This window comes from Arachis hypogaea, chromosome 11 (genome assembly GCF_003086295.3).
Source record: "Arachis hypogaea cultivar Tifrunner chromosome 11, arahy.Tifrunner.gnm2.J5K5, whole genome shotgun sequence".
In the NCBI taxonomy this organism is placed as follows: domain Eukaryota; kingdom Viridiplantae; phylum Streptophyta; class Magnoliopsida; order Fabales; family Fabaceae; genus Arachis; species Arachis hypogaea.
Genome location: NC_092046.1, coordinates 126,140,627 through 126,212,715, shown reverse-complemented (window position 1 = coordinate 126,212,715; position 72,089 = coordinate 126,140,627). Strand labels below are relative to the sequence as shown.

The following is a 72,089-nucleotide window of genomic DNA, read 5'->3' as shown; positions in this document are numbered from 1 at the left end:
TCGCATATATTAATTTTTTTATCATGATTAATTTTTTTGAGTCTGCAATTATTCAATAATTTTTTTATTCTTTATTATTAATATCATCATATGTGTAATTTTTATAAATTATAATAATTTCTTTATTTATCTATACATATATATTAATTTTGTTAAATAATTTTAAATATATATATATATATATATATATATATATATATATTGTACATATAAAAATTTAAGTCACATATAGTAATTATTTTTTGTTATAAATATTTTTTTATATATATGATTATTTTTTATTCTACAATCGAGTAATAATTTTTTATTTTTTATATCCATGCATATTCTCCGATTCCTTTTCATATGCATGATTAACAATTTTTTTTAAAATGTGATATTTTAATTTTTTCTTTCACGTATTTTTATATATTAGCAAGAAAGTAAAACCACGTATTGTGACTCTTTTTCCTTTTTCACGCCTTAATATTAATTAATCAATCTTGTGTCTACACAATATAATTAAACTTTTAATCATTCTAATTTATTGATGAATTACATTTCTCTTAATAATTGTATTATTAATCTAAAATACAAAAAAAGGTAATACATATATCCAAAAAAGAAAACAAACTTAAAAAAAAATCATATTAAAAAGTTTTAAAATAACATATCCAAAAAGAATAGTCATAATATATAAATTGAGACAACAATTTAAATTTCTCTAAAACTAATTTAATCAATTACCAATATTAGAAATAAATTATTTAAATAATATTTAATCTATTCTAATCCTTAGATACGTATAGATTAGAGTCATTCTTGTAACAACCAACCAAAATAATATCATAAGATCGAACACTTAGAATCTGTACAAATTCAGACTATCTTCTTGTTAAAATTTTTAAATTAAATTGACTTTTATTCTCCCCAATGGCATTGCATTAATGCACCAGAAGGCCTGTAATTTCTGAAAAAAATCACATGTTATAAAATTATTTTTAATACAAAAAACATAAGAGAAGAAAATTTAAATATAGTACCAATCTTTGAATTGCATCTTCAAGGTTGGCACGAAGTTTACAAAACTGAACCTAAATTGAGAAAATTCTATCTCATTATATGCTCCACTTAGAATATTTTCGAATAAACATAGAAAACGTGGAGGGGATGTGATTTGAACTTGACCTACAAAGCTCATTAGAAACAGTTGCCCAATCAAAGAAGAATAATAGATTAGAAAAAAAGAATGCTTTGATTCTTAGATTTAGACTCACTAACCACAAAGAAACACTATATATAGCCTTTAGTAGTACAAAAATAATTATATAAATTAATTATTGCAATATCAATTTACCACTATAAACGTTAGTATCATATTTATAGCAATTAGAAATATAAATTTATGTTTAATTTTTTATATAATTATAATTAAGATATTTTTTAAAATGGGTATAATTATGCATTATTCATTAAATGCTAATTACAATATAATTCTAATAAAGATAATTTTTTAAAATAAATTTAGAAGAGAGAATAGTGCTTTTATTTTGAAAAGAAAATAAATTCATGAGGAATTGACACTTTACTTTTATTAGTCGGGGGAAAATTCAATTTTAATATATTAAGTAGATTATTTTATATAATTATAATAAAGATATTTCCTTAAATTAGTATAACCATACATTATTCATTAAATGCTAATTGTAATATAATTATAATAAAGATATTTTTCTAAAAATAATTTTAGAAGAGAGAATAGTGCTTTCATTACATGAGAATAGTACTTTCTAAAAATAAAGATATTTTTCTAAATTAGTATAATCATGCATTATTCATTAAATGCTAATTGTAATATAATTATAATAAAGATATTTTTCTAAAAATAATTTTAGAAGAAAGAATAGTGCTTTCATTAAATGAGAATAGTATTTTCTAAAAATAAAGATATTTTTCTAAATTAGTATAATCATCCATTATTACTTAAATGCTAATTATAGTATACTTATAATAAAGATACTTTTATAAAATAAACTTAGAAGAGAAAATAATGCACTCATTTTGGCGGGAAAATGTTCATGAGGAATCGACACCTCACTTTCATTAGCTGGGAAAAAACTCAGTTTTAGTATATTAAGTAGATAGAAAATTTTTTTAGTACCCTCATTATATGTTTTGTCCTCAGCTCTGTAGCAGAAATATTTAAATACTCACTACCAACAGTTTCATACACGATGAATGATGCATAGGATTCTTCATCAGCAACCTTTAAATTTAGTGAATACCTATAAATAAAGAAAAAATATATTATCGCGAATCTCATTTAATAAAAACTGGAATAAGGTTTATTTCACAAATAATGCACACCTTGGAGTAAAATTCTGTGATTCAGCTTTGCACCTAGAACATTTGTAACCATCTCCTTCTTCTCTCATAGCCAAAGGACAAACATTGCAACTCTTGTACCACCAAGACTTTTCCTAAAGAAAAATCATTCACTACTCCAATGGTCACACAAACCGTTTTCTAAAATTAGTAGTTTAATCAATTAAAACAGTGTCACCAAATGATTACACTCGATAAAAAAATATGGCATAAGAAAATTTTAGAATGTAATCAAGTTATATAAAAACCTCTATAAGATTCCTAATCTCAAAAATTAGTTTGTACGGAGTCTTATTCAAAAAATCATCTTCCTCTGAATATGGAGCTCTTTTTTCAATGCGTGCAACCGGTGTTGGTGTCCCTATTTCAATAGCCATTATCCTTTTTTCACACAAAATAAAATTTGCGTTACAATGTTAAAGATGCAACCATACACAACTATACTTACAATATAACTGTAATTTTAATAAACCAACAAAAATTCTAACATTTGTCTGAATTTTTTAACTTCTTCCAAATCAGTATTGATCATCAACACAGAGTTATATGTTGTATTTGAGACTCTCATTTTTGCTTGCATTACACAAAGAATAATAACATTAGACTTTCAAATGAAGATCACTTTACCAAATTATTTTCAAATGAGCCAAAACTAACAGTACATTAACAGAGGCAAAAACACAACGAAGAAGAGGACATAAGTGTAAGATGAAGAAAGAAAAACCGAACGAATAGTTGTTCCGCAATGGCGAAAGGGCGAACGCGAAGACCGAGCGGTAAGACGCAATAACAGCGGTTCTAGAATGGGGCGGTGATGACAAGCACATGCGGCAGGCTTCTTCTTCAAGTAATTGAATAGCCGCTAGGTTTCTCATAGTAAGTGAGGGGAATTGCTACCCAATAATGTGACATTTCAAGGGAGGAGAGGAAGATAGAATTATGAGGGTAGGTGAGGGAGTTGAATCACTGAATAGTTAGGTTAGAGAGTGTTTGCTTTATATATTATCCACATTAACTATATGCCAAAATTTATAGGAAGAGATAAAAGAGGAGATATATAAATATGTATAATATTATTACTATATATGAAGCAGGTTTATATTGCTATAATTATAGAGACTTACTATAATTATATTAAATTTAATTATGACTGTAAATAAATAAAATAAAAAACAATCAAAACTATTTTTTTATAGTCAAAATTTACTGTAAATATAAAAAATAAAATCACTAATGATTAAAAATTTGAGTGGAAAATAAAATTTCATAATAAAAATTTAATTTGTTAATTAATTAATCTTATGTCCATATAATATTATTATTATATACTGATTAAAATTGTAAATATATATTGATAAAATTATTACATATGAATGAGAATTAGAACTATATCAATTATATCAATTATATTAATTTAAAATTATTATAATTCACGTGATAATAAATTTTATCTATAAAACATCTAAAATTAAATAATATTCAAGTATAATTAGGTGACAATTATAATTCAAATTATTGCATATGAAGTCACGTGAATTATTATTATAATTGATATAATTGCTATATACTCTCAATCTTATCGATTATATCAATTTAACTATATCAATTATATTCAAATTATTAGTCAATAATTTTAATGGAAATTCTTGCTATAATTAGGTTATTCTTATGTTATTATCTTGTATTAATCGTTATAATTAATTCAATAGAGATATTTGTTCAGTATATATGTTATCTATATTAATTATATGCCAATATTTTTAAGAATGAGTTAAGAAAATAGATATATAAATATATATATAATATTATTGTTATATAAAAAATAGATATAAATATATATAGACTGTATTATAAAAAAAATAAAGCCTATATATAAAAATAACGAAAAACTCAAGTAATTATTTAATACTATATTTAAAAAAATACGAACAATGCACATCATATTATTTATTTATTAATTAAATTATTACAATTCAAATTAATTTTAATAGAATAATTTAAAATTATAATTTCAATTTTATCGTGTGTATGACACGGATTATTACACTTGTTACGCTTAATAAAAATTGAGCGATCTAAAAAGTAAATACGGATGTGACATGCATGCGTATATTAATATAGGAAGAATATATATTTAGAAGCATTTTTCTATTATATCACTTATTTACTCACAGCCTTAAAGTCTTTAAAAATATACAATTGTATTATCATTCAAAACACAAATTTATCCTTTATTTTCATTAAATATTTAGATTAATTCAGTTAGATGAGTGTTTTAAAAAAAAGATAGATTATTATTATTATTAAAATAAAAATATCATTAATTGATAATTAATTATATAATATAGTAAATATTAATTTGATATAATTATAACGAAAATATTTTTCTAAAATAATATAAGCATACATTATTCATGAGCTAATTATAATGCAATTAAAGATGTTATTATAACATAATATCTACTTACTATATTTCTATTACACTTTGTATATATCATCAAAAGATGTATGTTTCATTATTTTTTCTAGATAAAATCTGTTTTTATCGGCAAAGAAATTGTGTTTAGGTAAATGATTTCCTATGTTTAGGTAGAGATTTTTTTCGAATATAATGAAAATATAAATAAAGAATTAAATGTGATACATATATCCAAAGAAAAAAAATAAACTTAAATATATTTGACACAAAAAAATTTATATTAAAATATTTAAAAATAGCATATCCACGAAAAATAATTATAATATATAAATCGAGACAATAATTTAAAATTTTCTAATATTAATTTAATCAAATACTAATATTAAAACTAAATTACTTAAACAATATTGAATCTATTCTAGTTCTTAGTCACGTATAGAATAGAGTCATTCTCGTAATGACAACTAACTGAAACAACATCGTAAGTTTGAACATTAGAATTTGTGCAAATTCAGACCATCCTCTTATTAAATAAGGTTCATCATCCGCTATCCATGCAATGCGGTAAGGTATAGAATTGTCACACCGAGAAACCAAACTAACCCTTATTCCCCTCAATGGCATTGCATGCAAAAGAAAGCCAGAAATTTCTGAAAAAAATTACAATATGTTATAAAATTATCCTAATAACAAAAAGCTTAAAATAAGAAAATTTAAATATATTACCAATCGTTGAAATTGCATATCCTAGTTTGTCAAGAATTTAGCAAAATTGAACTTAAACTGAGAGAATTCAATCTCATTATGTACTCCACTTCGAAAATTTTCGGGCAGACGTAAAAAGCATGGAGATGATGGAACTTGAACTTGGCCTACAAAGTTTCGTGGAAACAATTCCTCAATAAAAAATGGAGCTCCTCCCAAGAAAACTAACTTTAACCACATTCCATTAGGTTGTCATAATAGGTGAGTAGATCCAACCATCATTCGGTAAAGTAGAGATTATTGCCCCTTCTTTGAACGCTTACATCCATGTAGTTGGAACCCAAATCAGTGAAGACAACTCGATGAGGTATTTCATGGATGTGATGCATTGTAAACGATTGTGGCAAAAGACAATCGAAATGGAACATTAGACGATAAGAATAACTTAGAGTAACAACAATTAATAAATTATCAAAAGAATAATATAATAGAATGAGTATATGAAAAATATTATAAAAAATTATAAATTTTACCTTGAAAGGATCAACTTCGATAAAAAATGAAAAATACATTCTTATTCTATGAAGTAGTAAAAAAAAGAGTAAAGTATCGATTTTGTCCTCAACGTTTGGGGTAAGTCCTATTTGTGTCCCTAACGTTTAAATCGTCCTATTTGTATCCTTAACGTTTATAAAAGTAATTCAATGTTATCCTACTATCAATTATACTAACAAATCAAATTATATTTTTCAATTATTCTCACTTGGATGTATTCATTCTCAATTAAGTCTCACATGGATGTGTTCGATTTTAATATTATACCCACTATTTGTGTTTAGATTCAATTATGTCCCTAGAAAAGTGAATTATGTAAATGTTGTAGGAATTAGTTTCAACATTTGATGAGCTATTTTTTGGAGTAGATCATCGATTCTATCCCAGACATTTGTATTCTAACTTCAAGAATAGATTTTTTAAACTCAAACTAAAGCGCTCATGATGTGTAATTGACGGCAGGATAACATTGAATCACTTTTACAAACGTTAGGGATACAAATAGGACGATTTAAACGTTAGGGACACAAATAGGATTTACCCCAAATGTTGGGGATAAAAACGATACTTTACTAAAAAAAATATAAAATTATGAGTTGATTCTCAAATTTAGATTCATGTACCACAGAAAAACACTATATATAGGCTTTAGTTAAACAAAAATAAATATGTAAATTACTTATTATTAAGGTAATTTTTTATTATATACGGTAATAACACATCATATATTAATTTTGTTAAAATTATATAATTTTGTCATATCATGATTAGAATCATTATCTTCAATCATGATCAGAGAAATCCCAGACAATGAATAAGAATATTATACCTAATATACACAGATCGAAATAGAAATACATGTCTTGAAATTTAGAAATGTAAATTCTATTATATCTTTCTAAACAAACCTAAACAACTCTATACTAATAGCCAGTGCTATGTTGTGTTTTTCAAGACTTATATTTAGGAACATATCGAATTTTAATAATAATACACGGGTAACTGAAATAGTTTATATACGGATTTTTCAAATTATTATTATAATAATAATAATAATTATTATTATTGGATAATGAATAAGAATTAGAATTATATCAATATTTTTAAAATTAATATAATTAAAAGAACTAAAAATATTTAAAATCAATGTGTGTTATTAATATCATAAGATTTGATCATTTTATGATTAGAATCAAATATTCTTATCATGATTACCACGATCGGTGCCATTATTATATCATTATCATATATTATTATTATTATTATTATTATTATTATTATTATTATTATTATTATTATTATTATTATTATTATTATTATTATTATTAAAATGATTAAAAGTATTTTCAATTGATAATTGATAAGTAATTTAATAATGCATTAAATATTGATTTGATATAATTATAATGAAGATATGTTCTTAAATTAGTATAATTATATATTATTCATTAAATATTAATTATAATATAATTATAATAAAGATATTTTTTATAAAATAATTTAGAATAGAAAAAATTGCAATCATTTTGGAGGGAAAACGGAGTCACGAGGGATCGACACGTCACCTTTATTAGCTGGGGGAAAACTCAGTTTTAGTATATTAAGTAGATGTTGCCTTTTAGATTATGAGATAGATAGGAATAAAGAGTCTCCAAATACCACCTACCAACTGACCATATATCTTGTATCCAGAAGTTTGCATCAGAAATGTAAACATAATTCATCTCATTAGATAACTGCCCTTCTCTCCTTCAGCTAGAAACAAAAAGTTCTAGTTCAAATTTCCAATACACCAAACAAGCACATCCTTCAACACTTTTTCAAGTCTTGCAAAGACTCTTCTAAATGTAAGAGTCCTTATTCTTAGGACAACCAAAACAGTCATCTTGAGATCGGATCGGTATTTGGCATCTAACAATTAGACCCATAACTTGTTTGACTGATGGAAAAAAAAAATCCAAACTAACTTCTCAAGAAGAGCAATATTCGCACAAGAAGGATCACTAATCCTAAACTTCCATATTTTTTTTGGAATAACCAGCACCTTCCAACTAACAAGATTTAATCATCTTCCATCGGTCTGTCTTTTTCAAAGAAAATTTCTCATCATAGACTCCAGTTTACTGATGATTCCTTTGAAAAAAAATAGAAACATATATCTAGTATGTGGGGAATAGCGGTTACAACAGAATTGACCAAGCACAGTCTACCTGCCCGGTTGAGCAAACTCCCTTTCCAACTTGCTAGCCTACCTCGAATTTTATCCAGGACACCATTGAAAGCTGAACGGGTCACCCTAGAATGGCTAAGGGTAACCCCAAGGTATGTACCCAAGTCCTAGACAAATATGATGGAAGACACCCCAGTGAAGATCTCTTTCCTTATTGCAGAGTCATTCTTGGAGCAAAGCGTTTTAGATTTCTCCACATTAATCTTCATCTCAGATGCTTTGCAAAAATTCTCCAAAATCACTATCACATTTTGTACTTGTCTCTTTGCAGATTTACAGAATAAAAGTAAATCATATGCAAATATTAAGTGGGATATTCTTGGTCCCCTTCTAGAAACAGCAACTAGCTCCCACAAGTCTAGATCAATATGATGACTAATATAGCATGTCAATCTCTCCATGCACAACACAAAAAGATAGGGTGACATAGGGTCTTATTTTAATTATATAAAATATTTAAAATATTTTTTTAATAAATAATAATATATATTATTTATAAATTTATTTCAAGCATACATGTTAAAAATAAAACTGGGCACACTGACACATGATACTGTTTAGTATTTAGATGTGTTCAGGCGTGTCCAGAGAAAAATTATTTATTTTTTATTAAGACACGGTTGAACACAGCAGACACGAGTGTTGATGAATATTGTATCCAAAATGTGTCCGATACGCGGACACAATAATTTAACGAAGTGTCTATGTTTCATAAATTATATTAATTCATTTTTGTTATATTTAAATATGATAAATATGAGATTAATTAAGACATTTTGAATTTAAGTTTTTTTTTTAATTATATTCAAATAGAAGAGGAGCGTTTTTTTTTTTTTTTTACTTTTTAACTTTTTATATTGTATGCTTTTTAAGATCGCAAAGTTAATAGATTATTAGAAGCCTTTAAAATTTTAGATTTTTTTTTATACCTTAAGGTTGCAGGTTACATTATGAAACTCGTCATTTTTGTGCAATATCTTTGTGCAGGAATGGATCGTCTCGATTGTTTTTTTTTCAATTATTTGATAAAATGTGATTTTTCACTTTATATTTTTTAAGTGGAACAAAGAAAAAATATGTGAGAGAAGATATTAAATGATAAAAAATCACATTTTACCAAATAATTAAGAGAAAGAAATTGAGAGGATCCATTTTCTGTTTGTACGTAGTATTTCACTTTGTATAGATATGTAATAGAGCATTTTTAATGCTAGTTCTAATTTCAATTTCAATTTTATTTTAAGTCTTATAAGAATATTTGTGAGACCATATATTATAAATAGTGATTTAAAATTAAAAGTAAAATTTGTTTCTCTAATACTTAGTCTTAGTTCATTTAGAATTTTATATTATTTTTAATTATTTCATCAATATAATTATACAAGTGATAAAATTTTATTGGTTCTCTATCAATGTGATACCGTATCTCGAAGATGATACTAGTTTCATTTCATTTCATAAAACCACTCAATTGAAGATGCTCTTATATTCATGTATTTAAATAAATTTTTAAGTAATAAAAACTAAATTCTTAAAAATATGCCAGGTTACACGGATCCAAGTTAACGTAAGAAACATAGTTGTTAAAATTGGACCGGTGAACCAGATCTTCTATTAGTCCGATCTAAGGCTAGGACCGATAAGACAAAGAATCCGTACGAACCGGTCAAACCCGGAGTGAATTGACCGGTCGCAGATGAGAGCAAACCTACGACGCTCCATCGTTCTGTAAATCCACCGTGCTCCAATGCGTCAATGCGTCTGTATCGTAAGATCCTTGAGCTCGAGCGCTTCAGCCACCAAGTTGTCATACTTCTATATGTTATCATATATGTAAATTATAATACATATAGATATCTTTCATCAAATAATTTACTTCTATTTAATTTCTTTTAATTGTAATACTCACTCATTTTTAAATTAATTATATTTTTAGTTAACAATAATTATAAACTCACTTATTTTTTTATAATTATATGGTATCTATTAATATTATTTTTTTAATAAATACTTGTAGTATATAATAGTATAATAGATATAAACTAATTAATAAATTATTCAAATTTAAAAATAATAGTTATTTTAATATATAAACAAAATAAAAATACTTATGATCGAGAAAAAATAATGAAATACTTATTGTTCATGTTTTAATTATTTTAGAATGACTTGATTATTCTTAAAATGATAGTGAAGATATGTATTTCAAATTTTAATTTTAAGTTTTTTATTATATTATATTTTTTATTTACGTGGGATCGAATTAATCAGTTCAACCAGTGACGCACCAGTTAAATCAATAAACCAATAAATCAATAACTTAACCGATTCAATCACCAGTTCAGTTTTGACAACTATAATAAAAAATGCAGAATTACAAAAAGTGAATTTTAGTATGATTATGTCGACTACTTTAATTATGTAAGTGTTAAAAATTAAAGTCATACTTTTTACATTTTAATAGTATTTTTTTAAGAAACACTTTTAAAAAAGAGTTATTTAATAATAAAAAGTATTTTTTATTTTAGCAATATTTTTTGAAACATTACAACCACTGTAATTATTGTAATATATAATATAGTCATATTAGAATGATTTTTACAAAAATATTATATATATACAAAAAATTAATTTTTAAATAAATTATCATGTATTTATGTATAAATATATTTAATATTTAATTTATTTTTAATATATATTTTATTTTTTAATATATAATTTTATTAGTAGCTAATTTAATAGTTATTTTTTAGTGGATCAACATAATTATTTAAAATTTCATGGTTATTTTGACACTTATCCAAAATGAAATAGGAATGCACTTCTCATTTAATTTCAACTGTTCTTATAATTCAGTCACCAAAAACTGTTCTTATAATTCGCATTACCATTGCATAAAATTCTATCTACCAAACGTGATATTTGATTGTGATTTTTCTAGTAAAGCTGGAATCATCTCATATTTTATTAAAACTTTTAAACGAAACATGTGAATCATTTCTTTTCAATTTTTTTTATAAATCTCCCAACACAACAAATATTTTTTCTCGTCTGGAAACATCTTCCTTTGTTTTTTTTTTTTTTTTTTAAAGAAAGCTTAATCTACATAACTATTTTTAATTCAATACATAGATTAGGAAAATCAACCATATAAGATGAATATTAAAAATCAATCATCAATAAACTATCATATATAAACATGTGATTGATATTGTTTTACCTTAAATTTGCTTTATATCTTGATAGGGGTGTCGATCAAATTTGTATCAATTATATTAATTTTGAAGAATAGATAGGACTTCTTTTATAGATTGCTCTTAGAATTTAGAGATCGTACCCAATAAAAATTATAAAAAATAATAATTATAAAAAGTAGAAAGCAAGAAAAATACGTGCAAATCATAAAGAATTAAAAATTACAAGATTTATATTAAAATGTACAAAAATTAACAAGTTCTTGAATGAAAATAATAGAATTTAAATATAAAAAAAACAGAATTGAAATGACTAAAAAAAATTGAGTTTTGCAATACTTACATGAATTTTTTGTACGTTAGTATGACTAGAAAATTTTAGAATGAGTGAGTGTGTGAATAAATGGAAACTCCACTAACTTATTGAAACTAATCTTATTTATAGAGGGAAAAAAATTATAAATTAATTGGTATAACCTTGAACTTCAAATAAATTTGTATTTTAAATAGTCTTGAATTTCAAGTAGTCTTGGATCTCAAGCAAATTTGGATCCCAAGTAGTCTTGCGTCTCAAGCAAACTTAGGCACCAAGTATAAGGTAACTTGACCACCATCAGGTCTAACTCATTCTTATTTTCTCCAACCATGATGTGTTTCATGTATATATGATCTTTGACTTTAATTGTTGAAATCTTTCTGACGTCGACCATTTGTGCCAAATTTTTCGCACAACAAAACTCCCCTTGAAATTTTGGTTAGCTTCAATTTTGATGAAGAAGCATCAAAAACTTTAAAACCACCTTTGAACTCAATCCAAAGTAGTAGAATTGATTTTCATCTTTTATATCAAATTTCACAAGTGTGTCTTTTATCTTGAGTGTTTGTCAACTACTTCTCATTTTCTCTTTTGCAATGCATATAAAGCACATAATTATATTCATTTTCGACTTTTTTTATCGGGTCAGAAAGTCTAACAAATCTTCACCAACCATAGGGTATATAGGTCTTACTTTGAGCATGCTGGTGTCAAACTGAATTTCTTATTTCACCATCATATTGACAACCAACCCCTCAAATTCAGCAAAGTTCAAGGTCAACTCGCAAGAGTTTTTGCCAACCTTCGTATCTAGTGTCTTGTTAGAAAATTTTAACTTGCTTTTAATAACTCTCTTCTTTGGGAATACCGTTTTTTCGACAAGGTTAAGAGATTGACACATAAAATGTGACTTGTCTTTTGTTTTGTCTGCAAGCACATCATTTTCAACCTTCAACTCAGAATACATCACACAACCAACAAAAGGTACTATTTCTTCTTTAAAAAATTTCTCATCTTGTCACTCTTTTTTTTGGTAACCTTTTGATCTGTCGGACATTGTCTGCCAATTAAGTAAGGTCAATAAATTGTTGGTTAACTAGCTTCTTTCTAATTTTGAAGTCAAGCCCATTAATCAATATTTTGACAATTTCAGGATCTGGGATTAAATTATAGCACTTATTTCTCATATTTTTGAATCGGATAAGATAATCTTCCATCGTCTTTGCCCTGAATTTTTTTTAGAACAAATCAGAAAGTGTAACTTTTAGTTCTCCTTTGAAACATTGATCATGAAAACTCTTCTCCAACTGTTCCCATAAATGAATCAGCTTGGGCTGTAAATTTAAAAACCAAGTGAAAGCATTTGCAGTCAAAGAAAAAGGAAAGTATCTCATTTTAAGTTGCTCATTGCTAACTAGAACTCCGATTTTGACTGTGAAGCGAGCCACATGCCCGACAGTCGACTCACTACTTCCTCCTAAAAATTTAGTGAGTGATTTTGGGGCTTCGACTCTTCTAGAGAGTTCTACTTGCAACACATGATCAGAGAAAGGAGATATAGAATATGGTTGATAGGTCAACTTTATGTTAAAACCTACCCTATTTAACATATGCTCGACATCTTGTGTAATATTATGCTCATTAACTTGTACAATGTTACATTGGAAAAATTGATTTTGTCGAGCACCATTCACTACATCATCAGGGTTTTGCCCCCTGTTAACTATTGTGAGTGATTGACAACCTTCCAAGTGAGGTTGGTGACCTCCTAATAGATTTGGTGCCTTATAGTTACCCTAGACTGTCCTAGTCGATTCATTCATCTGCCTTGCTACTTGTTCAAACTTAGCATTATTATTTTGGGTTAAGTACTGAAATCGTCCTTAAGGTAAGGGGCGAAAATCAAATTCGTTCCCGACCTTTTTTTGTTATTAAAATCATCCTCAACGTTATAAAATGTTATAAAATCGTTCTTTTTACCAATTTTATTTTTTTTATTACCAAATTACCCTTTATTCAAAAATTATAAAATAAAATAAAAAAAAGAAAAGAAAGGCTGAGGGAGAAAGAGAATCGGGGGAAGGGGAAAAGGGGGGGAGAAAGAGAGGGGGTGGGGGAAAAAGGAAGAGGGGAAGGGGAAGGGGAGAGGGGGGACGGCGCCGGCGAAGGGGGGAAAGGGGAAAGGGGGAGGGGATCGCTGCCATCGCGCTAGTCACCGCCGCGCCTTCGTTGCCGCCATCGCGCCAGTCACCGCCGCGCCTTCGTCGCCGTTCCTCGCCGCCTCGCCGCCTTCGCCTCTGCCATCTTCTCTCCTCGCCGCCGCCACCGGTCTTCATTACCGCCGCCGCTCTTCGCTGTCGCCGCCGCCGCTCTTCGCTGTCACCGCCGCCGCTCTGCTCCTCGGGGAAAGGGGGAAGGGAACGCGAAGGGAGAAGAGGGAAGAGGGGGTTTCAGGAAGAAGAGGGGGAAGGGGAAGACTCCTCGCTGCCGCCACCGGTCTTCACGGACGCCGCCGATCTTCGCTGCCGCCGCCACCGCTGCACCGCCGCCCTGCCGCCTGTGATCCGCCACTTCTTCTTCTTCTTCTTCTTCTTCTTCTTCTTCTTCTTCTTCTTCTTCTTCTTCTTCTTCTTCTTCTTCTTCATCTTCTTCTTCTTCTTCTTCTTCTTCTTCTTCTGTAAATTGGATTTTTGTTGTAGAATTTCTGAATTTTTTGTGAATTGTTGCTGAGTTTTAATTATTGCTTATTGCTGAGTTTTGCTGAGTTTTTATTATTGTTGTTACTGAATTTGTTATTGCTGAGTTTTGCTGAGTTTTGTTGAGTTTTGATTACTGTTGTTACTGAGTTTTGAGTTTTGATTTTCTGAGTTATGTTGTTGCTGTTGCTTGATGTTTTTGGTGTTGGTGTTGGTTGGTGTTGGTATTTGTGGTGGTGGTGGTGGTGGGTGAGAAAGGTGAAGAGAAGAATGATGATGATGAGGGTATTTTGGTCCAAGAATTTGGGGAAGGATGATTTTAAAGCGTTTTTGAACGTTGAGGATGATTTTAATAACGAAAAAAGGTCGGGGACGAATTTGATTTTCGCCTCTTACCTTAGGGACGATTTCATTACTTAACCCTATTATTTTCTATCAAAGGATTTAACACAATTGTCATTTGCTGAGTCAATAGATTGATCAAATCATGATGATTTTCTGCTATTTGTTGTCTAAAAATTACTAAGAAATCTACGGTGTTGGACAGAGTTGTCCCTGATATTGGTATTTTTCTCGACCTTCTGAGAACAATGGATCTTTATGCATTTTTCTGGGTGTCGAAGGCATAATGGGAGTCGAACAAGGTACCTCCATTTGTATCGACAATTGAATTGACAAATCAATCTGAGTTGACATTGCCTTTACATATGGTTGCGTCGACATTGATAAAATGTCTTGTTGAGGTAGTTGTGATATCATAGGTCCCAATATCATCGGTCACAAATATGGAGAATTGGCCATCACATATTGATATAAGTACGGGTTGTATCCTTGCGGATTTATTCCAACAGTTGGGTTCGACTGAACATTTGTATATACTGCAGGAATAGGTGGATTAGTCAAAAATGGAGAATATTGAGGTAACTCATCCATAGGCCAAGTAGTCGGATTTACTTCGACTACACTAAGAGAAGCCATTGAAGTCACATTTGTGTTGTTCATATGCCTAGTTGGACTTTTAGCAAAAGTCATAGGCGCTTGTATCGATTTAGTAACTTGTGGTTGTGGATATAATGTTATTTTTTCAAAGTCGTGGTCTGACCCTTCTGTTGAAGAGGACGATTGAGATTACATAGAAATAGATGCATTTGAACCGTTATAGAGTATAATTTTACCACTTTACAAACACATACAACAACCACTTTAGACGGCCAATCTTATCTAAGGTCCCACCGGGCATGCTAATTCTTTTCGCTTGGATTTTGCCTTTTATACCTCGACAAGAGGTGCGAACAAGCTTTTATCAATGATTTCAATTCGAGGAGTATATATGACTCCTTTGTGGGTTGCTATTAGGATTTAAGGATCATGCTCTGTAGAAGTGTAAAAAATAATAATTATAGAAAGTAAAAAATAAGAAAGAACGAGTGCAAAAAATAAAGAGTTGAAAATTGCAAGTTTATATTAAAATGTGCAGAAATTAACAAGTATTTGAATAAAAATAACAGAATTTAACTTATAGAAAAAGAAAAAAAAAAGAATTGAAATGACTAAAATAAAAATGGAGTCTCCCCATACTTGCGGAGACTCATGACTCATATTTTCGTGCATTAGTGTGACTAAAAAATTTTAGAGTGAGTAAATGTTTGAATAAAGATAAGCTCCACTAGCTTATTGAAACTAATCCTGTTTAAAAAGAAAAAATTCTAAGCTAATTATATAACTTTAGACTTCAAGTAGTCTTGAATTTCGAGTGTCTTGAATTTTAAGTAAATTTGGATCCTAAGTAGCCTTGCACCTCAAATAAATTTTGGCACCAAATATAAAGTAACTACTTGACCACCAAGTCTAACTCATTCTTATTTTTTCTAACCATAATGTGTTTCATATATATATGATCTTTGACTTTAACGGTGAAATTTATTCCGACGTCAATTAGCTGCGCCAAATTTTTGACACAACAGATATTCATACAAAATTTTAATTATATTGTTATAAAAGACGTTTTGATTATTATGGCGATTTGGTAGTTGACTTTTTAATTTATAGTGCATTTTTGTAAGGTAGTGTTGAAAATATCTTTAACACTCGATCAACTTAAATGATTGCACAGCTTTTATAAACTTTTTATTTGCTTTTTCATCTATTTATATTATTTAGTAAACATTTATATAGGACGGAGAATAGGGCTGAAAGTGAGACGAGTTAGATTAAACTCAAGTTTGATTTACGAAAATTGAGCTTAGTTTACAGTTCTACTTATTAACTATCGAACCTATTTTTTAAGCTCAAGCTAGACTTACCAAAAACTCACGAGCTAGCTCGAACTCACGAGCTGACTCAAATAATAGGGACATAATCTATAATTCTATATCAGTAAATTATAAATTATATATATTAAAAAATTAAAAAAATAATTTTATATATTATCTATCTATCAATTATAAATTTTTTATGAGTGTCCTATATCAAAATTATATATAAATTAATGACTATAAAATTTTAAATACATAAAAATATTAATATATAAATGTGTCTCTCTTATTTTCTTTTATCTTGAACAATTTAATTAGATTTGTCACGTTCTACTTCATCATCCATTCAACTTATAATTAATAGATTAAATGCATATAGGATATCTGTATTAATTATATATATATGAGCGAAAATTAAAGCGCACGAATACCGGCAAGTGCACCGGATTGCTCAAGTAATACTACTGTGAGTGGATATCGTTTCCACGAGAATTAAAGGATTGAGCAAGCAAATATAAGATTAAATACATAATTAGATTAAAAGAACCTAGATTCATGAGAGAAAGATTGTGTCTTGTTGAGAGGTTAAGAACCTTGAATGCTTAAATGCTTACGGATAGAGAACTTGAATGTTGAATTGAGAGAAGATAATGATGGTGAGAGTCAAGGGCTTCAGAGATGTATATGTTTTTAGAGAAATCAAACCTTGTTTACTTATAGTAAAGTTTGCAAAGATCTTTCACGATAAATCTTTAGTAACTGATTTCCAGTTCCTTAGTTCTTCAATTTCTCAAGCATTAATTAGTTGTCAATTAATTATTCAAGTGATTAAGCACAAAAACCGATTTAGTTTTTTAATAATATTTAAAAGTAGTCTTTAAGTTGAATTATGTCACATATTCAAACTACTCCTATCCAATTAAATCTTTAGAAGAAAAACACAATTTTCAAAAGTTGTTCTAATCCGAATTGTATGTCATTTATTCAAAATTAGAGTGATTAAAAACCATGCATGTGTCGCACATTAATTGAACCACTATTCCTAATAACCGAATTCAAAGAGTCATGTGAAAGAGTTTTCAAGTTTTAATTCAAATATCAAATTTTCTAATTATAATAAAAGAATTCAAAAGGAATTAACATACCTTTCGATACTACTAATCCGAATGAAAAACGAATAATTGAATAATGAAATAGATTAATGCAAGACTTTAAAATAAAATAAACGTAGATTAATGACCCATAAAAAACATAAATAGAGCTCCTAATCCTTTGACAGAGGATTAGTTACCCATGAAAAAGTGACAGAAAAACAAGAAGATATGCTGAGGAAGATAAGATAACTACTTACTGACTTCAATTTCAAATTCAAAAAAATAATTCAAATTAAATTCTAACAACCAAATCTCTTATATTTCTAGAGTCTTCAATGTTTTGGATGTGATTGAAACTTCTAATGATGTGGATAATTAAGCTTGGGCCTTAATTGTTGGTTCCGAATCAACTCACATTCCACCAACCGATGATGTAAGTAACTGTCCTAACCTCGTATTATTGTCATACAAAGATGCTGATATAAAAAAAAAAAAAAAGAAAAACAAGTGGTCAATGGTCATTGTCTTATTCTGGATTATAGAATTTCGTTTTTCATGTTGAATTTATGTTGCTGGTTGATTATACATTGTTGGTTATTGAATTTTCTTGTAGTGTACTGTTGATTGTTTATGATTCCAATTAAAGGAAAGAGTACCACAGTTGCAACAAGCAGGATGATTGGTAGTTGGAAAATGTTTTTTGATAAGGACTTGCAATTGAATTTTAGCTTATGGCTGTGACTATGTATAGGGACTGTTTCTTTTGTTTTTTATTTTTATTTTTTGTTCTATTTTTATATGGTTATCGTTATTAGTAGTTGCTATATATTATTAATGACATATGGCTGACAAAAACTTAGTCTACTTATCAGTTATTTCTTGTATATCTTCACTACTAAGAGAACTTTTGAAGTGCTTTCATCCTAAAAAATCTATATAGCATTTTAAGGTATTTGTCATTTTTTAAACCCTAAAAAATGGAATGAGGTGGTTTAAGTAGTTGCTTTTATATATGGTTCAATTATGTGCTTGCTAATTTTTTTTTTCATTATTGCGGGACCTAATTAAAGTGGCCTTGTCATTTTTATTTTTAATCAATTTGGATTTGGAATTGGATTTGTTGGACTTAATTAAAGTAGCCTTTATAACATGCACTAACTTTAGATTATTTAAAATTCTACAGGGCAGTAGTAAAAATAATGGAGCTCATAATGGATGAACACACTACTCATGATTTGATATTTTGTAACTAAGTATAAGAAAATAGATATGTGACACTTGGAATTGTAATTCTTATTTTCTTGTTATGACTTTGATTTTTGGTACTTTGTGATCAAAGTCTACATTTGTGGTGACAAGTTTATATATAAGGTTTTTTTTATGGGGAAGTTTATATATATGTTGGATTGGTTGATATATACATTGTAAAATTGGTCTATGATTTTAAAATTATATATGAATTTTTACAAAATAAATGAAAAAAATTTTGACCTAATTTATGGCCACGCTTAAAAAGCGTGGCTATATCTTACTATTGGCCTCAACATGCACGCTTAATAAATGTGGCCATAACCTGAAAATTGGCATGCTTTAAAAGTGTACCCAAATCCTCATCTATTGGCACGCTTCATAACCGTACCCGTATCTTTCTGTAGTCATAAATAGCCATGCTTACCAAGCATAGCCATACATTACCTATTAGCACGTTTAAAAAATGTAGCCATATCTTACCCTATCGACACGCTTTAAAAGCGTAACCAAAACAAACAATCCGAGATGCTTTAGAAGCGTGGCAAGAGATATAAACGTGGCAAAAAAGAAAGCGTGCCGATAGATCCACAAAAGTGTGGCGATAAAGCAACCGGCACGCTTGCGGATATGACCCTTTCAAAAGCGTCCGATAGCTCAAAAAGCGTGGCAAAAAGCTATCGGCATGCTTTTAAGCACTTTTCGGCACGCTTTAAAAGTGTGGCAGAAAGCTTATTTTCTTATAGTGTAGAGAAAATTGGACAAAAAGCCCAAAATCACACTTTTAGGGACATCAATCCACCGGGCGTGGAGTGGGAGCTGCCAGGCATGGGGACCATGCATGTGCCAGGCGTGGAGGCTGTCCGCTAGGCGTGCCAAGCTTGGTCCATTTCCTTAGGGCACGCTTTCTCTTCCTTGCACCACGCTTTTTCTGTCTTTATGTTTTTCTTATGAAAAAGTTTTGATTCTTGTTAGTTTTTGAGGCAAAAACTCCTGAAAACATAAAAACACTAGCTCAACTCCAAATATTTGATTATTTATTAAATTCTATTAAAAAACATAATAAATTTGATTAAAACCTAAGAAATTAAATAAAAAAGAACTTTAAAAATTGCTTAAGATGACGTGTTATCAATATATATATATATATCAAGCCAGTACAGGAGCTAATGAGTTGAGTTTATCTAAACTCAAGCGCGATTCATTTAATTTATGAGTTCAATTCCAGGCTCAAACTCGGCTCACCAGCTCACGAGTTTAGCTTATCGAACTATTAACGAGTCGAGCTCGAGCTAACTCATGAGCTGGCTTGACTCACTTCCAACCCTAACGAAAAACTATCTAACATCTTTGAATGTTATTTTAACCCTCAAGCAATTTGGATTCAATGAACTTAGGCTGCGTTAAGTTTTGAGAATATGATAAGACAAGATACTCAAAATACGACACAAAAATTAATATTTTCATATTTTATCTAGTGATAAAATAATATGAGATAAGATAAATAATAAAAAGTCTAATTTACTTTTGTTTCTTTTTTTCGCACAAAATTTAGAATAAAAAAATAAAATGATAAAAAATATAATTATAAAAATTTAATAGTGACAATAAAAAAATAAAAGAATAAGTTGTGTTTCCATTTAGTATTTCTATGTTCTTTATGTTAGAAAAAACACAAAATAGCTAATTTAGTATCCCATGACACAATGTTTATGTCTATATCTCACCTACTAAATACGATTTTGTATCTCTGTGTCTATGTTTCTTAAGTTGCGTTTGGTTTTGATAATAGGATAAGACAGGACTAAAAATAAGACACAAAGGACATAACACAAAATTAGTATTTCTTATATTTTGTTTAATGATAAATTAAAAAAATTTATGAAAATTTAATTTATTCTTATTTTTTCTATAAAAAATTAAGAAAAATATAAAGATAAAATATTTAATTATAAAAATTTGATAAAAAAATAAAAAATAAATTATATCTCTTATTAGTATCATTTCTTATTAAAAAATATAAAATATATCAATTTAATATCTTTAAATACAATATTTTTTGTACTTTATCTGCTAAATATAATTTTATATCTATTTCTGTCTTAGTGTTCATTACGGGATTTTTTATTTTAATAAATAAAATAAATTCAATATTTACTGAATTAAATATTTATAAAAATTATTACCAAAATCCACCACCTTTTCTTATCGTGTAAACAAGATACAGTGAGACAAATTTTCACCATCTATAAAAAGATATGTAACCCTTGGCATTCTCCACAAACATTTTATTTCTTCTTCTATCCTATTTTTCTCACAAAAAGAAGGCAATAATGGCCAGTAATAGCGTATACATAATTGTGTGTGTTTACCTCAATTGTCGTATGAGAAACGGCGACAATGGGGTGATATTTGAGTGTGAGAATCTGATACTGTTGCGGACTCAGCATGTAGGCACGTTGACGGAGTTGAAGAGTTTGATATCGAGCAACCTCGGTGGCACAGAAATGAGGGAGGTCGGAAGGGTGGGGTATAGGTTGCTGGCACCCATGGGTAATGGAGTTTTCCGGTTTCGAATATTTCGGCTTCTAGGGGACGAGCATGTGCGTCTCATGTTTGACATCAATGGGAGAATCATGGTGGAACAAGTGATGGAGCTTTCCGCCGAGGTAGGAGATGCTGATCGTGGTGGTTCTGTACACTAGACTTACGTATATGACGACCGACCTCTCGCGCCACCACCCATTCATGTCGCCATTCTAGTTGAAGAGGTGGAGGTGGGTGAGGAAGAATCCGACGAGGATTATGTGGCCGATAGTGCCAATAGTGATTCATCTGAAGGGGGTGATGAGGAGGAGTTTGTACCGGAGACGCCCGCCGAGTCTACAGTGCACCATGTTTTGCCCCCCCCCCCCCACCCAATTCCGGCGCTATCAGATGTACCAAGTCACTATCATACGTTGGATCTGGATGCCATACATGAGAGAACTACGTGGTCCAACACGGGGGAAGAGGATTACAACCTAGACAATGGGGTAGAGTTTCGTGTTGGCCACAGATTCAAATGCCAGGATACAGTGCTGCAGGGTGTGAAAAACTACAGTATTTGCAGGAGTGTCGAGTACTAGGTGATCGAATCGGACCAATTAAAGTACCATGTGTAATGCCGAGAAGCTGCAAATGGGTGTCCATGGAGTCTCTGTGCTGCTCTTCAACAGAACCTCGGATACTGGTGAGTTCAAGTTTAATTAAACTGTACTTAGTTATTTATGGTTGTTGTATGTTAAGTCGTTTTGAACCATGGATGTTATATTGAGTTAGGGAGGTCCGGAAGGTTGGTGGAGCGCACACTTGTTTAGCACCCACCATGTCCCAGAACCATCGATAGTTGGATAGCAGACTCATATGCAAGGTCATCCTGCCGTTGATACAGTCCAACCCCTCCATCAGCATCCCTGTCCTGCAAAGTGCGGTCCAAGCGAGCTATCACTTCAGACCCTCCTACAGAAAGGTGTGGATGGAAAAGCAGAAGGCAATTGCTCAGATCTACGAGGATTGGGAGGAGTCATACAACAAGGTGTCGAAACTGCTTCAGGCATTGCAGAGTTGTTTCCCTGGAACTATCTGTGAGCTACGGGCCGTATCGTACTACGACAGGCACCTTTTGGTCCGCGACTGTAGCATGTTTGATAAAGTATTTTGGGCTTTCCCATCATGTGTTGAGGCCTTCAAGAATCGCAAGCCGTTTGTTTCCGTCGATGGCACGCATCTGTATGGAAAATACGGCGGGGTGTTGCTTATTGCAGTGGCACAAGACGGCAACAACAATATTCTGCCTATTGCCTTTGCCATTGTGGAGTCCGAGAGTACCGAGTCATGGTCTTTTTCTTTACTAATCTGAGACGCCATGTGACCCCCACAAGAAAACCTAGTGGTCATCTCCGACAGGTCACAAGCCATCAAGGCTGCACTCAGTGCCGATGACAGCCTCAAGACAACGCCCGGCACCGCCCAAAGTCCTCAAGTAGTGGGAGCTAACGCAAGTGGACTAAGTTGTTCGACTTGTCTGTCATCAGATAGCCTCCGATTAGTAACATAATGTAGCACCTCGCATACTACCGGAGGGTCTCTAGGTCGTCTGTAGGGGCATCTGGTGAACACGGTCCCACAGCCAAATGATCTTCAACGTGAAGGACTCCCTCCTCTGCACCGCCTGCTGTGGAGCCACCGGAGGCTGGGCTCCCAGCAGCCGCTCCACAAACTGCCACGCCTCCATGTGGTATCACCTAGTGAAGTCACGGAGGCACCCCCAACTGGGTCCCTATGTGCGCGTAGCCCTAGGTGGTACGCTACGTCTTGCACGGTGATGTGGCCTCACCCCACAGGAGATGAAACGTGTGGGTCTCCGGACGCCATCGCTCCACGAATGCCGTAATCAGAGAATTATCGAAAGTAAAATTCCTAAGGGGCACTGTGTCGCCGAATCCAACCTCAGCCAGATACGGGACGATGGCGTCGGGTGGAGGAAGGGTATGAGTCACTCGCCATGGGCAGTAGAAGGCGAGGCCTCTGAAGAGAAAAAAAATATATTCAGAATTATCAAGAAATAATTTTAAAACTTTTATCGGGTCTTCAACGCTTAACGGTCCTCGCTTTATCATTGAATTTTTTAAATAGGCTTCTATATTTTTTTATATTAGATTCTTACACTGTTTTTTAGTTTTGTAATTATATCTTTAGTATAACAAATATTAAAGTTAAATCAATATTTCTTTCTAAAGTAAAGATATTTCTAAGTTCGAACATATTTACATCTTTAATTACATGTTTTTGAGACAAATATTATTCTGTTAATTTTCATACATTTGATATAAAAAAAACCTAACCATAAGGTTATAAGTAATATAATAACTACATTAAAAACAATAAATCTCTAATTATAGATTTGACGAAACTATAACAAATAAAATAGAGTTCCAAACTAATAATTATTCAGTAACAACCTAACACAAGTGAAATAAAATAGAGTTCCAAATTTTTACCAGTGACTTATTCCTAACGCTACAAACTATATTCTAGTTCTTCGCAACAACCCTAACCATGGATACATACAAAAAAATATCTATATGGGATTGCACAAAATTCAACACAACAGAACTAACCTGAAAGTCGGCTGTCCCGGCGTAATGTGAAGTCTCGTTTAGCCTGTTGATGTCTCTATCATTTTTCGCTGCGCGCGCCATCGCAGATTTTGTCGATAATATGGTCAGAAAGGGGTAAAAGAGACGAGAAAGTGGTTGAAAAGTTCAAATTGGAGCCCGGTCTAAAGCTATAAACGACATCTATTTAAAGATGTCTCCCAGCCTTATCTCGTTTACACTGTAAACGATATAATTTTGCATGTATCTCGTTTACATTGTAAAGAGATATACACGTGTCACGTCGACGTGTCTTATCTCGTTTACACTGTAAACGAGATACGTACAAAATTATCTCATTTACTGTGTAAACGAGATAAAATAGGATGGTAGATTTTGGTAATAATTTTTATAAATATTTAATTCAGTAAATATTGAATTTATTTTATTTATTAAAATAAAAAATCCGTTCGTTACGTGTAAACGAATCCAATTTTACATAACACTAGATCAAATAATATCTGGTTCTTTTCTAAAATAAAATAAAAAAATTATTATTTTCTTAAATCCCATTTTTTCAATTTTAATTTTTCAAATACGATTTTTTTTACAGCAAGTTCGCCTTCCCTCGGAAACTCCACTCAAATTTTTCAAAACCCACGTTTTTAATCCTTATCATTGTCTCCAAAATAGTATATAAATCTTCAGACAGTATATAGGAGTACACAAAAATACACAGACAACAAGCATCGCTTCTTCAAAGATTTTTTTAATTATAAATTTAAAAAAACAAATCATATTTAACAATGGCAACCATTATCATCGTCTCCAAAAATACACAGGTACACTGGAATAAACCATATTTAACAAGAATTTTTTTAATTATAAATTAAAAAAATAACTATTTCTCAAAAATAAAATACGACTTATTCCTGTGTACTCTTATGTACTCTGCAGAAGATGATAATAGTTATCATTGTTAATTTTCCAAACTCAATATGATATATTTGAAGTGAAGTTCGCCAATATAAAATGAACTCTATAAAATTTATAGAATTTGTGGAGGGTTAAAGCGAACTTGCTAATTTTTATAGAATTTATCGGGATACACGGGAATTTGTCCAAATACAAAAAAAAATCATATTTAAAAAATTAAAATTTAAAAATTATATTTAAAAAAATAATAATTTTTTTATTTTATTTTAATAAAAAAACCAATAATATCTACTAGAGGAAAGGAATATTCACACTTGAAACCTTTCAATTTACTTTCTCTCTTTGGTTTTGTTTTTGTTCTTTGTTTTTTGTTTTTTGTTTTTTGTTTTTTGTTTTTTAATGGAAAACGTTGGTTTTGTTTTTGTTCTTTGTTTTTTGTTTTTTGTTTTTTGTTTTTTAATGGAAAACGAAAGCCGTTGTAGTACAGTGTGAAAAGTGAAAACACTTATCTCGTAGGATTCATGACCATGGAAACTTCAAGAACATGTTTTTTAATTATAGATTATTATACAAAATTAAAGGCTCTTTTTTTTTTATATGGAAGTAGAAGTAACGATAATTTTAGCATTATAATTTTTTGTATTTTTTAAAATTATGGAAGATAAACAAATTAAAAAGTCTAATTTCTATACTTTAAATTTTTTTATTTTTTTAATATAAATCGAACGATTCGATTTTTATATCTTTTATAAATCAAACAGTATGATTTCTGTACTTCTATAAATCGGACGATCTGATTTTGTTATCTCTAACAAATTGGATGGTCCAATTTATATTTCTCTAGTTAAACAGTTTTATATTTAAAAATAACACTCCATCAGTCTATACTTCAAAAAAAAAAATATTACTACTCCAACATCATAAACAAAAAGTTAAAATTAAAACAGGTGTGTATTATGTATTTCACATAACAAATTCAAAAAATATATTTCGTTTACTTTGATGGCTTAATTGTGAGCATAAATCTTCAATAGTTTTGGTATGGTTAATACTTAAAAACTTCTCCCTTTTGTTCTTAACTAAATGCACACTAATTAAAGAACTAAAAACTAATTACTTATAAAAAGTTATTAATCATTATTTAATACTTTAATTATAATAAAAATATTTTTATTATTTATTAGTTTAATTATTCTGTTAGATTTTTTAATTTTATCAAATTTTTAATTAATTCTTATATTTTTTTAATTGAGTCCTTATAATATTTTTAATTTTATAATTAAGTCTGTGTTAGTATAAAAAGTGTTAGAATTAATGAATTTTTACATAAATTAAAAATACTCATAATTAAAAATCTAATTAAATCTTTAACCATATATTTTTTTAAAAAAATATTCTGTTAATTTTAATATTTTTGACAGAAAAATAAGCTAATTATAAAAGGTTTCATTACTTTTTTTTTTTACTGAAAATAGAAAAACTTGAACCCGCAACCTTTTAGGTGAATATGAAGAGATTATGCTATTTAAGTTATAGCTTGTTGGCAATTTAGTTACTCTCTTAGTTTCTATAATTTCATCAAATTTATAATTAGATCCCTATACTTTTTTTCCCTTTTAATTAGATCTCTATACTACTTTTAATTTTATAATTAAGTCCTTCTTAGTAAATATTAGAGTTAACTGAATATTTATCTGCAAACTGAATATATCCACAATTAAAAACTTAATTTAATCTTTGATTACATATTTTTTAGGAAAAATATTCTGTTAATTTTAATATTTTTAAACATGAAAAAGACCTAATCGTAAAATTAAAAACAGTGTTGAAATCCAATTAAAAAAAAATATAAAGATCTAATTAAAAATTTGGTAAACTATAGAACCAACAAAATAATTAAACTATTAAAAATTAAAAATAATACAGGAACTTAATTACAAAAAAATAAGATTTTAATTATAAATTTAAAAAAATTATAAAGAGCAACCGGATAATTAAACTTTATTTATTTTGTTTAATATTACACTAATGGTAAAATAAAAATAAATTAAACAAAAAGAATGATATCTCATAATATTCAATATCTTTCGTAGTTACATATTACATATAATACTAAAACTTAACGAATTTAACAAAGTTTCAAGAGAAACTCATATCTAACAATTGTTATATTAAATGGATTTGAATCCATTAAAATGAATAGCCAGGAAGAGGCACCGAGGGAAACCTCGACCAAAAGATCAGCTAACCTAAGCGCCCAGCTAGTTCCGAATTCCTCCTTTGGATTAGCGGTTGAGTGTGCCAAGCCGGGCAGGAGTTATTGCATTGATGCCGAGAATTCAAGCTTTGGAAGACGGTCAAGGAAGCAAGGCAGTGGCTGCTATGGATGAGTGAAGAAGCTCTTCAAGGAGTTCTCACTTCTGGCCACACCAACCCTTTCAACTCCGAGATGGATTTCTCAATCAACATCTATAAAGCCACACCCGGCCCTTCTTTAAGTCTTCTGCTTCCTTCAGTCACCCGAGTTCGGCTAAGGTTACCGAAAATCTGTCATAGCTGGTTAAAGTATAACATTCTACTTATGGTCCAGGGTACCGACACCAGAAATCTTTAGAATTAAAAGAGATATAGATAACATTAGACAGTAGACACTAGTCATACGTTATACAACCCTTCCTATCAATGGACAGCATTGCTTGAGGCTTGTGTCGAACGAAGAGTCAACGTGGCCAGTCTTTTTTCACAGGCTCACAGCGGTTTATGAAGGAAAACTTCCTATATAAATTTAAATATTTGAGTAATATCTCAAATAGGTCCAAGAAATTTACCATCCGATAGTTTTGTCTCTCACAAAATTTAACTAAAATTTCAACTTTGAGGTTCTCAGATATCTCCAAATACGTCCCCAAAACTGTTTGATCCGGTTAAAGTGGTGACGTGTCAGGTTAACTATGACATGTCACCTTTAGGACATTTTGGTCTCCATCCACGCTGAACAAAACGACGTCGTATTGGAACCAGGGACAAAACGACGTCGTTTCGGGGAGGACAAATTCATCCCCACTTAGACAGAGAATGCAAACGGCGCCGTTTTCATGTGGGGGCCTATTTGCCTTATAATAGTATCTTAGGGGACCTATTTGACCTATAATTAGTGATGTTAAAAGAAGCTATATTTACTTCAACGCAACCTTAAAAATATATTGACATTGGTCTGTTCATTTATCAAAATGGTAACATAAACCTGAGAACCCAAACATGTTAACCACACAAATATTTGGCTTCAATAGCAACACAAACCAAATCAAGTCAAAAAAAGGTTTATTTTCTTCAACACAAACTAAACGAAACCATTCTAAATAACATAACGTCTTCTTCCTTCAACATAACAAAAGGTGGTAACATAACTAAGACAACAACTTTCACACTAATTCTTAGAAGCATCATTTCTTGAAAGACTGGTTCAACCCTCGTGTTGGAATGAATTTGAACAACTTAGATACTATGCCACTGGTTGCAGCTGATATTGTCTCAGCACTAACACTCTCCGAATTCTCGGTCCTAATTACTGTCTCCTTTGGACGTCTAAAAGAAAGCTGAGCTTGGAATAAACAGTATTGTTATCACCATGTTCTGAAACATGGTGATAACAATACTGTTTATTCCAAGCTCAGCTTTCTTTTAGACGTCCAAAGGAGACAGTAATTAGGGCAAAGAATTCAGGGAGTGTTAGTGCTGAGACAATATCAGCTGCAACCAGTGGCACAGTATCTAAGTTGTTCAAATTCATTCCAACACGAGGGTTGAACCAGTCTTTCAAGAAATGATGCTTCTAAGAATTAGTGTGAAAGTTGTTGTCTTAGTTATGTTACCACCTTTTGTTATGTTGGAGGAAGAAGACGTTATGTTGTTTAGAATTGTTTCGTTTAGTTTATGTTAAAGAATATAAACCTTCTTTTGACTTGATTTGGTTTGTGTTGCTATTGAAGTCAAATATTTGTGTGGTTAACATGTTTGTGTTCTCAGGTTTATGTTACCATTTTGAAAAATGAACAGACTAATGTCAATGTGTTTTTAAGGTTTGCGTTGAAGTACATATAGCTTCTTTTAACTTCACGAATTATAGGTCAAATAGGTCCCCTAAAATACTATTATAAGGCAAATAGGTCCCCAACATGAAAATGGCGCCGTTTGCATTCTCTGTCTAAGTGGGGACGAATTTGTCCTCCCAAAACGACGTCGTTTTGCCCCTGGTTTCAATACGACATCGTTTTGTCCAGCGTGAATGGGGACCAAAATGTCCTAAAGGTGACATGTCACAGTTAACCTGACACGTCACCACTTTAACTGGATCAAACGGTTTTGGGGACGTATCTGGGGGATATCTAAAAATCTCAGGGTCAAAATTTTAGTTAAATTTTGTGGAGGACAAAACTGTCGGATAATAAATTTTTTGTGGACCTATTTGGAGTATTACTCTAAATATTTTAGATACAATAATGGCAACGATCTATATACCTCATGTGTATTCATACATATTAGCTAATACATAAAGTCCCGAATCATAAGAATAATTAAATCTATTATAGTAGTATAACAAAATTTGTCAAATAGGTATAATAAACTCTTTTTATAACAATATAATCAATTATTTCTATGAACATCAAATATATATTCTCATAGAATGATTTATTAGTGGTTGATTTTTGTTATCGATATAATATAGTTGACATAAAATTTTTTAAAGTAATAAATATATTGGGGTAGTAATGGTTCTGATGTTATCAAAAACTAAATCATAAAATAATTGCATTTTTAACCGATCCAAACCATATTTTAAGATTCTTGTGAAAGTATTTTTCAAATTTTATATTTTTACAGACTCCTTCTTAAACACTTTTTATTAACTAAATAAATTTTAATTTTTTATTTTTTAATATTTATATTTCTGTATAAACTCAAAACAACAAAGGGCCCAATGATTTATTAAAGTACCCTATTGGTTTTACTTTTTTAGATAAAGCCCCAACTTACGTGGAGATGCATGTTGCTGAAGATGTAAAGGGGCTTATTAGTACTCCATACTAATTTTACGTTTATTCTCTTTTTTTATGCTTCGGCCCTGTTAGTATACCCAAAAAAAAAAGGTAGATCTAAGGGATTAGGCTGGTCTACTTGCTCCAACCCAATTAGTCAAAAAGATTTTAGTCCAATCAATTTAGGTTGGTTTAGTGGTTAATTCACTAGTTCGGTTAAGCAAGTTGCATTCTTTTATTTTAATTGTTGCGCATGAGTTGGGATTAGTTTTCTCTAAACTGAATTTTGACCTAGTTGTAAATATACCCACCTCACATAAAGCGTTGACCAACCTTGTTTGTCGACAGGTAGCCTTTAGTATTAAAAGTAGACCTTTCTTACATGACCTAGTCTGTTTACCTTTGTTTGGTTAAGACATTATCTTAGGATTTGATTGGTTATCTAAGAATCATATTCTTCTTGACTGTTTTGATAAAACTGTTATCTTTTCTTCTGATAATATATGTATTGGATCAGTAGTTTTTCATACTTTATACCTAGATTCTGTGAGTTACTTATAACGGGAATGAATGTGAAGGTTACGTTCTATTAGCGGCTAGCTCGAGTGTTGACGAATTAAACCTGGAGCGAATCCGAGTGGTGCGAGTTTTCTCCGACATGTTTCCAGAAGACATACCAGAGTTTTCTCCTCGAAGAGAGATTGAGTTTGGCATCGACTTGGTACCTAGAGCTGGACCAATTTCGGTAGCACCCTGCCGTATGTCTCCATTGGAACTGGCAGAACTGAAGAAGTAGTTGAAAAATTTATTGGAGAAAGGTTTTGTTCGTCTAAGTGTGTCAACTTGGGGAGCCCCAGTGTTACTAGTAAAGAAGGATAGAGGAATGAGATTGTGCATAGACCACCAACAGCTGAACAAGGTTACAGTTAAGAACAAGTACCCACTTCTTCGGATAGACGATCTAATGGATCAGCTGAAAGGTGCGATAGTATTTTCAAAACCCATTGGCCAATGGTAAGCCTTTAAATGGAGTTTAAATCCGTGATAGATTAGTCCTTAACTCGTCGAATTGGGGGATACTGCGGGCAACAAAAAAAGGTCTTAGTCCACCAAATCGGTCGAGTCACCACGTCTAAACGGACCCAACCTAAGTCTCGTAACCTGCAATTTTATCCGACTTGGGGAGCAAGCTCAGACCCTTTCTCCACTATTTTAATTATGATACATGCAGAGGCCTTGCTTCCCACGTTGTAGTAACTGACCATGTAACAAGGAGAATAACTGCTCAATACCAGTGGAGTTATGTCCAAATATAACTAAGTCATACTATATACTCCCTCTATAAATACAATCATAACTCAAATAATATCAACCCAATTCTACACACACCTTACATTTATGCATTTTTAACTTAGGCATCGAAATTTCTTGTAGGTACCTACAATCGTTGTCCAAGAAGTGGACAGGGAGATCATTGCAAGATCTTGAATCATATCATTCAAACCCAACTTTGACATTTTCATTTCATGTAATTCAGAACATTGGCACCGTTACTAGGATCCAAAAGATCAACCCGTGACATGATAGAAAATAACCTTGAAGACAGTCATACGACTTCGGATTCTAGGTCTCACACTAAAAGAGATACCGTGAGAATCATGCTCACTCAATATTGCAACCACACACTGCACCTATAGTGGTCTCTCAAATCCATAATCCTCCACCCAAAGGAGACCTAGATAGCAAGAGCGCAATGGAGATAAGGGGTTGGTGCATGGCCATCTTGGTCATCTCGAACACCTGAAAGTAGAGTTAGCGAGATAGAGGAAAGCAGAGTAACAGTTCTTACAGGAACTGCAATAGCAAGGGGAGGCAAACGAGAAGCTCTAGAGGTTGGAAGCCGAGCTTTGAAATAAAAAAGCTCAAAATGACAACCACAAATTTGACTGCTACTATAGCAGCGAAGATTCGTTCTTAGAGGATACTATGCGAGTTTAAGTCCCAAAAGACTTTAAAACCTTGGAAATAACGCTATATAACGGATAAACCGACTCTCGCCATCACTTGAGTAACTTTATACTCCAGATGTATTTAGTTGGATCCACTGACCCAACACGGTGCAAGGCTTTCCCGACCACCTTGACCAAGGTGGCCTAAGAATGTTTCGATAATTTACTTAAAGGTCGGTAACTTGATATAAGTTGGTTAAGAGTTCTTTTGACTTATTTTTCATTTATAAAGTCAAGGTGAAGCACACCCTGACTTTGTTAGGAGTAAAACAGGAGTCAGGATAATCATTGAGAGCGTATATGGAAAGGTTCAATAAAGTATGTTTGGAGATATTGAGCCTGCCGACAGAGGCAGCCTTTATGGGACTCGTAAATGGCTTATGGGAGGAACCCTTCTCACAATCAATTTCCAAGCGTCATCCGATCTCCATGATAGATATGCAAGAACATGCTGAAAAGTACATCAATGTGAAAGAAACAACACAGTTGAGAAAGCCCCACCAAACCCTAGAACCAACACCCACTAAAGATAAAGAGTTAGCAAAGAAGGACGATCAAAACTCCTCAAGTTGGACCAAGAGGTATCATTCCTTTGCGGGTGTTTTACTCGATTTTTTTTCATTGGTAACAATAAATAAATTAATAATTTTCGAGTTTTGTTTCACAATCTTAATTCAAAGAGCGGAAACGACTCCTCTTGTGGGTGTTTTAAGGTCTCAATTATAGTTTCAAAAGTAAAATTAAAGATAAAAAGAAAACATGCAAGGTGTCAGAAGTAAAGTAAAATACAGAAATTAAAAGAGAAAGGAAGAAGAAAATGAAAAAGAACAAATAAAAGTAAAGAACTTTAATTAAAAATAAAAAGTAAAGTACAAGTTTGAATTTAGACTTTAGAGGAATTATTTAAAATTTTCAATTCTACCCTGTGATGCTAGGAAGATTGAGAGTATTTTTGGGTTTTTAAGTGTTTTCCCAAAAAATTGAACTAATTGCAATGTTTATCCAAAACTCTATTTATAAACTAACCTAATGTCAATTGATAGTTACTTCTATAATATCTTTGCGAGTTTTCAAACTTAAATTAGTAACCATTTCCAATCTTATTGTCTCTTGACACTTTGTTATTGTTATTGATAACTATTTTTATACTTTCTACTTCGGCGCTTTATTATTATCACTGATGGTTACATCTTTGACATAATATACCCCATAATTCACGCCTAATTCAAATTTGATTAAAACTACTTTTTAATTAGTGTCAGTTAATAGACTTCACCTGAAATTGACTGTAGTTGAATTGAATTTCCACCATGTCAGTTAAAAGACTTCACCTGAAATTTGATTAAAACTACTTTTTAATTAGTGTCAGTTAAAAGACTTCATCCAGCACACGACGCGTTCTACTGCCGTCAACCGTGAAATGCATGGAAGCTGCAGAGGAGAAGGACGAGATTGCTTCGACGTGTAAATACGGGGTGTACACCATATTGTACAAATCGAGGACAATGACGAACCCCAATAGATTGTTCTTTGGATGTCCATTCTTTAAGGTATGTTAGTGATTTTATTTGGTCTGTTTGATTATACGGGAGTTGGTTATGTTTTGTTTGTTTTGGAATGATGAACATGCAGCTGAAAAATCCCAGTCACTGCAAGTTCTTCTTATGGCTGGATGACCATGTTTCAACAATAAGAGTCCTTGAGAAGTTTGTTACAAAGAACGAGGTTGATGATCTGAAAGTGTATCTGGGGAAGAAGGTAGTGGAACAGAAACTGGTTGATTTGGAGAAGAAGGTGTTGCATCTAGAGAGGAAGAAGAATGTTAATCTGTATTTGGTTATTCTTGCAGTGGTTTTTGTAATTTTTGCTTCTGTTATTGCCAAACTTGGCTGAAAAGTAGGTAAAAAAATGATGTAATGTAGTATGGAATGAGTTTCCATTTTGTTGTATGCTGTTTGAACAAAAATGTTGTAAGCTAAATTATGATATATTCAGCAAAGTGATTGCCCTAAGCAAGTTAATGGCAAAATTATTTAGAGATATGATTATATATGTAAAGCATAAATTAATCTCATGAAAGAGTTGTTAATGTATTACAAAAGAAGTCAATAACATGTCTACTACCAAAGTAAGGCATAAGTTAAGCCTGCAAGCTATACATAATCACATTGTTTCCAAAAAGAGTTGCTTTGTAAAACAACAGTATTTTCCAAAAAGATGTTGATGTCATGACTAAAGTCTAAACATGTAGCATTAACTACTTGGCTTATTTAGTCCTGGAGTGGGGATGAACTTAAACAGTCGTTGGGTTGCTTTGCCTGCTGCTGCCAAAGTTTGTGGAGATGCTCCTAATGTAGTCGGTTGTTGTGGAGAAGGGAGATGATGTTCACTCTGGGGAGGTGGCACAGGCTTCGAGGATTTATTTGTCAAAGGCTTCCTCCTAACTGTTTGCTTAGGCCTAAATGGTCTTGGTGCAGGGCGAGATGAAGACTGGGCTGGGGTCCTGAATGGTGCAGCGTTTGCATTCGAATTACCCTGCATGAAGGTCGAAACAAGTGTGAATGCAATGAAACTAGCAATCAACAACAATGAAATACCACCAAAATCCATAGTTCATTAGCAACTGATTGATTAGCAGAATTTTGTTCAACATAAGGAGGGTTCGTAGCAGCAGGGGGACTCTTTTTCCACACTCTGAGATGAGGCATTTTATAAAATGTATCCACTTAGTGTAAACACACCCAATGAAGCACATTATATAATAAGATATTTAAAACCATGAAGCAATAAAATACAGACATATAACACCTTAAATAAAACTATAATAGACACTTAAATCTCTGAGTTTATTATCGGGAGGACAATTACATCCCTGAGTAAGTAAGGACTACCTCTTCCTCGGGGGCTGAATGGGACAAAGGCAGAACCACTAGTGATTGAGAGTCCTTGTGCTTTGTCCTTGGTTTTTTCGTCTTTGGCTTCTAGTTTGGGTTGGATGGGGCCCCTTTGCACGTCTTGTAGTTGTGTCCTCTCTCACCACACTTGCTACATGTGACATAGAAACTCCTCTTCAACTTGTCACCATTAATAACAGCCTCAGCTGGATCTTTCTGTCTGTTATGCACCTTGGGACGTTCAATTGGCCTTTTTAACACAGGTGGAGCAGGCTTAGTAAACTCAGACCTTGTCCAGTATTCCTCACTAGTTACTGGCTGGATGAAGTGCTCGTATGTCTTTCTAATGGACTCCATACATAGCCATGGATGGACATAATCATCGGGCTTATCATGCCGTTTTTTTATTGCTGCTATAGCATGAATGCATGGTATCCCTTCACGGCAGGACAGTAGTTTCACAACAACAGAATGGCATAAAAATGATTAAAATATGAAGAATTAATAGAAATTCACAGCATGGCTAATATCTTGAAATTCACAGCATGGTTAATATCAGCAGATTCACAACATGTTAATTAGATTCACACCAAGCATGTCCAAATTGACAGCATGGTTAATCCCAAAAAATTCACATAATGATTATAATAGAAATTCACAGCATGGTTAATCTCACAGCATGGTTAACATCAGCTATGATTAAAATTGAAATTCACAGCAACTATGATTCACAGCATGCTTAAATTAAGAAAATGCATAGCATGTTAAAATTGAAATTCATGAACTTGACTAACCAGTGAGTTGCCATTTGTTACACGAGCAACTGTGTTTGATCAGATCCACATCAACTTTGGATCCCTTGTAAGTGACTTCAAACCGTTTGCGCTCGTTATCACCAATCCACTCTGCTGTCCATTTGTTGCTTGGTTTGATAAGCCTCTGTAGCCTTTTCTCTTGCACTGGCGCCAGTTTTCCTTCATGAGTCCCCAGAAGTTTCTTGTGTTGAACCATTCGCCGCATCACATAGCACTGTAATTCCTCGCACATTGTGAGTATGGGCTTGCATCTGTACTTCACCACCTTTGCGTTAAACGACTCGCACATGTTATTTGTTAGGTTGTTGACCTTGGGACCGTGTAACAGGTTCAAATTTCATAAGGTAGGCCCAAGCATCCTTGTTCACTTCTTTCAGTCTTTCTATGGTTGTCTTGAATTCAGAGATGGTGGTGCATCTTGCACAGTCCCACACTATTTCTCTTATGTACAGATCCTTGAATCGGTTTATGAAATTCTTCCACATATGCATCACACAGTTTCTGACATGTGCACTAAGCATTACCTTTTTCAGTGCAGGTAGCAGTCCCTAACTACAATGAAGGCATCAAGCCATGTTTACAAAAATATATAATCCAGTAAATGACTGAGAAAAGAAACTGGAAATGACAAAAAGGGAACTAACCTTCTGTTGATCTGACATAAAATTCCAACCATGGTTGCCAACATCACCAATATCCTCTTGTAATAATGTTAGGAACCACTTCCATGATTCTTTGTTTTCGGATCTTGCAACTGCGTATGCAACCACGTAGAACTGGTTGTTAGCATCCTGTGCAATAGCAGAAAGTAGTTGTCCCCCATGGTATGTTTTAAGAAATACTCCATCTAGATGGATCAATGGTCTGCAGCCACTCTTGAATCCCCGTTTGTAGGTCTCAAAACAAACATACAACTTGTCAAACATAGGGGGTGCTTGAGGCTGAGGAATTAGGTCTAGCAATGCAGAAGACCCAGGGTTACTTCTATGTATCTCTAATAAGTAATCCCTCAATTTTCCGTACTGTTACCTTTCGTTACCCATCCTCCTCTCCCTTGCCTCCTTCACAGCTCTATACACCATCTTTGGGTGTGCAGTAAGGTCAAAGTCCTCTCTTAGAAAATTAATAGCTTCATGAGTTGTCATATACGGGTGCGTTGCCATCCTCTTCTCCACCTTGTTACTGATCCAGTGTTGATAAGCGGCATTGCTTCCAAGGTCCCTTGTACAAGTGTGCTCGTTTCTATAAGTCTTGACTTGGAAGCATTGTAATTGCCGATTGTATGACAAGTGGGCAATCCAACCACACTCTTCGTCCTTGCACCCAACCCTAACTCTTTCCCTGTCATTCTTGATCCAAACCAACTCCCGACCTTCAGCAATGAAGGTATCCTTTATAACCTCTTTGAACCTCTCAATTGTTGCAAACCTTGTTCCAAACTCAAATCTTCCCTCTTCAAAACTATATTGGTCATTGAACTCAGGCCACTGACGTTTGTTTCCCTCATCCTCAGAAGAAACGGGTGTATGCAGCTCCTCAGATTCATACTCCCATACAATATCATCGCCATCCGTGTCTACATCACTCATGTAGTCTACCAGTGCTAGCCTTGGTCCTCTAGCTCTATTGGGCTCCTTTGCAGGCCTAGATCTATTGGGCTCCCCTGCAGGCCTAGATCCATTGGGCTGTCCACCAAGCCCACCTGCCTCGGGCTCATGGGCAGGCCCTTTCTTTCTTGCAGCAGACCTTGTTCTTTGAGACACGCGTCGAGCTTGCTTCTTGGGTTTCTTACTTGGCTGAGGGGTTCTCTTAAATGAATGAGGCACTTGTTTCCTTTTTCCTCTGCCAGACACAGACCCACTGACAACATCTTCCCCACTCTTACTGTTACTTTCGTTACTGGGAGGTGGATGTGCATACGCCTCATCCTCTGCACTCTCGTAACTATCGTGCTCCATCGACGATTGATCCAATTCATCCACCTCGACACGAACACCATCTTCCTCTACCTCATCGTTTTCCTTACCAGCACAATCTACAGGCTCCGGGTCATCAATAGGATGATCAAAAAATATGTAGCACTCATTAGTATCTTTGTTTCTCATCTTTGCCTGGCGCACCTGGTTGATGCCTGCATCTCCCCTCAGAACATGCAGCCCTGACTCTATATCCTTGCTCTTTGGATCATACCAGTATGCCTCCTTGTATGATTGATATCCCAGTCCTTTGAACAGTGTTATCAAGTCACCAAAATTTACAAAATCCAGGTCCATCGGTGGGAACCTCTCAACCTTACTATCCAGGTAAACTAATTCACTAGTCGGGGCCCTTTGAAAGTAGCCCCGTGATGAAAAACAGGAACCACGAAAATATCTACCATCTGCAGCATTGTTTGACTCAACGATTAGCACTAAGCATTAGCAAATACATAACTACCTTTCACCCAAATCCCACACAACCCATCTTCCATGCCCCTCCCAATACTACATTACACCTAAACCCCAACCCACGACATGCATAGCAAATAACTTTTGAAAGTAACAGTCCCATTCAGTGTCATAATAAGGGTACTTACCGGTACAGATAACAATCAAAACTCCACCAACGAAGCTTCACCGGTGCAATGTTTCACAAAAATGACGAAGGGAAGAAGATCAATCTTTATTTTTTAGGGAAAAGATCATATATATGTGTGCTATGGCTTCTTTGGAATTATGTTGAAACTCAAGGATTACAGCCAATGTTCTCAAAACGTTGCCGTTTTATCTCATAAGGACCTATTTGTCCAAGACTTTTTCCAAAACGGCCACACCTAGCTTCCTCAACGGTACTGTGTTGACACATAGGCCCAACACACGCCAACTCAGCGACACATCACCCCTCTTTGTTACGTCTAGCAGAGCATTTTATACGGAAGGATCAATCCGTCACATATTTTGAATAGTGAGGGGCGTTTTTGTATTTTTAGATTGTAAGAGACGAATGTGTCCACAGTTTAAAAGGTCAGGGACTAATTGTAATGTTTATCCAAAGCTCTATTTATAAATTAACCTAATGTCAATTGATAGTTATTCTATAATATTTTTACGAATTTTCAAACTTAAATTAATAACCATTTCCGTTCTTATTGTCTCTTGACACTTTGTTATTGTTATTGATAAATATTTTTATACTTTTTACTTCGGCACTTTATTATTATCACTGATAGTCATATTTTTGACATAATATACCCCATAATTTATGCCTAATTTAAATTTGATTAAAACTACTTTGTAATTAGTGTCAGTTAGAAGACTTCACTTAAAATTGACTGTAGTTGAATTGAATTTCCACCGTGTCAAACAAAAATACAAAATAACATAGAACTTCGTTTTAAAGAAAAATAGAAACTCTGGTGTTTGCCCATTTGCTTTCCGATCTCGCGCACTCTCGCTCTCACTCAAAATTCTCAATTCATCACCTTCTTCTTCGTTCGCAAATCATAAATTAGGGTTTCAAATGTCGGCATCTTCGGTCTCTATTATGGCCACGAACCCAGAAGCGCGTCAGCGCGCGGTCAAGAAGGCCACCACCGCCATCGAAATGCTCCCCACTGATGTCGCCGTCTCACCCGCCGGGACTGCCGGGGAAGGAAGGCAACCTTCCTCCGTCCGAGAAGGCCGCGACCTCAGCCACCAATCGATCCGTGCCGGTGCCGTTCTCCGCGGAACTTCAAACGATTTGGTCCCAGCGAAGAAGGCCTCCGCTGGAGGCGGCGATTCCACCGCCGCGCCGCAACGGCGAACCCGGAAACTCGTCCCGAAGGCTAAGAAGCCGCGGTGGCTGACGGTGCTGAGCGTCATGGGCAAGAATATCGGGCTTTGGATTGTTGTTTGGTGCTTGTTTCAGTTGATTCGAATGCTCGTGGCGAAGCCCGGCAACGCTGGCATGGTTTCCGGAGACGGTGCTGGCGTAGCTGGCGGTTACGCCTTGGCAGAATTCGAGGGCAGGATCGCCGACATTGACGATCTGCTGAGGATGGTACAGAAGCGGGTGGATGTTGTGGACAAGAAAATTGAGGAGAAGGGCGCTGCTTTGGAGAAGGAGTTGAAGAGATTGGAGAGATTGGAGAAACTTGAAGCGGCGAGTAAGAAATTGGAAGGGAATTTGGCTACATTGAAGGCAAAAGATTGGATTCAAAAGGGAGAGCTTGATAAGGTTGTTGAGGGTTTGAAGAAAGTGAAGGCAAGTGGGGGTTTGGATATAGATGAAGTGAAGGAATTCGCGAGGAAGATGATTGAGGAAGGGATTGATAAGCATGCTGCTGATGGGATTGGGATGGTGGACTATGCATTGGCGAGTGGTGGCGCCGCCGTCGTGAAGCATTCGGAGCCGTTTGATGTTGGAGGGAGAGGGAACTGGTTCTCGTTGTCTGCTAAGAATGGTGTTCACCCCAATGCCGAAAAGATGTTGAAACCGAGCTTTGGCGAACCGGGGCAGTGCTTTCCATTGAAAGACAGTAGCGGGTTTGTTCAGATCAGGTTGAGGACTGCCATCGTCCCTGAGGCCATCACATTGGAGCATGTTGCAAAGGTGACTTTCTTTGTTCTGATATTTCCTACATGCATTGTGCCGATCAGTTAATATGTTGTGTTCTCGTAGGTGTATTCGGTAATGTGGTTTTCGAGGGTTAATGCACTAGTCTTATTATTATTTGCAGCGGAGTTTTGGAGGTTTTTTTCAATCACTCAAAAACCTCATTTTCAGGCTACCAAATTTGAGGTTTTCATTTTATTTCAATTAAATTTATTATTTTATTCCTAACAAATTGTAAACATATATAGGAAGTACTCCAAACTCTTTCTTTCTATTATTTAGGGTGAAAAAATCTCAAACCCTCCCTTTACTTCCCCTTCCTTCCCCTTCAAAGTCTTTCCTTTTCTTTCCGCACAACTAGCCAACTCTTAGTGTTCCTTGGTTTATTAAAATTTTGGGGCAATTTGGATGTTTGTTTTGGGCATTGATGCATTGTGATTGTTCATATGCATATGGTCTTCCCATATTTATACACATGCCTGCTTTTTTTTATTTTAGTCAGTTCATAAATTTGCAGAATGTGCCAGTGGAATTTAGTCTAGGCAAGATAAGTTTTGGCCTTCCTGTCAGTTATAGGCTATGGTAGTTTGCTGAATTAAAAGTAGTTGTCTGCAGAATATGGAGTTTTTATCCTTGTACTTTTGTATTAAACATGACAATAATGTAAATATCATCATAATAGCCTTTGAGATGCACACTTGATGTTTCTTAATCTAGTATATGATTGAAGAAGCAATTGAAATGCTATTTACCTCATGTTAATATAAGGTTTTTATACTTTTTATATTCCCTTTGAAAGAGTTCTGTATGTCAAAGGCAAATCGTGATATCTTAGTGCTTCTTTGGATTTTTCAATGTGCAATGTGTGCAAGGTTGTCTTGTTGATGTAGTTATGTTACATGAATGATATTGAACTATTTACAGTTGTATGAGAGTAAGTCTGTGAGACCTTTAGTAATGCAGTGGTTTTCCCTTTATGTAATTGCTTGAAGGTACTTAATTTTGAATAAAAAATTACTTCAAACTTTGTCATCCATCATATTATTTTGCATTTTTGTTGTACTAAAGTAGCTTTAGATGGCTGAGTGTGACTAAATAGTTCATCTTTTCTGTAAAAGTCACTACATGCTTCATAATTATGACAAATTAACATTTTAACTAGAAGTTAAATGTCTGATTTCTTGCTCATTTGGTGTCTATTCATTTCTTCTGTGAGCTGTGAACGGGACATTGTTTTTTGTTCACAGTATGTATGACAAAGAGTTTTCATTGTAAATTCATTTGATGAAGGTTCGCATTATTTGGTGAGTGTTTGCAAAACCAGTGCATTTTCCAGTGCTAGATTGGTAGTTCTTTTTTAGGATTTAGGTAAGGAGTGTCCTAAGAACATTGGTTAAGAAAGTAAAAGAAGAAAGTCTTGGTTTTCCCAATGAATTAAATACATAGAAAACTTAAAATATTAACATTTACTTTTTATTTTCTGGAAATACTTTCTTCTTAAAGTATCCTTAACTAGTGCCCAGAGCACTTGTTAACAAGATCCTTTTTTAATAGTCTTACTAGCACATGGTCTTTATTAATTAATTGTGCTTCGTTGTTTTTTCTAGAAGCGAAAGTAATCAATTTTAAGTGGTAGTTTGTCCTCTCTTAGAGTACCCATCATCATTTCTATCAAGCGTTTACCACAGGTTGTACCAATTCCTGTCGATATTGGATATAAATAATGAAACTAATTTGAAGGACCAACTATAACATCTCCTAGCTAGAGCAGTAACAATTGAATTAAGTTGTATTTTATCTGAAGAGGATTAATCTGTGCTTCAGGATTTTTTTTTTTTTTTTTTTTTGGTTGCAAATAGTCAATAAAACATGCAAAAGAGGGGGAAGAAGCAGATTTAATGATTTTTGAAATGGTTATGTACTCTGTTTCGATTTTTACATATATGAATATTTTTGTGAAAATTGTTGTTGCACATATTATGGGAAGGATGGTAGAATCTTGGTAGTTTTGTCATGCATAAAGAAGTCCAAGGAAACTTCTAAGCAGAACTATCAAGGTAGATTTGGATTTTACTGATTTTGATTATAAGCATATAGGATACTCTGGCATACCTTAAGACAAGGGCTTCATTGTTGTGTGGAATATACCATGCCTTGCTATTTGAGTCAAACTATTAATATATAGATTTTAGTAGTTCAACTATGGGTTAGGATCTTCTCATGTTTGCTATCAACCTGGCCTGCCTTGTCATTTCAGAGATAGATGCACATAGATGGAGCACTCTTATAAATTAGAATAAGTTATAGATGCACTATCACTTTATCAGTCTATCATTTTTTCTGGTTAAATCATATCTGGTCAATGAAATCTCGGAGATCTTCCACCTCAATTGATTTCCATCTCAATTTATGTAGTGTTGTTTGTCTGTTGGTATCGTATTTGAGTTGTCCTGATCTTTTACATTTTGCAAGTGGCAGTTACATTTTTTTTATCCCAATTGGAGAGAATATCTGCTATAGCATTAAAATTGCTGAATTCAGTGTGCAGTATCGAGCATTTACTGTTAGATCGTAATTTATAATTGCTAGGTAGAGCTCAACTTCTATTATTTAAGCATATTACCAACTAACAACAACAACAAAGCCTTATCCCAATGGGTGAAGTCGGCTGATATTACCTACTAACTGCCATGCTTTTACAGTCAACATAGTTGAATTTTTTATCATTTTATTTTATTTTTTATTTAATTTTTTTTGCAATGGGCAATTAGTTTATGTGATCTGTTTTTCTGTTGTCTTCATACACAAGTTTTTGCTACAATATTTATATTTCATTAATTTTTCCACATCCTTTTAATGCCATTAATTTTTGGTACTAATATTTTTCGTTTCAACAGAGCGTTGCATATGACAGATCAAGTGCTCCGAAAGACTGCAGGATCTCCGGTTGGCTACAGGGGCGTAATATGGATTCCGTTATTCATCCAGAGAGGATGTTTCTCCTATCAGAATTCACATATGACCTTGACAAGAGCAATGCTCAAACTTTCAAGTTGCTGGACTCAGCAAGTTCTGTTGTTGTCGACACAGTACGGCTCGATTTTACCTCAAACCATGGAAGCCCTTCACACACTTGTATATATCGCTTGAGGGTTCATGGTCACGAGCCCGAAATAGTTTCAATGATGGCTACACAATCATTATAATGCATATCTTATTTGCTTGGAATTTGATCAAATGCCCGTGTAATTTTGTTAATGTTCAAGTATTATTTGTTCAGATAGAGATTAGGAAGGACTCTGTTATTGTTAGAACAGGCACTAATGGTCCTTACAGTGTTTCTGCTTCAGATTGATTTTGTATGTAGTGTAAGATCCCTGAGTTAGGTAGATGGCTGATTGAGTATCGCGAACTTTCGTTAATGTGTCTTATTTAACCTTTCGTTCAACGATGAGCCAAATTAGCCATCTAAGTTAAGCCACTTCTTTGCTAATGTGGATGTGTTTCTATACATTTTGTACATTCAACATGTCCGTAGATAAATCTTGCTTTCTTTTCTCTGGTTGGTAAACTAAACCCATTGTTTTTAGTGAGGACACACCATTATTGACAGGAGTGATAACTACCTTGGCTTTCGTAACCAAGTTGCATTTGACAAAAAGTTTTATATAACTTAGATGATATATACATGGTTTTATAAGAAAAAGGGTTAACCACTAAAAATGCTTTCAAAATAATGCTCCTAAATATTTCGAAATAATGCTCCTAAATATTTTGTCGTTGACAAAAGTAACTTCCATTTTTTGTATCGGTAAAAAAATAATTTAAAAAGAAGGTTCTGGAAATTCAGAATGAGTGGTATTGGCGATCTAAAAGATTTGGGGATCACCATCATGAATCATTTTGAAATTGGGATTTGTTTTAATTAAAATTTTAAAAATTAGTGTTTTAAATTAGGATAGAGTGTGCTGACCATGTCATCCTTTCAATTGTCACATATGCCTTCTCTATTTGCCACAGGCATTCACGTTAATAGAAAATGTCTTCATCCACGTTTTTCAATTATTGAAGGATATTTTTATTGATATAAAAAAATGAAAGCGAGAATATTTCGAGGACATTTTTAGTACCCTAATAAAATATCAATCATTCATTTAAACAAAATTATACACAAACAAAAATGTTCGCAATTCATATATTTTAATTATTTTTAGTTACTTTAGAGACACAGACTTCCACCGATAATATAAATTACATTTGTAATAGCTATGTAGTGAGAATAAATAAGTGCAGGTTATTTGTAAATTTATCAAAAAATTCATGACATAATTTATACTTATATACTAAATCACAAGAAAGCAATAATCATTTGCATTTCTTAAATTTACGAAGGTGGTCTTGTGATATGTGACATTATAAACATTTCAACAATCAAAACATCAAGAAATCAATGCTATTTAGAGGGAGACAAGATATCAGGGAGAAATGAAGAACTGAATTCATCAAAGACTAAACTATTCCCCAATTTTGGTTTAATATATTCTGCTCACTGTGCTTTTCCCACAATGTTATGGGTCCATTTATCCATCTATAAGAAGCAAAGATTTAAAGAGGCAGCTCTATAAGCATCATGTTTTGTATGCTAAATTTAACCAACCACATGATCCTCACACAAAGTGCAGAATCTAGAATCTATTGAGTGTTTCCTCAGTTGTCTCCTGTACCAGTAACGAATTAACGATGGCTTATAGAAACAACAATTCTACTTGGCTTATCCTTTGTAGAATGGATTCTATAGCAGCAAGCAATACCATCAATGCTTAAATATAGTAACCTTAATCCAAATTACAAACCTATCTTGGGGAACTTAACATCATTCATCATACAAGTAAACTTTTTACAACCCGGAATCGCCCTTCCATGGGAAATGCAAATGGCAGCATCAAGATTAATGCTATATCACAAACATTCCAAAATGTCGTCTGGAGCTACGTAGTTCAAAGCGGAGTCATCTCCCGGTCGACATAAAGTTGCAGCATTAGCCATCTATCGTTTTACATTTAGACAAGGGGAAATGAGTAAACGACCTCATGCGATTCTCAGATCTGAGATCACAAAACTAGTGGTGCATCCCTCCTGTGCCCACAGAATCAAGTTCCTTTAGTGGCACCAGGATTCCGACCAAACTGGATTATCATTGGCTTGCCTTTAAATACATATCCATTCACTAGATTCTGAAACCAAAGGTATGTGACATAAACCATTTAATAAGATCACCCCATCTCATGGTTTAGCAAATTCTGGAAGAACTATATGACAAATGAATAAAAAATATCGTAATGGAAAATCAGAAAACGAAATCATCTTGCACATATCAGAAATTAAAACACAGGAAAGCGAGTCTGCTGTGAGAAATATACCAGTCCCTGATGAGCCAGCTCAATTGATGGGAATGTTAAAAATGCTTGACCTCTCATCCTTCCTTCCTGAAACTCAGAACTAGTCATTAATTTTAGTCATGCTTTGCTACCAGCGAATATTTGTTTTGGAAGTCTCCTCGTATGGCATCAACACCAAATTGAAATTCATATACGGTTTTAAAAGCCAATCAAGGTCTTACCTGCATCAGTTTTACATGAAGGCAAGACTTGGCAGTCTCAATACTTCCAAACAAGCACCCTGCCATAGCAAAAGACATATGCAGAACTCAATTGACATCCGAACGATTATGTTATAATGAACTCATTATGTCACATATTTGGTAAAGTTATTATTTATTTTAGGCTACTAAGATGTTCATTAAGGTAATTATTATTTTTTTAGAAGTGTATGTACTAGTCTAAGCACAAATCATGTACCGATAAAACCAAACCTGAAACAGCTAAAAGTGTAGCAGCTTACCAAATATTAAAAAAAAATCTTCACCAACCACATCTTTTGCCAAATTCTTAATATACAACACAGGAGCCGGATTTCCAGTGGTATAGTTCTGCACCATCCATCAATTCAAAAACACAAATCCATTACACATGCAATTTTGCACTACAATGTTTTCATAACATCCAAGTACGTGACCACTAGAAAATCATGCACATAGCAAAAGAAATTTTTGTTGAGAAAAAAGCAATAAAGAAATGTCAGACCATATTACAGATTAGATGCATTGAACAATTAGCAGTTGTCAAGTTCCTTTAGATTAACCACAAACTGATGAAACAAGTGGGCGAACAAAGAATTGTCACTTGAAACAAATTTGAGATTGTATACAGGAAAACTTATAAAGGTAGCTTCAATAAGATCAAGACGGGGATATTTTAAGCTACTCACAATTCTTTATTTCAACACTTGATCTCTCAAAGTAGTTACCAATTTCCATAATAGAGGCAAGACAGTTTCAAATGCTAATGGAAAACTGGAAAACATGATCAGTTAATATGATAATCTGATAAGATATGCAAGTCTGTCTACAAATAGCCTTCTACTAGAAACAATTTATCAAAAAAAAATTGCTAGACATTACTCAATGGAGGCTGATATAATGACAATAGATACAAGATACTGCAATATGATACGCATGAAATTCCTTGAGAAAATTAATGTAATATAAAAACAATAGATTTTTAAGTGAAATATATTTTGTTTATTTGATAAAATTTGCCAGAACAGTGTAGGTACCACTACATTCATTGAACTTATGTTAAATCATTATATTTATGGCATTGATGAAAATCGTTTTCAACCCAACAGGCAGATACTATATTTGGAATGTAGCACTTCGACACCTAGAAGGACGAGACTTGGCAATAAAAAGTGTAGATATTTAGCTACATTCAAAGTACAAACCTTAAACAATACTCTCTAATTCTTCTGGAGTCAAGAATTTATGTGGATCTGGACTCTCTTTTTCTGGCTCCTGTAAATCTTGGCTTCTGTCATCATTTTTTCGCTCATCCTTAATTTCTTTGGGAGCAATATTGATCTGCAAAATCATCAAGAAAAGCAACAACTGTAAGCTACAATAATATGCTACAAGAACCAATCAGATGGAAAGTAAACAAATACCTGCAAAACAGGGTTCTTCTTGATTACTGGGATTTCTTTTGGGACTAAGGTGGCTGGTTTTACTCCAACATCCTCATGAGCTACATCTTTATCAATGGCAGGGCCAATAATTGTCTCACGCCTGGCACGCTTCTTAGGCTTTTCTGTTGTTGGCTCTACCTCCTAAAATTCTTTTTTGTTACTTTCCTATGGTAACTTAAGAATAATGAATGGAAAAAAACACGCACACACACACACTCACACCCTTGTTGGTATTAAAAAAGATGTGCATGAAATAAATGCTTTACACGAATTTGAAGCATTTAAGCATTTTCCATTGCACATATACATCGCAGTGGATTAGATGCTAATGAAGCAATGGTGATGATACCTCTTCTGAAGATTCCATCTCTGATTCACCACTTGACAGATCTGCAGACTGAGGCTTCAAAGGTACCCGAGGAGGGGGAGGTGGTGGTGTTGGCACGGCTGGAGGTAATGGCGGTGTTGGCAATGCCATACGAAATGGAGCTGGAATGTTCATTTTGTTCATTAAGTGTAGAACCTATATTAGATAGGTAGAAAACTTGTGATCACAATTTGCTACTCAGCAGAAAAATAAAATAAAATGAAAAAAATAATTCCACGGGAGCTGGAGAAAGAAACCAATGAATTTTTACATCCTCAGCTAATACTGGAACAACCTGAGTGTAAAATCGGGGAACAGCAATCAGAGCATTAACAATGTTGGTCAATATATTTCCATCCGGCGGAGGGTAAGCGTACCTGTTAAACTAATTTGATTAGAGTATACCAAAACCAAACCAAATTTTTATAGACCACACTGCAAAGATGGTTCCAAAACCATGCATCATACTTTCTACGACTAAAAAGTAGGATACATGACAACATACTATAAGTACACATAATTATCATTCATAGTTATTCATGTATTCAGCAGCAAAGCACTAAAATACTAAAATATAGATTAAAATAACAGTTGTCAAAGTTAGTTATCAGTGGTTATCATTTGAAGTTTCCATTGTAAACTGAACATTAGGGCAATAAATGGCTACAATGTATCACCAGATAATAATCTATATCTTTTTTCATCATGTGAAATAGAAGAACAAATATACAAATTGTAAGATATTGCAGGTTGCAGTGGCATTCTGCTTCGCCTAATATGTTATTCTTGAATTGCATGCAATAAGTAAACACCAAACACAACATGATGTTAAGGGAGACTTGAAAAAGATGAAAAGCAAGAGGGAGAGAGATTAAATGAACATACAAAATATAGACTTGATTGAAGAAATTCTCATTGAAAAATTTCATGATTCTATACTCTTACAGCCTCAACAACATATAAGTAGAATCAGACTTTTAATCTACTATGATTTTTTTACTGTCTTTTCATTAATCTGTTTTTTATTTAATCTTCTTGACCTATCTGCCATATTTAAGTGCCAAGGGGAATCCTAAAGCAATAAAAAGCAACAAATACAAAAGACTGCAATGTCAGAAGCGTACTCAAGGTGAGGTGGAAATGGATAGTCAACACCAAGTCTTTCAGCAATTGGCTCAGCAACAGGGAAACATCCTGATTTTGTATCTTCATCAATAGCTTTGGTTACAGTTGTATCTTTAACCACAGACGCTTTAGACTCCTTTCCCAGCTGAGCTACACTGCCTTTTTCGCCACTTTCCATTGGATTATTAGCTCTCTCTGCTGACAAGACTTTACCAAGAAGCCTCAACCTAACCAACCCCATGAAAGTGAAGTCACAATCATACAAAGAATACAGTTTCTAATAAACTTTACAACGTTATATTTATATTAACCAATTTCAGGGCAAGTATTTTACTCATAAAGTTGAAAATCAGGAATCAATTGAAAAAGGATATCAGGATAAATGAATATGAAGTAGAAATATAGAATTAAGAAACAACAACAAAGCCTTGTCCCACTAGGTAGGTGGGGTCGGCTACATAGGTCCACAATGCCTTTGCACCCTATCATTTATAGTGTTTGAAATAAGCTCATTTGGGCTTAAATTTCTCCTGATCACCTCACTTAGAATATTCTTAGGTGTCTCTCTGCCCAGAACCATTGATCTATCCTCCTAACCAAAGGTTCTGCTAGTCTTCTCTCCACATGTTTATACCACCTAAGACAATATTCCACCATCTTTTCAATAATAGGTGACACCCTGACTTTCTCTCGTGGTTTCGTTCCTTATTCTATTAATTCGAGTATGACTATTTTCTATCAAAGCACTCTCATCTTTGGCACACTAAGCTTATTTTCATAGCTGGTTTATGATTTACATCAACCTCTATTTTTATATTGTTTTGAATAATACAAATAAGAATATAGAATTAAGAAAATGCAAAACAAAATTAATCTACTCTAAGGCCATCTCTTCTAATATGCAATTGATTCATTTAAAAAATTGAACCAAAAGAAACGTAACAAATGGTTCAAAGAAATTAAAATACCCATGTAGTTGACGTTGTGCTTGAGATGCCGACATTTCATTTTTGAAATCTACGAAAGCACAATTCCTCAACCTGAATTATACAAAACAATTATGATTAACATTCATGAACAAAAATAAATTGGAACAAATATTATCAATTGATTAAATAACAGTGAGATTTTTTTGTGAGGCACCACAAACAACAACAAAGCCTTTTTCCACAAGGTGGATTAGGTATAGATCTAATGATGTTACTGTAAAAAAGTTTCACAAGGACATGAAACACCACCATCAACAAAATGGCATGGTTCAAGTAATTAAGTATCAGCGAACTATAAGCCGCTGTGCAATAGAATTAATAAAAGCTGCTAAAAAGCTGAGGCTAATATACAACATAGTAGCATAAAAAACAAATTGTTCTAGGAAGATCTCTCACAGCCACAATCTAAATTCGAAAATCGGGAGATTTGTCAGTCTCCCAAAAGTTCTTTCTTTAATAAAATTGAAAAATTATATTAAGTTCACGTTGTAGCCTACTGCCTACAGTTTATTTATTTTCTAGTTTAAAACCTTTAAATTTAGTTACTTTGTTTTTGTTCATTATGCCAAAAAGCATTTCTACTTATCACCTTATTTCATAGGCCATGAATAACCAAATGCATCATCCAAAGTAATTCACTAATTCTTTCCTTAAAAATATAAACACAACAAATGGCCCACTAAATGGCTAATGCCTGACATGACGATAAAACACCATGGAACTTAGAAAAGCACCAACTCCACTAATTCGTTCCTTTCCTTCTTGTTCACCCTACCATTTCATGAAGGATAAAATAACATTTATGTTTTCTCATTCTATTAAGATCTCCAATGGACATGGAAATAACCCAAAACCAAAACCATCCTAATTTACAACATGTATGCTCGAAAACCATGAAACAACAATAAAAGAAATGTAAAGCATTTCGTCAAACACCTAACATGCAACACCATATCCCCATAACCTATCACTATGTTCTTCCATGTCTTACAAAGAATAGACTGGTGGCAAAACAAAGGGTCAAAACTCGCCAATGCAAATCAATGGAACCTAATGATGGCACAAATCCTTGCATTACAAACTTATTGCCAAAGAGTGATATTAGTGAATTATAAGATGGAGAAGCTTTAAATAAATATATAAAAGCAGTGGCAGTTAAATTACCTTCCAGTAGAGCAAGGACGAAGAGAGGAAGCACCATAATGAGATAAGAGGCGAGAAAGGGTGTCATGAGGTATAGCTTCGAGAAGGTGCTTAATCAAAAGGGTCACTGGTGAATCCATAGCTGGAGGCTTTGAATCTGCAGAGTGATACATGTGGCTACCCAAGAAATGTTTAAGAGGGGATTACCAGCTTCAAATGGAGAATGGAGGCGGCGCAGGAGTTGAACGGACTCAGCGGAGTAGTGATCGAGAGAGAACGAAGCAGCGACGCCGGCGGCACCAGCTCTGGCTTAGAGAGCAGAGAAGGGGAGAAGAGAAACGTAGCAGCATTGCACTAATGAAGTAATGACTAATGATCCTCCAATTTCTTTTTTATTTTTCAATTATTTTTTTTTTGCTGACTTTATTTTTCAATTATTTGATAAAGCGTGATTTTGTATGGATTTTTAATTTAAATAAAATAAAATATGATATTTATTAAAACATGTAATATGTGATAATTTATTATTTTGAATATGTAAGGCTACTAATGTGTCTCTACCTTTTCGTTTTATGCATAGAGAGATTAGCTTGTTTGTTTGATTGCTTACAAAGTGTTTAAAAGGGATTGGACTCTTATTTCTGTGTCTAGAGACGGATCAAAAATATCACATCAAATGTGTTGCAAACGATTTATTTCTCTTTTGTAAGATTAGAAAGTCTCAAGTTGAGTTGGTGATGAATGTTCTCATACTTTTTATAGAGCCTCTAAAATGAAGGTAAACCTCCAAAAATCTAAAGCACTTTGTTTTAAAAATGTTTTTTCTGTTCGTAAACAAATATTTACTTGTATGTTTAGTATTCGTTTCACTCAGAATCTGAAAAAGTATCTTGGTATAAATTTGAGTCACTCTTGTATCTCTAAACGAGGGGCTTAAGATGTTATTAAAAAGATTCAAAGGCGGTTGACGAGTTGGAAAGATAGATTATTAAATAAAGGAGGAAAGATTTATTTGATAAAGTCAGTTATTTTATTTATTCTCATCTATTAGATGCAAATTTCTTTATTTCTTGCTTATACTTGTGAGAAAATCAACTCCATTACTCGTCAATTCTTATAGAAGGGCCAAAGTAATGGAAGAGGCCTTTCTCTTGTGAAATGGAAAACTTTAATTGTTCCTAAAAAAAGCTAGGGGTCTTAGCTTTAAAGATGCTCATTGTGTGAATCTGGCTTTAATTGGTAAATTGATTTGACAAATTCTTAATTGCAAAGATAAGCTTTGGATTCAACTTTTGGTGGGCAAGTATCTAAGGCATTGTTACGGTTTGGATTTTAAAATCCTGAAAATGTCTCTAACTATTTGCGCAATATTGTTGCGGCTTTTAACCATTTGAAAGAAGGATTTTTTTAGTGTTTTGGCTCCCTTAACCAATCAGTTTGGCATGACTCTTGAAGTCCTATTGGTAAGATTGGTCTACCCTATATTCATATTTCTAACTTATACCTCCATCTTAAAGATATTTGTGTTAATTCTACTTGGTAATTAGAGGGTTTAGCGACTCCTTTAATCTCTATTGTTAAGAGTTTTATTTTTGGTATTACTTCTCATTTTGGAATCAATCCTGGATAGTTCTAGCATTCAACTCCTTCAAAAACTTATTATACCAAGGACGGTTACTATTGGCTCTTGAAGTGAAGGTTTAATTAGCTGAAAACTTGTTTTCTTGCAATTTTAACTGGTTCTTTAGTTTTCTAAACTTCTTTAATTATTGTTTAAGACTCCTGACTGGTAATTAGACTTTGAGACTAATGAGAATAAATTAGATGACTTAAGATTAGATATTTTTGTTACGAGTTTAGAGACATTGACTTAGGCTTGGGATGAACTATGGGTGGAATAACTTGAGTGAACTGGTGGAGTGTTGAGATGATGGTGTATTGAGACAAGTGAATGATTGAGGCCGATGAGATTGATGAGATAAGTATTACTAAACTTGTGCTATGAGTAGTGATCACTGTGACTAATTCTATACTATTGATATATTGAGATTGATGAGTCGCTATTCTCCTGGCAAGGACGGTGGTTAATCCCACTTACGTTGAGATGTGAGATCTGAGGTTGAGTATCCCGCTCGCATCCTTTCAAGTCACAAGAGTGTGTTAGTCATTATATCCATGGACAATGAGCCAGACACTATATCCATGGGGTACCATTTTTATTCGTGACCAAAAGGTGACATCCCAAGGGGATGTGTCGGGTTGGCAGTTGAACCGACAAGTGATATCACGGCCAATAGGACAGACATTCATCATGTGCATCTTCTATTTGTTTGTTTGCTTTGCCTAATTGCATCTTTTGCCTAGATGTATAACATGCTTACTTGCTTCATGAATTACTTGCTATATATGTATATTACCTGTGTTTTACTTGTTTGCAATTACTTGTGCTTTCTACTGGGATCGAGGAGGCTTGGTAGACGGTGGCGATGAGATCGCATGGAGGTTAGGCTAGCGAAGGCTGTGGGACAGCGGTGTTTATATTAGTTACAAATCCCTTAAGATAGATAACCTTTTTATGGTTTAGGTTTACTTTAAGTTTGAATCTTATGCTTGATGTGAAGTTAAAAGATTGCCTTTGGTGTCCCGAAACCTTATATCTTATATATTGGGCATTGTTACCATACTGAGAACCTCCGGTTCTCATACCATATGTTGTTGTTTATCAGATGCAGGTCACAACCCACCTTGGTGAGTTTGTGGGATGGTGACAGAGTGGAGGATTCGCTTTTATCTTTTACATTTTGGTTTTTTTTATGTAAATTCTCTCACTTTTGTTTATTGTATCTTGTTGCCTTAGAAGCTTACTTTGAAAGCTAGGATGTTGTTGTTTTATTTCAAAAACTCTGTTGTGTCTATATTAACTAGTCGGCCTAAATTTCATAGGCTGCAGCTAGTACTCTTTTGGTTATTATTTATATATATATATACACACACCTTGTGATCTTGTATCTTTATTTTGTGTATCTTATCCTTTGCGCTTTAGTTATCGTGTGAATGCTTCACGCTTTTGTATCTCTGTTTTGAGCTATATTTCTTCATCGGGTTTCTAGTATTTTATTTTATATATATATATATTACCGTATGAGCTTTAGAACTGTCATAGCACTTTGTCATCATTTGCTTTACGGCATGAGGTAAGGCTTAGGGCAATGGGGTGTTACATCCCACCCCAGCACATGAACTGCGAAACGACAACTACCCTCCAACCCACGGGAGAATAATCAACATCGTCCATGCACAGCCAACCCCACAATAAGCAACAGCCTTGAGCTGACGACCACCGATATGGCGAGGCTAGAGCAATCGATGGCCTGGGAGAACAAGCGAACTGAATAATTCAAGAGCTACACCAACGAGTGCAGACCTTAAAAAGTCAAATAATCACAGAAGGAACAGACACCTCCTCCTCAAAGTTCTCTCCACTGCTCCCCTCAACTGGACTCTTCCACTTCCTACTAGACTCGAGAACAAGAATCTCCACGACCTGGCTAGCAAACGTTATGTTGGTAAAGAAAGCAAACAGCAAGTGGCAAATGTGCGTCGACTACACGGACTTGAACAAAGCTTGTCCAAAAGACGCCTCTCCCGTGCCAAATATCAATGGGTTGGTAGACCTCGCCTCAGGACACCAGTACCTCAGTTTCATGGACGCATACTCAGGGTACAACCAGATACCCATGCACAAACCGGGCGGAAAAAAATGGTGTTCGTAACCCTCGAATGTACATATTGCTATACAGTCATGCCCTTTGGGAAAAAATATAGGTGCTACCTACCAAAGACTCGTCATGAATATCTTCAAAGACCTCTTAGGAACAAAATTGGAGGTTTACATTGACGACATGCTAGCCAAAACAGAAACGAGCAAAGAGCTTATTGATGATCTCAAACTTATATTGGGTACCTTGAGGAAACACCAGATGCGCCTTAATGGAGGTAGAGAAATTCCTGGGTTTCATGATCACACAACGAGGAGTGGAGGCAAACCTGGAAAAGTGTCGGGCCATCCTCGAGAAGAGAAGTCCCACAAGTCTCAAGGACGTCTAAAGGCTAACTGGACGACTAGCCGTTCTCTCGCGCTTCCTCTCGGAGCCTCGGCTCAGAAGGCTATCCCCTTCTTCAAACTTATGAAAAAGGTATAAGTTTTAAGTGGGAAACCGAATGCGAAAAGGCTTCCAACACTTCAAAAAAGTGTTAGCAGAACCTCTCGTACTCTCAAAGCCCAAAGCGAGAGAAACATTGTACCTTTACCTCTCTATAACAGAAGAAGCGTTAATCCGAGAAGACGAACAAAAAACACAAGGGACAATATAATTCATAAGTAAAGTTCTCCAGAACGCCAAGATGCATAGTAACTCGCCTATGCACTACTCACAGCGTCCCGACGGCTCTGACAATACTTCTAGAGCTACCCTATCGTAGTCCAAATAGACTAGGCCGTTAAGCAAGTACTTCAGAAGCTAGACTTAGCAAGGTGAATTCTTTCTTGGTCGGTTGAGCTTTCCCATTATAAAATACGGTTTGAGCCCAGAAACGCAATCAAGGTTCAAGCCATGATGGATTTCATCGTCGAAATGACCCATGAAGTGAAGCTACCGAACTATGGAAACTCCATGTTGACGGCTTGTCGAACAACAGTTCTGGCGGAGTGGCAATAATATTAGTAAATGAAAACAGGATTACTATCGAACAGTCAATTCGATACGAATTCCCAACCTCCAACAATTAGGTAGAATACGAAGCTTTCTTGACCAGATTAACACTGGCTAAGGTAGTCGGCACAAAAATACTAGATGTTTGCAGTGACTCCTAAGTAGTTAGTTCTTAAATAAATGGGGACTGCCAAATACAGGATCCCTTACTACAACAGTACTTATCCAAGGTTAAGGAGCTGACTACCGAGGTGTCTATTTGCACATCCTCAAAGAAAAGAATGCAAGAGCCGACATGCTCTCAAAGTTAGCAAGCACCAAGTCGATCTGGAAAAACCGTTCACTAATCTAAGAATTTGTCAAGTCACCTTTCGTCACGGCCACTTCCTTAACATTTTTCCACATGTTTTATATTCTTCTCTTCATGGTTGTGTAGCCTATTTTCCTCCCTAATAGCTTGATTGTGAGGGATCTCCACCAAAGCTTCTATAGTTCCTTTTTAGCTTCCTCATCGATAACAATGTTGAAGAGCCCTTTTTCCATATCTTCGACTATTATCTCTGACTTGTTATTCTTTCTTTTAGGTTCTTCCATTCCCTTATTTGATTTCTCTATTTCAGGTATAGTTTTTTCATCATTGTTTATACCATCTTCATCAGAACTCGAAGGATCATCTTCAAACTCTTAGTCTTTTCCTATCACTATGTGTTGCATAGGTCTTGTTATTTGCTCCACTTTCTTCATGCTACATCCAGTCTTCAAACTTTGGTACAAGTGCTTTTGTTCCAATAAAGCCTTCATCTCTTTTACGTACCTTCTTGACACTTTTTTGCAAAAGGTCCCTCTCTTGCTCAGAGGGGTCTTGTTTATTTCGGGCTCCTTCTGATGACTCTACTTCAGTTATAAGGCCGATTGAGGACTATGGTGGTGGTATTTTCACAAATAAAAAGAAAAACTCGTATGGAGAGAAAAGAAAACGGTTACTAATAATGACTAGTTGTAGAACATGAGAATAAGACAATGCAGGAAATTAAAATAAGTATATCCTTATTTTGTCAACCTTGGTGATATTATAATTTCTTTCACAATTGTAGCATAATGGGTGCTAAATATCAGTTTAAAAATCTTCAAGTTGTAAAGCTAAAGTTCGTTGTAGTTCTAAACCGATAATTAACAATGTTATAGTTTAGTTTAAAAATGTTACAATTCAAATCAATAACTGAGAGTTTAGACCTGAGTTATTTTTTATTGGAATCACAATATTATGCACATTTAGTTTAAAAATGTTATAATTCAAATCAATAACTGAGAGTTTAGACCTGAATTATTTTTTATTGGAATCACAATATTATGCATGATCATTGGCTATGAGGGAATCGTGAGTTTGTTTGTAATTGACAAAAATTTAAATAGAAAAAAATTAATAAAGACAATTAACTAGAGGAGAAGTAAATTCAAATGCTAAAAGATCTTAGCAAGGGATGAGGGTTAAGGGTCACTATTCTTATTACTAACCACAATATAATAATTACAAAGAGCAAACTCAATTTGTCAACCTCTATAAATTGAGGAAAGTCAATTAGACTTAATTAACCATAACCATAAGTTGTAACCAACTTACTAATTGAAATTAGTAAAAGATTAGCATTAATAAAAATAAAATTAATTAACATTTCTAAATTATCAATCAACTTGAACATTAGTAACTCAAGATTACCTAAGTTCCCAACCCAAGCCAAGAATGTAAAATCTATTCTATAACTAAGTAAAACATTTTATTAAATACTTGGAAGGCATAAGAATAAAACTTCATAAACTAAAATAGCATAATAGAGGAAGTAACAAAAAATTCTAAGAAAGTTAGAGTAACAAAACAAGAAATTATAAGAAAAACTATAATTAAACAAAACTAAAATCTAGAACAAGAGAATTTGAAGCTTCTCTCTCTATAATCCAACTAAAAACCTAAAAACATTGTAAAAATGAGTATATGATGAGCTTTGTTTAATCCTTCCTCAAATCTTGATTCATACTGGTTCCAAAGTGATCTGAAATTGGCCAAAATGACCACCCCAAATCGCATCGCGAGTCCCGTGTCATTTTAAATAAGACACGCGATTAAACTGGTGTGTGCGCACAACACAGGATTTTTTTTCTTTGTTTTTTTCGCAAAATCTCCGCTTTTGTATGTTTTTTATCCATCTTCCCAAGTCATCCTTACCTTCTAAACCTCGAATAACTTCAATAAATATATCAAGACATCGAATGAAATAAAAGTGAAATTAATTTGACAAATTTAAAAGCCTAAAAAATATGTTTCAATCAATTAAGTATAATTAAAAAAAATTATAAAAACATATATTTACAAAGAATATGTGTAAATTAAGTTGATAAAATTTACTCTTTTCAATCTAAAAATCATATTTGAATTTATCATAGAACTAGTAAAATGTTGGGTGGATTTGACAAGTAAGAGAGATTTTTTTTTTTTTAATTCTTTTGTAACACACACGCTCACTCTCTCACTTACACTATACCTATTATGAGCTCTATATTCTACTTTATGAGTTTAATCCAATATTTGAATTCGCACAGCTCTTTTGGAGGCCAACAAATCCCAATATACTAGCGTTGGTCATTGAATTATTTTATTTTCCTTTGGATTGGTGTCGTTAGATTATTCTGTTGTGATGTTTTTTTATGGATTCTGTTTTCAAAAGTCCAAAGGTGATAAGACTAATTAGATCAATCTATTGTATGTACGCTGTTGCATTTTAAATAAAAGAAACTTTATTCAAGAAAAAATAAAATAAAGACAAAAAATAAAAGAAAAAGCCTATTACATTTCTTTTGGTTTTGTGTAGGATTTTATTAGCCTCCAAAATAACTTTTTACTTACGAAGAAGGGATCTCTCAGCCACGAAGTCATTTTAAGAGATTGGATAGTCTTTACTCTTTACAAAGGATAACGTCATTTTTGGGTTACAAAAGGATAAATAATTAAAAAGTTATTTAGTCGTTCATTTTTAATTTGAGGCTATATAGTCTTTCGTGAAAATAAATAGAGTCGGAATAAATATTTATTCTAAATTCATAATATATTTTCAGTTTTACTCCTCAATACAAGAATCATATATTATCAAACTATTAAGGTCAAGGAAAAAAATTATATTGGACTTTCACAACCATTTTGACTTTTGACAATGATATTTTAGGCCATGTTTGAGAAAATATATAATATTTTTTTTAATATAGATATCAATGGTCAATTTGAGTTGATCGAGTTATTCATTTATTTAAACAAATATTAGATGCTCAAAATTTTTTATTTTGTGTATGTATGCAATTCAAATCTTGAACGAGTTAATTTTTGAAGAGATAACTAAGAATATATACCAATATTTATAATTGTTGTCTTTAATTATAATTTTAAATAACATTTTTTAGACAATAATATTTAAACATATAGATATAAACAATCTTCTGTGCATAAAAATAAGGAGGAGGATGGTAATTATTATGTCTAAAGATATTGATATAAACAATGTCGAATTAAACAAGATGTCAAAGACGGTTAGAAAGAAGTAAATTTTTTTACATAGAAGATTTTTCTAGAGAAAAGAGGATGGTAAACTTAAAATTGCTCAAGTTAAGTAAAAAATGGTATGGGCACCTAAGAAGTTAGGAGAATTGGAGTGGGTGATGCAGTTGTTTGGAATACGACTCTCTTATTTAAATGGTGGTATAGGTTTTTTAAAAAAGATTGTCCGTTTTAAAAAAGAATTGTTTGCTCATGTAATAACCTGGATTTGAATTGAATGTTTTACACTTAGATGCTTTTTACTGACGGTAGTCCATGAAAAGATATATGTTAACTGCAGATCATCAAGGAGCAACAAGTGAAAGAAAAGATGATTAATGGCCTATATACAAAATTATGAGATGGGAGGATGATTAGATTTTGGGAAGATAATTGATTACATTGTGATATTCTTGTTAATATTGCAAGTGTGAGGAGTGTTGAAGTTAGTCCCACATCAAAGAAAGGAAGGAAGAGTGACGAGTTTATAAGATGAGAGACCCATTAACTTACCTTAAGGTTTTGTGTTGGATGTGGTGTCATCTCATCTTATGTTCTCTCGCTTGATTCCTCCCTGAAGTCTCTCCGGTGGTTGAGAGCTCCCCACAGTTGGCCCAACAATTCTAAAGTCTTTTTTTCCAGGACTTTTTTCGGTATCAAACCAAAAAGGATCCACCATACGAGAATCTGAGCTTTGGGATGGGTTAGAGTGAGTTTGGAAAGACGAGATCTTTATCAATAGAAATTAGATCTAATGAGTCAACTATACATGGTGTTCTACAAGTTGCCAAATTAACAAAAGAAAGAGAAGACACTTATGTGAAAGTTTGATAAAAATAATTTTTTTATTACTAATTTCTTTTGTGCAGGTTTTGTAGAAAGAAAGATTATTGAAGGATATATCCTGCTATAGTTTTGCTAAAGCTATTTGAAAGGGGGTGGTTCCATTTCGAGTGAAGTTTTTACTTGATTTGTATTAGTCAATAGAGTTAATACTAAAGACCGTTTGAGTAAGTTTAGTATATTTGTGTGTGTTGTGTGGTAAGGATGTTGAAAGTGTTCACTACTTATTTGTTGATTTTGAGTATTCTTGACCGCTGTGATATATTTAGGCTTGTGATAGTGGTCGTTTTTGAGTTATACCAGGTATTATAAATGAAAACTTTAAAAGTTGGACAAAAATGACAATAAAAAAGGATTTTCGTAAGAAGTAGTTGATAAACTTCTTTGCTATTGTTTGGAATATATGACGAAAAAGAAATTAAAAAAAAAACTTTTTAGAATAAGGCGTCAAAAATTGCAGTGGTTATTATATTTTCATTTAGAAATTACAAAGAGTGAATAAATAATGCTAATTCTTTTTGTTGTTGAAGACAATACCATAAATTAGGGGTGGCAAAACGGGTCAAACCGTCGAACCCGCTAAAAAAGGCAGTTCGAGTTAGATTTTGGAACCCGTCAAATTTAAAAAAAAACTGCCAAATTTGCGGGTTTTGGCGGCGTGACGGGTTGACCCAGCGGGACAAAGATTTTTATTTTTTTTATTAAATAAAAGAGTGATTACTATTACAAAATTAATAATTATATAACTTTCAAACACTTTTTTTCATTCTTCTTTTAGCTATTAACTTTATTTATTTTATTTTACAATTTCGTATATATGCTTAAATTATGTTACTTATTTTTTAAAATAACGATGGTTCTATTGATAAATATTATTTTAAATCATTTTATTGAAGTTAAAAATAAAAAAAAAGATGGTAAGCAAATTTATATTATAATTTGACTATTTTTTATTTGTATTTAATTTTTAATTATTACTTTTTATTATTTTTAATGAATTTTATTTTTTTTTAAAAAAAAAAGAGTCAAGTAGGCTAACCGGTTGGCCTGCTAATTCGCCATAAAGTGGGACGAGCTAGCATTTTGAACCCACTTTAATTGGCGGGGCGGGTTGGAGCGGACCGACCCGCTTTGCCACCCCTACCATAAAATAATGAAAAAAAAAATAAAATTTATAACTAATCTTTTATAATTTTTTTTTGGACGGATCAGTCCCTAACGGAGGCATATGGATGGAGGGACTAATCCGTCCAAGTTTTGTGAAGGTCAGAAACTTAAAGGTATTTTTCAATGGTCAGGGACCTATTTATCCTTTTCTCTTTTTTTTTTTTTATTTCACTTAGGTTTTAAAAAAGAAGAACCAAAAAATTGTGCCTTAATTAGAATTTAGACAATATTTGTTATAGTGTATGTCTAAACAATAATTCAACTTCACTTATTGACTTTCATTATTGATATATAATCTCATAATAACTAATGAGTATGAAATGGAGGTTTCACATAGGATTGATAATATATAGGTGTTTATTTCGATACAATGATAAATTTATATGTACTGATACATAAAAAATATGGACAAATAATAATAAAATATGTGAAATTTATTTTTCACGTCAGCATCAAATTTCTTTTTTAAAAATATATATCATATCACTAATTTTACTAAAATATCTTTATAATTTAATAAAAATAAAAAATAATTTTTATTTTATTTTTACAAAAAGACTTAAATATCTTTTTTTATATGTTAGGCAAAAATTACTCTTTTAGATTAATCAAATTATTTAATTTTACCGTTTCAAAATTTAAATAATCTAAAGAAAAAAACAAAAACACAATTAACAAAATTATGTATCTCTTCATAAACACTAATCAATCATTCATACAAAAATTAAACAAATCTAAAAAATACTAAAAAAAATTACTTTATTCTTTGTTTTGCTCACTTTATCACCCAACCTTCGAGTTAAACTCCAAAATGGTCCCTGAGATTGGCGTCGTGCACTAAAATCGTCCCTAAGATTCTAATTGCACCAATTACGTCCCTGAGATTGAGAAAAGTGCACCATATTAGTCCCTGACCCATTTTTCCTTCACGACGTGATGACATGGCTAGATGATGTGGATGGTAAGTGACACGTGTCACTCCATGATTTGGCCACGTGTAATGATATGATGATGTGGTGATCAGTGACACGTGGCATGCTGACGTGGATAGTTGTGCCACGTGTCACAATGTTATTTGGACACGTGTCCATTTGTGCCACGTGTTACAACAGTATTCGTCCACGTGTCATCCATAGGTCATCGTTGTAGATGCACCAAATTAGTCCCTCACTTTGCATTAAGTGACTCATTTTAGTCCCTGAAATTGAATGTCGTGCACTAAACTAGTCCCTTCACCAATTTTTTCTCATTTTTTTTCTATAAATTCAAAATTCTCAATATTTTTGAATGCATTAATTTCAATTCTATTTTTTCACATGTTATTCAAATAAAAATGCTTTTATAAAATATTTTTTCTCTTGCGAATATCCTAACCGTCGACTTGGAGTTTACCTGAAGGTATTTCAAGCACCTTCACTACTATCTCCAACCTCTTTCAGTACTTTTATAAAATATTTTTTTCTCTTGCGGATACCTCTAACTGACGTCTTGGAGTTGACGTGAAGGCATTTCAAGTTTCCCTCATTACTATCTCCGACCTCTTTCGTTTATACTGCAGAGGTCGGAGATGATAGTGAGAGTGCTTGGAGTACCTTCAATCTAGCTCATTTACACATAACAAAAATGTATATTTCATAAGAATAAAAAATATATATTTTTTAATTATTGATTTCTTGTTAAAAGCACATATTTTTTATGAAAACAAAAAGTATCCAATCAATCATATAATTATTTTTTTATAATAACATATATATTACAAAAATTATCAATGTTAAATTATTAAAAAAATTATATAATTAAAACTAAAATCTTAAAAATTTTTATGAAAGCACTTGTATTTAAATGATATATGAAAAAATAGAATTGAAATTAGTGCATCTAAGATATTGAAAATTTTAGATTTAAAAAAAATGAGAAAAAATTGGTGAAGGGACTAGTTTGGTGCACGACATTCAATTCCAGGGACTAAAATGAGTCAATTAATGCAAAGTGGGGGACTAATTTGGTGCATCTACAACGATGACATAATGGATGACACGTGGACGAATACGGTTGTGACACGTGGCACAAATGGACACGTGGCCAAATAACATTGTGACACGTGGCACAACTATCCACGTCAGCATGCCACGTGTCACTGATCACCACATCATCATATCATTACACGTGGCCAAATCATGGAGTGACACGTGTCACTTACCATCCACGTCATCCAGCCATGTCATCACGTCGTGAAGGAAAAATGGGTCGGGGACTAATATGGTGCACTTTTCTCAATCTCAGGGACGTAATTGGTGCAATTGGGATCTCAGGGACGATTTTAGTGCACGACGCCAATCTCAGGAACCATTTTGGGGTTTAACTCCCCAACCTTCATATCTCTCCTCTGTGTTTATATCTCCCTCTCTTCTCTTCAATCTGTCTCTTCTCCCCGAAGACAAAGAAGAACGACGTCTTGCCAAGGTCTCCACAGCTTTCGCGAGCACCTCACCCAGCCGAGGAGAACGTCGTCGCGTCAGAGAGCGTCGCCGTGTTGTGCGTTCCGGAGAGCGTCGCCGTGTTGTGCACTCTAGAGAGTGTCGCCGTCTTCCTGGTTCCATAGAGCGTCGCCGTCTTCCTCGTTCTTCATCAACATCGTCAGCTTCTCCCTTCCGATAATTTTCTCCCTTTGATTTCTGTGATTTTAATTATTATAGTATTGGTGTGATTTTTGTAATTAGTGTAATTTGATGGCCAGCCTTTAGTTTTATTTTGGGAAAATGATATGATTTAGGTTTCTCATCCTAATTGAATTCTTATCTTATCAATAAAAAGGAAAGAATTTTCCGTTTGGGAACAATTAAACCAATAGCTACTCTTTTGACATTTAGAACTATTTTTTTATTTAATTGTTCCCCAATTTGAAATGCTTTTATTATGAATTTTCAAATTGTAATATCTCAATTTTTTCTTTTGAAGCCATCATTAGAGTACCTTCTATATCTTCCAATTTTCTAACTGATTCTTTTTTTTTTTTTTCCTGGAGGAGGATATGTACCTTCTATTTTGGTTTCTGGAAAAATTGAAAAGATTTTCACAGACAAGTATATGGCTTCTAACATCCTATCAATTTGGAATAGGTATGCCTCCAAGGCTGCCAGTTACGTTGTTTCTCCGTTGTCAGGGCTCTCAAAGGGTAGTTTGTTGGCAGTAGTTACGTTGCTAATTCACTTCCAATGTAGTGTTTTGAAGTATTTTTTTTTTCCTTGTTTCATTTAGGATGTGCAATGCATGAATGGACTCATTTAATGCACTTGGTTTTTCTTTGGTGTTTATGTTGAATCTAAGTTGTTCAAGACTTGGTGTAAAGAACATATTTGTTCCTTTCAACTTTTCGATCGTGATAGAAGAATGATATTAGATATGAATTTCTTGCAACATAATGTGGTTTTGGCTTCAGCATTTGGAATTGTCTTTAGTTTTTATCATTTCTTTTCTTTTTCCGTTAAGAAAAATAACTATCTTTTTCCTTTAATAAAATAACTACCCCTAATAGGTAATACACTGATGGAATTTCTAGTTCTATATTGTGATGGCAACAAAGACATTGATTAAAAAAATAAAAGTTGCAATGCTCTTTTAAGTTTAGACAGTGCCAAGTTGTAGAGAGCAGGCTGTTCAAGGTTATACATGAGCTTCTTCATGGAGAAGAACTTGATCAAAGTGCCACACACCTGCAAGCACCAAAAACGAAGTCATATTTTCAGTCAGAAACCCAACAGGCCAACACCATAGCATATTTTACATTAGACTTTTTCTTTCTTCTTAGAATGTTTGGTATGAAAATGTTTAGAAGCAATTTAAAAGTGAGTGGAGCTATCTATATAGGTTATGTGCATACCATGACCCTTTCCAACCATTCTCAATTGAGTAACATTCTCTGCATTCCTCTTGATTGATTTAACCTGTACCAACCAAAACAAAAGATGTTACACAAACTCTTGTTTAATTTTTACACTTTGTAATGATGCAAATATAATCCACCCTAACTTCAGCTTGTTTCCATGTAAGAATTTTTCATTTTATTCACTTCTTATTCTAAATCTATTACTTTTATGGATCCAAGTTCCGTTAACTTCAAATCTCAAGTAGACATAAGTCAGCAAAGTTATACCTGCTCATTATTATTATTATTATTATTATCCGGTGGAAAATCCTTCCACGTGAAAGCAAAAGAGCACTTTTTTTCTGCAACTTCTTTTTATCAGTTCGATTGATAATGTAAATGTGTGTTTTAGTACGAGACATCAATTTCGGTACAATAAAGTCATGCTGTGGTCCAATCATGCAGCTGCTGGGAAATAATAATATGGCTCTTATGGTTTAGGCCCTATATATTCAAATTAATCGTTTAGGGGTGAACCTTAATCACTCTGGGTGACACGCGCAACTTTCAACGATGTTTTGGACAAGATTCGGGGAAGGCTAGCCAGCTGGAAAGGAAGATTGCTTAATAAGGCAGGCAGACTCTGTTTGCTCAACTCGATAGTGACTGCGATTCCTACTTATCGCATGCAAGTATCTCTCTTCCCTAAAGGGATAACTAATAAGATAGAATCCATGATGCGAAACTTTCTATGGAAGGGTCAAGCTGATGGTAGAGGCCTGAATCTAGTTAACTGGAAAGTGTTGGTCACTCCTAAGAAGTTTGGAGGTCTGGGAATTAGAGATCCTTTTTGTGCCAATATTGCTCTTCTTGGAAAACTAGTTTGGCAACTTTTTCACCATCCCGACAAGTTATGAGTTCAACTGTTGACGGAGAAATACCATTCTTTTAAGGATGATTATTTTAGTCGGTCTCGAAGAAGGGGATCTTATGTTTGGAAGAGTATATGTCGAGCTTGGGATATCCTGAAAGAAGGTTTTAGTTGGTGCATTGGGGATTTGAAACAGAACTTTTGGTTTTCTAAATGGAGAAGAGAGGGGCGACTGTGTCAGGAGATGGATTATGTTCACATTTCTGATTCGGATCTCAGGATCTTGGACCTTTGGTCATCTGGACAGTGAAACCTTGAGAATATCTATTCTCCTCTGAATCAGTCTCTGCAGAGCAACATTAACTCTTACAACCCAGATGTTCAAGCTGGTTAAGAGGTCGGTTGGTGTTGGACTGGTGCGGCTTCAAAGGTTTATGATGCTCATAGTGGTTATTTGTGTCTCAGTAAGAAGATGTTTAGTTGGGAGGATAGGAGTAATTGGCTTTGGCTTTGGCTTTGGCGTCAACATGTTCCGGAAAAGCACAAATTTTTGGCCTGGCTATGTCTTCGGGAGGCTCTTCCTACTGCTGCATTTCGTTTTAGGAGGGGCATTTCGCACACGGATAGCTGTCCACGATGTTTCTCAGGTCAGGAATCGGTTTTACATTGTATTCGGGATTGTCCAAAAGCCCAACTTGTTTGGCAAGCTTTAGGGATCTCCGATCAACCAGTGGATTTGATGAGTTGGTTCTTACATAATAGCAAACAGCGCCCCTTTAGATTCTTTTCTGGTCTCTGGTGGATTTGGTGTTCGAGAAATAACGAGATCTTTCATCCTCACGAGCATTGGACCACAGACAAGGTGATTGGTATGGCTTTGTCCTTAGAAAAGGAGCTCTGAAATATTTTTGAGTTGCAACGACTATCTATCCCCTCAACCATTAGTGGCTCTTGGATTCCCCCCTCAATGGGTACCTTTAAGATTAATTGTGATGCTAGCTATCCTGGCAGTGGTGCTCGAGTTGGTTTTGCTTGTGTTAGAAGAGATTGGAAGGGAAGGCGGCAACGAGGCTGTCTGGGAACAATTGAGAGTCGTATCATTTTGCAAGGAGAGTTGTTTGCTATTTGGAGAGGCTTTCTTTTAGCATGGGACTCGGGACAAAGAGACATATATGTGAGACAGACTGTGTGGAGGCTTTTACTATTGTCAATAATTTACAAGATTGCTCTGGTTTTATTGATCCTTTGGTGTTAAAAATTTGAGATATCATGTCTTGGAAATGGCGTGCTGATCTTCGGTTGATCTTGAGAGACGCAAATACAGTAGCAGACATCATGGCAAAGACTGCAATGAGGACTATTTCTCCCCAAGTGGAGCTTCCATTGCCTTGGAAGGAGTTTGAGAGTAGTATTCAGCAGGACTGCCTTTCTTAAGCAGTTTCTTGTTTTTTTTTCTTTCTTAGTTTTTGTTTATTTTCTTTTAAGTCACCAAAAAAATCGTTTAGGCCCTACAAATTACTGTATAGCATGGTTTTGAAAACCAAACCGGACCGACCGGTTCAACCGAAAAAACCAGGAACCGATCACCTAACCAATCCGGGTAAGGTCAGAAACCGCCTAGTAAAAAACCGGTGAGAAAACCGATCAAACCGGCGGTTAACCGATGAATCGGGAGAACCGTCCGATTTTTTAGCGGTTTCTGGTTTGAAAATTAAACTACTAAACGGCGTCGTTTTGAAGGTGAAAAAAAAAAAGGCCAAACGAACGTAAAGCTGAACCAAAAGAAAGGCCCCAATCCCCACCCCACCCGTTTCTGTCTCTCTCTCACTCATACCCACCAGAAAACCCTAGTCCCACCCATAATCCTCTCCTCTCTTCGAATTCCAAGAATAGCCACCACCCACCATCCCATTTCAGAGCTTAAACTCATCGCCGACCCCTTCTCTACTTGTCGCCCTCTCTGTCCGAGCTCGCTTTGTCGCCGTGGGTCGCGCCGCTTCGCTGCTCCTCGCCGTGGGTCGTCGTCGCTCTCCCCTCCTCGTCGTTCCTCCTTCGCCCTTCCTCGTTGGCGTTGTTTCTGCTTCTATGCTCCGAATCGTGTCTCATCGTCGTTGCTTCTCTTCTTCGTGTGGAGTCTCGAAGTCAAAGCGACTACCTTTCATCGTGTCTCATGTCTTAGTCTCTGCTTCAACCCTCTCAGGTCTCAGATCTCAGTTCTCAGTTCTCAAGTTTCTTCTTCTCTGATTCAAGCCTTCAACCCTCTCAGGTCTCAAGTCTCAGTCTCTAACACTCCCTGATTCTGTTTTCCTGACTCTATCCCTCTGAAATTTGAAATTTATTCTGAACATGCATATGATGTATTATTGATGATGCTGCTGAATTTTGAGATATTAATGTTTGAATTTTTATTTGAATTCAGTTTGTTCATATTGAGTCAATTCTGCTGAGATTGAGTCACAAATTCAATTGTTTAATTTATTAAGTCGACTGAGATTGATTTTTAAATCCAACCTGTTATATTTGTTTTGGTGAATTGTTGTTTTGATGTTATTGATTCAAAATAAAAGCATTGCCACAATTCTGTATTAAATTTGCTATATAGCTTCATATGATTTGGTTGAATTATGTTTATGATTCTTAGATTGGGTACATGTTTTGGATGTTTTGCAAAAACTTATTGACTTACAGAAATTACAGAAATTCACATACTGGAGAGTTGGAGTTTTATTAATAATTTTATTATATATTTAATAAAACCGGTTCAATTTCAGTTCAATCTCGGTTGAACTATTAAACCATTAAACTTGTCACCTGACCGTTTCAATGACCGGTCCTGTTTTCGCAACCTTGCTGTATAGGATAAGAAAAAGTAGATAGATATACCAAAATAATAAAATGAATTATGTCATGAAAAATATTTGTTGCATTATTAACTAAATCAAATTTGGAGAGTATATAGATAAAATAATTTCTAAAATATCATCTGTATTTAATTTGGTCTTTGAAAAATTAAATATTTTAGATTGATCCTTAGAAATACAACATTGAACCAGATTAATTCTTTATCAATTAGTTGACGACACATGACGTAAATTATTTTGTGATGCATCATTATTTAACGGATAAAAAGATTAACTTTATTTATTATTGTATTTTTTTAAAGAATTAATTTGTAACGTATGATATTTCAAATACCAAATTGACATATATAATCTTTTATTCACGTTTTAATCATCAATCCATATCTTGAAAGTGACAAATACTAGTCAATATAAATTTCACTTAACAACAGTAAGACACAGTGATTAATTTTACAATCCAAAAACTTTTACAAAAGAATATACAAAATTTAAGTTTTTTAATACATTTATAATGTATTTGTTAAAGAAAAAGATTAAACTTTAATTTGATTAATAATAACTTAAAACACATTAGTTAAATTCTTAGTTTTTTATTTGAATTCATTTTTTGTTGTACATTATGCACATAATTTTTCTACCTTATATTGTTATAGGTAGATGCATTCTTCCATTATGAGAATAAATATCACTTCTTGTTTGAAACACTAAGACAAAAACCTAAAACAGAAGCTAAGTGAGAATAAATATTATTTCTTGTTTGGAACACCAAGACAAAACTTAAAACAGAAGCTAGGTATTAGTCCAGTGGCTACGTTATTGTTGTTTGTGATTATTGTTTGTAATTATTGGTTAGTGCAATTATTATTATTATTATATAAATATTTAAAATTCTATTAGTAGCTTTTGTTTTTAGAGACAGAACAGAATATAACATTAAAACAGAAACAATAGAACAGAGACATTAAAAATTGTTCTTTGTATATTGTATTTGAATACGATATACAAAACAGTAAAGTAATGTCCAAGTACCTAACTTTAGGTTTTTGTTTTGGTGTTCCAAACAAGAAGTGATATTTATTCTCATCGTGAAAGAATGCATCTACCTATAACAATATAAGGTGGAAAAATGATGTGCATAATGTACAACAAAAAATGAAGTCAAATAAAAAGTTAAGAATTTAACTAATGTGTTTTAAGTTATTATTAATCAAAGTTTAATCTTTTTCTTTAACAAATACATTATAAATGTATTAAAAAACTTAAATTTTGTATATTCTTTTGTAAAAGCTTTTGGATTGTAAAATTAATTACCTGTCTTACTGTTGTTAAGTGAAATTAAGCTTTTATAAGAGGGGATCAAATTAAATATAAAATAAATTAAAATATAATATAACAAAAAGTCAACAAAATATAATTTATAGTATACAGGTCAAATTTAATAATTATATTATATAAAAATTAACATTCAACTACATACTTTAAGTTTTGGTATTTTTAAATTTGTTCAGCGATATTTCATATAACTAAAATTATCAATTTATTATTTGGAATAAATTTTGAAGTATTCTCTTTTTCAATATATACAATCATATAATAATCTACTAAAAATTTGTTTTTTTATCTTGTTTTAATAATTTTTATTGTTTAAAAAGTCTATTCAATTGTTATTGTTGTCATAGAAAAAATCAAAATAAAATTTTTTTTATAGTTGTTGATTTTTTACATTAATCCAAACCTATATATTTCAATAACTTTTCAATTATTTATATATTCATAAGCTTTTATTATTTTTTAAACTTATTTTCTATTTGCTACTAATATATTATAATACACATTATAATTTATACATATTAAGTTATTAACATGTAATTTTTTTAGTATGTAATATATTAAAACATACTTAATCTATAATATATATATATATATATATTATAATAATAATAAACTAATAATACTACTTTTTTATAAAAAAAGAAATGGGGGGACCATGGCCACCTTAGGCCCCCTTGAATAGTAGGGGTGTTCATAAAAAAACTAAAATGTGGTTAACCGGTTAAAAAACAATAACCACATTTTGGTTAACCAGTTTAATAAAATAATTTAAAAATGATATCCATATTTTTTAGAATTGGTTAACCAAAACCAAATTAAAAAAAAAAACTAGTTTTTAACCGGTTAACCAAAACCAAAACTAAATTAAAATCAAAAGCTAATTTCAAAACCAAATTACATACTCTTTCTCTCTCTCTCTCTCTCTCTCTCTCTCTCTCTCTCTCTCTCTTTCTCTCCCTTTCTCTCTCCCTCCCTCTCCTCCTTCCTCTCTCTTTCTCTCTCTCCCTCCCTTCTCTCTTTCTCTCTCTCTCTCTCTCTCTCTCTCTCTCTCTCTCTCTCCACCTCGTCTTTCTTTCTCTCTCCCTTGTCTCTCTATTCTTCTTTCCCTCTCTCTCCCCTTCCCTCTTTCTCTCTCTCCCTCTCTCTTTCTCTCATTCTCTCTCTCCTTGCCCTCTTTCTCCCCCTCCCTTCTCTCTCTTCCTCTCTCTCCTCCCTTTTCTCTCTCTAATCATCTCTCCCCTTTTTATATCTCTCCTCCTTCTCTCTCTCCCCTCCTATCTCTCTCATATCCTCTCCTTCTCTCTCTCTCTCCCATATCTCTCTCCTTTCTCTTCTCTTTTTCCTTCTCTCTCTCCCCTCTCCTTCCTCTCTCTCTCCTTTACCTCCCCTCTCTTTTTCTCTCTCTTTTTTTTCTTTTCTCTCTTTCTCTCTCTCTCGCTCATCTCTCTTTCCTTTTTTTCTTTCTCTCTCCTCTTCTTCCTCTCTTCCTTTTTCTCTCCTTCTCCTCTTTCTTTTCTTACTCTCTCTTTTCTCTTTCTTTCTCAACCTTCTCTCAATCTATATCCATCTTCTATCTCTTTTTCCTCTTCTCTCTAAAGCAAGAGAGAAGAGAGAGGAGGCGAAGATAGAGGAGGAGAAAAAAAAAGAGAGAGATAAGAAGAGAGAAGAAGGA

General features: G+C 33.3%; 4 protein-coding genes across 5 annotated transcripts; 2 read left to right on the top strand and 2 right to left on the bottom strand.

Moving 5' to 3' along the window:
• Positions 1 to 22,239: 22,239 nt before the first annotated feature.
• LOC112721763 (uncharacterized) lies at positions 22,240 to 22,977 on the top strand. Its single transcript, XM_025772794.1, has 2 exons — positions 22,240 to 22,308; positions 22,510 to 22,977. Exons 1-2 carry the CDS (start codon positions 22,240 to 22,242, stop codon positions 22,975 to 22,977), a joined length of 537 nt encoding a protein of 178 aa, XP_025628579.1.
• A 12,199-nt stretch (positions 22,978 to 35,176) lies between these two features.
• LOC112721760 (uncharacterized) lies at positions 35,177 to 36,193 on the bottom strand. The gene is made up of 2 exons (XM_025772792.1): positions 35,884 to 36,193; positions 35,177 to 35,526 (listed from the first exon to the last, which is right to left on the bottom strand). Exons 1-2 carry the CDS (start codon positions 36,191 to 36,193, stop codon positions 35,177 to 35,179), a joined length of 660 nt encoding a protein of 219 aa, XP_025628577.1.
• A 3,042-nt stretch (positions 36,194 to 39,235) lies between these two features.
• LOC112722541 (SUN domain-containing protein 1) lies at positions 39,236 to 43,999 on the top strand. 2 transcript variants are annotated; one of them, XM_025773604.3, is made up of 3 exons: positions 39,245 to 40,476; positions 40,604 to 40,665; positions 43,377 to 43,999. In XM_025773604.3, the coding sequence occupies exons 1-3, from the start codon at positions 39,403 to 39,405 to the stop codon at positions 43,627 to 43,629; spliced, it is 1,389 nt and encodes a 462-aa protein (XP_025629389.1). In that variant the 5' UTR covers positions 39,245 to 39,402; the 3' UTR covers positions 43,630 to 43,999. The 2 variants fall into 2 exon arrangements, with proteins under 2 accessions (XP_025629390.1, XP_025629389.1); XM_025773605.2 differs by lacking the exon at positions 40,604 to 40,665 and having other exon boundaries at positions 39,236 to 40,476.
• Positions 44,000 to 44,977: 978 nt separating this feature from the next.
• Positions 44,978 to 51,550, bottom strand: LOC112721759 (U11/U12 small nuclear ribonucleoprotein 65 kDa protein). The gene is made up of 11 exons (XM_072206098.1): positions 51,208 to 51,550; positions 50,023 to 50,094; positions 49,054 to 49,281; positions 48,225 to 48,306; positions 47,912 to 48,085; positions 47,542 to 47,703; positions 47,327 to 47,458; positions 46,381 to 46,468; positions 46,100 to 46,158; positions 45,900 to 45,965; positions 44,978 to 45,713 (listed from the first exon to the last, which is right to left on the bottom strand). Exons 1-11 carry the CDS (start codon positions 51,357 to 51,359, stop codon positions 45,630 to 45,632), a joined length of 1,299 nt encoding a protein of 432 aa, XP_072062199.1. The 5' UTR covers positions 51,360 to 51,550; the 3' UTR covers positions 44,978 to 45,629.
• Positions 51,551 to 72,089: the final 20,539 nt, after the last annotated feature.

Bases quoted from the DNA above. Each gene is read 5' to 3' on its own strand.
- LOC112721763 (XM_025772794.1), top strand. From the start codon at position 22,240: ATGCCGAGAAGCTGCAAATGGGTGTCCATGGAGTCTCTGTGCTGCTCT. The intron at 22,309-22,509 runs GTGAGTTCAAGT...CCGTTGATACAG, and splicing joins CAACAGAACCTCGGATACTG to TCCAACCCCTCCATCAGCAT.
- LOC112721760 (XM_025772792.1), bottom strand. From the start codon at position 36,193: ATGTGCGAGTCGTTTAACGCAAAGGTGGTGAAGTACAGATGCAAGCCC. The intron at 35,527-35,883 runs GTTAGTCAAGTT...CCTGCCGTGAAG, and splicing joins TAACAAATGGCAACTCACTG to GGATACCATGCATTCATGCT.
- LOC112722541 (XM_025773604.3), top strand. From the start codon at position 39,403: ATGTCGGCATCTTCGGTCTCTATTATGGCCACGAACCCAGAAGCGCGT. The intron at 40,477-40,603 runs GTGACTTTCTTT...TATTATTTGCAG, and splicing joins CATTGGAGCATGTTGCAAAG to CGGAGTTTTGGAGGTTTTTT. The intron at 40,666-43,376 runs GTTTTCATTTTA...TCGTTTCAACAG, and splicing joins TTCAGGCTACCAAATTTGAG to AGCGTTGCATATGACAGATC.
- LOC112721759 (XM_072206098.1), bottom strand. From the start codon at position 51,359: ATGTATCACTCTGCAGATTCAAAGCCTCCAGCTATGGATTCACCAGTG. The intron at 48,307-49,053 runs GTACGCTTCTGA...TTAGTTTAACAG, and splicing joins CCATTTCCACCTCACCTTGA to GTACGCTTACCCTCCGCCGG. The intron at 48,086-48,224 runs GTTGTTCCAGTA...TATCTAATATAG, and splicing joins TTCCCCGATTTTACACTCAG to GTTCTACACTTAATGAACAA.